At 35.8% G+C, this 68,991-nt stretch overlaps 10 protein-coding genes and 1 long non-coding RNA gene across 16 annotated transcripts in view; 3 read left to right on the top strand and 8 right to left on the bottom strand.

The window, feature by feature from the left end:
* The window catches only part of LOC111783717 (50S ribosomal protein L27-like), a 1,212-nt gene extending 60 nt beyond the window's left edge, over positions 1-1,152 (bottom strand). Inside the window, exons 1-4 of one of the 2 annotated variants that reach the window (XM_023664636.1) lie at positions 944-1,150; positions 728-852; positions 349-627; positions 1-205 (exon numbers count right to left, since the gene is read on the bottom strand). The exon at positions 1-205 is cut by the window's left edge and continues 60 nt beyond it. In XM_023664636.1, the coding sequence (XP_023520404.1) occupies positions 391-627; positions 728-852; positions 944-1,028 (447 nt within the window). In that variant the 5' untranslated portion in view covers positions 1,029-1,150 and the 3' untranslated portion in view covers positions 1-205; positions 349-390. Of the gene's footprint in view, positions 628-727; positions 853-943 lie in introns of both variants that reach the window. The other variant, XM_023664635.1, reaches the window with a different exon arrangement.
* A 4,251-nt stretch (positions 1,153-5,403) lies between these two features.
* LOC111782636 lies at positions 5,404-6,023 on the top strand. Its single transcript, XM_023663419.1, has one exon. The coding sequence runs from the start codon at positions 5,708-5,710 to the stop codon at positions 6,008-6,010; it is 303 nt and encodes a 100-aa protein (XP_023519187.1). The 5' UTR covers positions 5,404-5,707; the 3' UTR covers positions 6,011-6,023.
* A 1,715-nt stretch (positions 6,024-7,738) lies between these two features.
* On the bottom strand, positions 7,739-10,612 carry LOC111782635. 2 transcript variants are annotated; one of them, XM_023663418.1, is made up of 7 exons: positions 10,566-10,612; positions 9,752-9,849; positions 9,626-9,663; positions 9,456-9,543; positions 8,283-8,546; positions 8,149-8,214; positions 7,739-8,040 (listed from the first exon to the last, which is right to left on the bottom strand). In XM_023663418.1, the coding sequence occupies exons 2-7, from the start codon at positions 9,842-9,844 to the stop codon at positions 7,882-7,884; spliced, it is 708 nt and encodes a 235-aa protein (XP_023519186.1). In that variant the 5' UTR covers positions 9,845-9,849; positions 10,566-10,612; the 3' UTR covers positions 7,739-7,881. The 2 variants fall into 2 exon arrangements, with proteins under 2 accessions (XP_023519186.1, XP_023519185.1); XM_023663417.1 differs by lacking the exon at positions 10,566-10,612 and having other exon boundaries at positions 9,752-9,943.
* A 4,357-nt stretch (positions 10,613-14,969) lies between these two features.
* LOC111783332 lies at positions 14,970-17,917 on the top strand (the record flags this gene model as incomplete). The annotated part of the gene is made up of 9 exons (XM_023664260.1): positions 14,970-15,260; positions 15,498-15,602; positions 15,697-15,762; positions 15,948-16,042; positions 16,128-16,165; positions 16,248-16,335; positions 16,447-16,722; positions 17,700-17,765; positions 17,843-17,917. Coding segments are annotated over exons 2-9 (765 nt in total), but the record flags the coding sequence as incomplete, so codon positions are not given.
* A 3-nt stretch (positions 17,918-17,920) lies between these two features.
* Positions 17,921-19,751, bottom strand: LOC111782799 (scarecrow-like protein 33; the record flags this gene model as incomplete). The annotated part of the gene is made up of 2 exons (XM_023663597.1): positions 19,194-19,751; positions 17,921-19,111 (listed from the first exon to the last, which is right to left on the bottom strand). Coding segments are annotated over exons 1-2 (1,683 nt in total), but the record flags the coding sequence as incomplete, so codon positions are not given.
* A 9,683-nt stretch (positions 19,752-29,434) lies between these two features.
* LOC111783021 (telomere repeat-binding protein 5-like) lies at positions 29,435-34,597 on the bottom strand. 2 transcript variants are annotated; one of them, XM_023663892.1, is made up of 11 exons: positions 34,295-34,597; positions 34,048-34,214; positions 32,948-33,138; positions 32,035-32,842; positions 31,746-31,940; positions 31,585-31,647; positions 31,428-31,507; positions 30,942-31,183; positions 30,241-30,558; positions 30,028-30,091; positions 29,435-29,931 (listed from the first exon to the last, which is right to left on the bottom strand). In XM_023663892.1, the coding sequence occupies exons 3-11, from the start codon at positions 33,026-33,028 to the stop codon at positions 29,734-29,736; spliced, it is 2,049 nt and encodes a 682-aa protein (XP_023519660.1). In that variant the 5' UTR covers positions 33,029-33,138; positions 34,048-34,214; positions 34,295-34,597; the 3' UTR covers positions 29,435-29,733. The 2 variants fall into 2 exon arrangements, with proteins under 2 accessions (XP_023519660.1, XP_023519659.1); XM_023663891.1 differs by lacking the exon at positions 34,048-34,214 and having other exon boundaries at positions 34,295-34,596.
* A 4,357-nt stretch (positions 34,598-38,954) lies between these two features.
* On the bottom strand, positions 38,955-44,641 carry LOC111782833 (oxysterol-binding protein-related protein 3C-like). Of its 2 annotated transcripts, XM_023663651.1 has the most exons (11): positions 44,531-44,641; positions 44,144-44,293; positions 43,291-43,384; positions 42,282-42,398; positions 42,121-42,193; positions 41,914-42,032; positions 41,705-41,826; positions 41,123-41,299; positions 39,824-39,968; positions 39,538-39,716; positions 38,955-39,457 (listed from the first exon to the last, which is right to left on the bottom strand). In XM_023663651.1, the coding sequence occupies exons 2-11, from the start codon at positions 44,242-44,244 to the stop codon at positions 39,214-39,216; spliced, it is 1,371 nt and encodes a 456-aa protein (XP_023519419.1). In that variant the 5' UTR covers positions 44,245-44,293; positions 44,531-44,641; the 3' UTR covers positions 38,955-39,213. The 2 variants fall into 2 exon arrangements, with proteins under 2 accessions (XP_023519419.1, XP_023519418.1); XM_023663650.1 differs by lacking the exon at positions 44,531-44,641 and having other exon boundaries at positions 44,144-44,524.
* A 1,912-nt stretch (positions 44,642-46,553) lies between these two features.
* On the bottom strand, positions 46,554-50,103 carry LOC111782835. Of its 2 annotated transcripts, XM_023663653.1 has the most exons (8): positions 49,773-50,103; positions 49,616-49,678; positions 49,456-49,542; positions 48,378-48,615; positions 48,185-48,258; positions 47,953-48,051; positions 47,276-47,333; positions 46,554-47,162 (listed from the first exon to the last, which is right to left on the bottom strand). In XM_023663653.1, the coding sequence occupies exons 1-8, from the start codon at positions 49,989-49,991 to the stop codon at positions 47,143-47,145; spliced, it is 858 nt and encodes a 285-aa protein (XP_023519421.1). In that variant the 5' UTR covers positions 49,992-50,103; the 3' UTR covers positions 46,554-47,142. The 2 variants fall into 2 exon arrangements, with proteins under 2 accessions (XP_023519421.1, XP_023519420.1); XM_023663652.1 differs by having other exon boundaries at positions 46,554-47,333; positions 49,773-50,084.
* Positions 50,104-51,019: 916 nt separating this feature from the next.
* On the bottom strand, positions 51,020-54,356 carry LOC111782625. The gene is made up of 3 exons (XR_002813163.1): positions 54,270-54,356; positions 51,351-51,872; positions 51,020-51,261 (listed from the first exon to the last, which is right to left on the bottom strand). It is a non-coding gene; the product is annotated as an uncharacterized LOC111782625 (long non-coding RNA).
* A 1,235-nt stretch (positions 54,357-55,591) lies between these two features.
* On the bottom strand, positions 55,592-59,680 carry LOC111783018 (RHOMBOID-like protein 1). Its single transcript, XM_023663888.1, has 6 exons — positions 59,148-59,680; positions 58,773-58,936; positions 57,191-57,354; positions 56,856-57,112; positions 56,584-56,710; positions 55,592-55,910 (listed from the first exon to the last, which is right to left on the bottom strand). The coding sequence occupies exons 1-6, from the start codon at positions 59,468-59,470 to the stop codon at positions 55,788-55,790; spliced, it is 1,158 nt and encodes a 385-aa protein (XP_023519656.1). The 5' UTR covers positions 59,471-59,680; the 3' UTR covers positions 55,592-55,787.
* Positions 59,681-65,845: 6,165 nt separating this feature from the next.
* Positions 65,846-68,193, top strand: LOC111783017 (expansin-A4-like). The gene is made up of 3 exons (XM_023663887.1): positions 65,846-66,023; positions 66,234-66,552; positions 67,589-68,193. The coding sequence occupies exons 1-3, from the start codon at positions 65,873-65,875 to the stop codon at positions 67,896-67,898; spliced, it is 780 nt and encodes a 259-aa protein (XP_023519655.1). The 5' UTR covers positions 65,846-65,872; the 3' UTR covers positions 67,899-68,193.
* Positions 68,194-68,991: the final 798 nt, after the last annotated feature.

The raw sequence follows: 68,991 nt of genomic DNA, 5'->3' as shown, positions 1-68,991 counted from the left end.
ATCCACAAACATAAAAGCTAATTACAAACAAAATTATTTCTTCATACAGCTAGGAGTGGACATTATCAATATCATAGTCTGCAGAATAGCCAAAGTGGCATTCGAAAGAAAAAGAAACCAGACCTGCTTGATCAACATTAAGAACATGCACTCAAACAGACCGCCTACATCCGTTCACCAAGCGATCAAGTTTAGTCAGAATTTCCTATGGAACATCAAAAAAAGGCAGGAAAATTTATACCACATTCATGATCATATTCATCAATGAACTCAAGCATCATGCTGCTGTCCTCAATTCTGGAGAATAAATTTGCTATGGAACACCAAAAAAGGCAGAACAAATTATACCATTTTCATGATCATGTTCATGTTCATCAATGAACTCAAGCATCATGTTGCTGTCTTCAATTCTGGAGAAATATCAGTAGTGGCATAAACAGGATGAAGGACGTGTCCTTCCTTTGGTATAATATGCACCCACTTCCGTCCGCTAAGCTTGTGCTTTTCGAACTTCACACAGCCTTCTTTCAAAGCAAACAGAGTGTGATCCTTCCCTATTCCAACATAATCCCCAGGATGAAAACGAGTGCCCCGTTGACGAACAATAATGTTACCAGGAATAACTCTCTGTATCCAATCCACAAGGATTAACTCTCCATGACAATGTTCATAACAAACAATTTCAAATTCAATCAAATTTCTTTACACCAAGATCCAATCCACTCACCTCACCACCAAATTTCTTCACCCCAAGATTCTTAGGTTTCGAGTCTCGTCCATTTTTAGTCGATCCAGCGGTCTTCTTCGTAGCCCAACGTCTGAATAATAAGCTTAATCCACCCGCAGATCCATCTGAATCTCAATTGAACAAACATTTTAATCATCATATATACAGACGGAGTAACATTTCAAGCAGAACTTGATCTAGATGAACAATCCTTACCAATAAAACTACTATATACAGGAACATTGGTAACCAGATCCTTGACATTCAGTCGCTTGCAAAAGGTAGTCGCGATATTGAGCATGATTGAGAAACGATCGGAGAGTGACGGATGGCGACGGCGATGATCGGAACGGAGACGGAGAAGAGAAGGAGATCGAACAATGGTGGGGCAGGTGTTGAAGGAAAAATTTTAGGGTTGGGATTTTCTTTTCGTTTTAAATTGGGCTGATGGGCCTTTTATTAAAATTTATTTTTGTATTCTAATGGGCTCTTGGGCTTTTTTCTTCCAAAATTAGCTTGTCTGATGGGCTTTTTATGCTTAGCCCATTATTATATAAACATTTTGAAAAAAAGCTATGGAAACACCGTCCGAGATATTGAGCTCACCGCTAGTAAATATTATTCTCGAGCTTTTCCTTTCAGGCTTCTCCTCAAAGTTTTAAAATGCATCCACTATAGAAACTGTCTAGCCCTACTTTAACTAGTGTCTCGCACTGTTCGGTGACTGGCTTCGATACCATTTATAATAGTCCAAACCCACTGGTAGCCGATATTATTGGTGACTGGCTTCAATACCATTTATAACAGTCCAAACCCACTGGTAGCAGATATTATCCGTTTTAGCCCGTTACATATCGTTGTCATCCTCACAGTTATAAAACGCGTCTGTTAGAGAAAAGTTTTCACACTCTTATAAGGAATGTTTCATTCCCCTCTCCAACTAATGTGGAATCTTACATGTGACGAGACGAGTATTAAAGTATGGTTTACGATTAAATTTACCCTAACCTATTAACTTACAATGTTATATAATTTCTTCGTAAAAAATATATCCCTTAGCCACCTAGCTTAGCCTATATGTGTGAGTTCTCTGACTTGTTACGCTAATATCCTCAAAGCTAGAGAATAAACTCGGGTTTATCTTAGGTTAAACTTTTTCATAATTAATTTTACTTTATTCTGGGTTGAATTCTTTTATTAAATTTCAATTACATGTTTTAGTCCCTCAACTTTCTAATTTTATTTTTATTTGATTCTTGAACTTTAAAGAATTTTAATTTGTTTTTAAAAGTTCTAAAACTTTTATTCAAACCTACGACCAATCGGTTAACAGTTAGCCGCTCTACCACTGAGCTACTGAGGAACAACAGTAAATTAGGTTTCAGAGAATTCAATTCCTGTTCTCAACCCATAACCAATATGAGCTCGAGGTTTCCTTCGTAACTCCCAAAACTTCTTCGTAGTAGCTCCATTTCATGCCTCATTTCATTCTCATTCTCAACTAGTTTTGAGATGAATAACTCGTGTATCTAATATGATATTAGAGCTCATGAAGTCCAAACGTGTATTCCGTGAAAAAAAATATATATGTACTCAAGAATGGTAAACCCAAAGAAAACATACTAAGGATTCCACATCGAAAAGATGAAGAGACTATGAGTTATTCCACTCATTGCCAATTCATTTTGAAACGAAATATAGTATTCACCTAATATTAGTTTGTGAGATCACCATTGATTGGAGAGGGGAACAAAACATTCTTTCTAACATTGTAGAAACATCTCCCCTACAAACGTATTTTAAAAACTATGAAGTTGATGATGATACGTAATGGGCTAAAACGGACAATATCTCCTAGTGGTGGGTTTGGGCTGTTACAGACGGAATCAAAGCCAGACATGAGAAGGTGTGCCAGCAAGGATGTTAGGCCCCAAAAGAGGTGGATTGTGAGATCTCACATCATTTAGAGAGGAGAACAAAATATTTCTTATAAGAATGAGGAAACATTTCCCTAACAGACGTACTTGAAAAACCGTGAAACTGACGACAATATGTAACGAGCCAAAGCATATAGTATCCACTAATAGTGGGCTTAGGCTGTTACCGTCACAGTTAAAAGATACCTAAAAAATATTCATGATTTAGATATCGTAACGTAAATTCTAGAATATCTCTAACATGATTCGGAATCACATTTGCTATCATATTCATAAGCATCTAATTCAACAGCCTATCATATCAATTACAACATTGATATGTCCAAAACATGACCCAAGTTCAACCTTCTGGATTGTCATATATTCTCTCTAAGTAATGAAATATACAGAATTTGATCAAAAGCAAGGCAAAAAATGTGTATGAATCTAAAAGCTTGCATTGAAATCATAATCAAATAGATAAAATATTGATGAAACATAAGATCCCAGCCCTTCATGTTCTATCCCTTCCTAATATTAACCTCACATGATTGCATGTGGGACGCCCAAATACCCACTTTTCAGAGACTCACATGATAAATAATCTAATAAATTTCAATCAAAATAATAATAATAATCAAACCCAACGGAGAAAGAAGAGAATAGAACAGAACAGAGAGATGTGTTTTGAGTTTTAACCGTAAAATCACAACACACCATGTGATCATTGCTTTGACCCATCAACTACTTTTCTTTGACCATTCAATCAAAGTCTAGTTAATGTCTCTCCTAATCCTCATATTCTTCAAACCCACTCAATCCATCGAGATCACGATAGGACGGTTTTATAATAATCACTCAACCTATCATTCATAATTACAATACGACGGTTTTATAATAATCACTCTCAACCTATCATCAATGATCAAAATATGACGGTCTCATAATAATCACTCAAGATCACAATATGACGGCCTCATAATAATCGGTTTGAATTTCATAACATGAACTATTGATTACAAATTTAACCTATTGAGATCACGATATAACAGCCTCATAATAATCACTCAACCTATCATCAATGATCACGATATGACAGCCTCCTAATAATCACTCAACCTATCGTCAATTATCACGATATGACGGTCTCATAATAATCACTCAATCTATTGTCAATGATCATGATATGACAGCCTCATAATAATCGATCTTAATTTTATAACATGAACTATTGATTATAAATTTGAAGTATTTCTAACAGCACTCAACGATAAGACGTTAACAACAACGTGTCCGACTCATCAAATAATTTATCAACCAAAACCCTATCTAACAGCACTCAACGATAAAATGTCAACAACAATGTGTCTAACTCACCAAATAATTTCTCAATCAAAACCCTAAGTGATAGCACTCAACGATAAAATGTCAACAACAATGTGTCTCACTCACCAAATAATTTCTCAACCAAAACCCTATCTAATAGCACTCAACGATAAAACGTTAACAACCATGTGTCCGACTAACCAAATAGTTTCTCAACCAAAACTCTATCTAACTACACTCAACGATAAAACGCTAACAGCAACGTGTTCGACCCATCAAATAATATCTCAACCAAAACCTGTTTATCTAAATTTCTTTAAAAATGGAGTTTCTTAAAGAATTCCTTGCCATTTTTGGGATGTTTGGACTTCAAAGTGAAGTTCAAACACAATGAAAGGCACAGCCATTAGAGAAGCTAAAAAGAAAGAACTTTGTTGGATAGGAGGGAAAATGGTGCAAGTAACAAAAGGACAGAGGGAAAGAAAAGGTTGAGTTATAGATCCCTTCTCTTCTAATAGGAACAAAAATGGGCAAATAATTGCATGTTTCCCCCTTCTGAATGAAAAAAGTGGCAAATTAAAGCCCTTATTCTGCAGATACCAACAATTTAAAAGGGGAAAAAGAAAAAGAATTTTGAAACAAAGCATTTGATCTATTTGTAGAATTTGAGGTGGGACTATGAGACACATACCTTCCACGTCATAAACAGCTAGCAAGCTGTCTCCTTTCCATTATTTCCTTCCACTTCCCCAGATTGAATGGATGCCTCTGTTTGTCTCTCTCTCTAACACATAGACAAGAGAAGATCATAGATATATATATAAAATAGAGCAGCAGCAGCATTCAGCACAGTACACAAAGAAGTGAGCCCAATGCAAAGAAAACGATAGATCTTCACAGTGGAAAAGGCTTGAACTCACTAAATTTTACAGAGAGATGGAACGAGCATCATTTTTAACACTTGCCCATGTCTGCAATATCAAATATTATCCCCTAAATGGGCACAAACTCCGCCACCCATCTTAATTTTTTCGATTAAACCGGCTTTTAGTTGTAACAACCCAAACCCACCGTTAGCAAATATTGTTCGCTTTGGTTCGTTACGTATCGTCTTCAGCCTTACGATTTTTAAAACGTGTCTATTAGGGAGAAATTTCCACATCTTTATAACGAATGGTTTGTTCCTCTCTCCAACCAATGTGGGATCTCACAATCCACTCCATTGGGGTCAACGTCCTTGCTGACATACCGCCCGGTATCTGACTCTGATACCATTTGTAACAGCTCAAGTCCACTATTAGCAGATACCTGCTTTAGGCTTTCCCTTCCACCCTTAAAGTTTTAAAACGTGTCTGTTAGAGAGAGATTTCCACACTCTTATAAGGAATGTTTCGCGTCCCTTCTCAACCAAGGTGGGATCGGTTGTTCTTTAAACCAATATCAAGGGTGAAAACCTATCAGCTACATCATAATGGCCTCACTGGATAACTTCTCGCCTACAAAACTCACTAATAAAAAGGCCACAATGTCTTAATTGGGAGTAGAAGATGATCAGTGAACAGTCTCTACCACCCACAAGCATCATGAAACCTCAATCATATGTTATTTAATTATACCGTATAATGCCCCGCTAGAATCCCACTCTTCTGCATCTCTTTCTCGCATTTCAACACAACTATCACTCTCACAGGCATTTTCACAAACACCTTGCCCGCAGCCTCATCTGACCTCACATTAAATGGACGAGAAATGGAATCCATCAAAGAAGGAAGGTTCAGGAAGTAGTTACCACCATTCTTCATCGTTCATAAGGAGTGGCTCGACCTCCAAATCGCCATTGTTGCGATGTTCTTCACAGAAAAGCTTCCCAGCTTCCAATTCCAAGAGCCCCCACGATCTCCCACGAAGTTACTCGCAGAAGAACTCTTCTTCCATAGGACGAAAGTACAGCAGCTTAGCCAAGGAACAGAAGGCCCGATTCTACATCATGAGACGCTGCGTTGCAATGCTCGTCTGTTGGCACAAACATGGCGATTCATAAGCAAAACAAAAACCCGCTTCAGAGATTTGATTTCTTCCCCTCCTTCACCCGACTCAGATCTTGAGATCCTTCGAGAAATTGATGTAAATTTTTCCGCAACCCCATCGAGAAGAAGGTATGAACTCTGTTCTCATCGATTAAACTAGATTCAAATTGTAATTACATTAATGAGTTGATGAACTAAATGCAATCCGCTTAGATAACATCAATCGATCCCCTCCTGAATTTCTTACGAGATTTCCTTTTCTTAATCCATAATTACAGTGTTCTAAACCCTTTTTCAATTAGAAGAATTAGATTGATTGGAACTTTCCACTAAGGATTCATACATGTATTTCTTCGAGAGAAAATTTTTAAAATATATTTGGTATTTAAATTCTTTGTTTCAAGAAATAATATTTTAGTTTTCAGTTTTAATAATAATTTAAATTTATTTGTACTATTATTTAACTTAATTAAAAGATTTAAAAATTTTAATTTATTAATTAAAAAAAATTAATTTGTTATAAACATTTAAAATGTGCAAATATGACAAAATAATTGAAATTGGAATTTTATTTTTCGTTAATTTTCAAAAGTATGAATTATATATCAAATTAAATATATTAATTATAAATCATATGAAGTACATATATTAGATATATCTTAGTATACCAATATTCATATTCGGTATAGCATCGGTATATCAACGTCATAAACAACTATATCAATGTTATTGATTCCTTCAATAATATAACAAACCAAGTATATTAATTATGAAACTCGAGTAAAAGAGTAGTACATGAATAAACCAAGACCATATCTGAGAGCTATCATGAGTATAGGATGACTAAGAAAGGCTTAAAAAGTAAATGAAAGTTACTATCTATACAAACAAAGTGCACTTCTTTCTCAGTGGCTCAATAATATGGATGTGATGTTCCACATTGGTTGGGGAGGAGAACAAACCACCGTGTATAAGGGTGGTGTGGAAATCTTCCCCTAACAGACGCGTTTTAAAACTTTGAGGGGGAAGCCCGAAAGGGAGAGCCCAAAGAGGATAATATTTGCTAGCGGTGGATTTCGGTCGTTACAAATGGTATTAGAGTCAGACACCGGACGATGTGCCAACCTTCTCGCTGTTTCCCGAAGGGGGTAGATACGAGGCGGTATGCCAGTAAGGACGTTGGGATATGGGGGGTAGCCCAAAGAGGACAATATTTGCTAGCGGTGGATCTGGGTCGTTACAAATGATATCAGAGCTAGACATCGGACGATGTGCCAACCTTCTCGCTGTTTCTCGAAAGGGGTAGATACGAGGCGATGTGCCAGTAAGGACACTGGGATATGGGGGCGGTCCCACATCGATTGGAGGAAGGAAAGAGTGCTAGCGAAAACGCTGGACTCTGAAGGAGGGTGGATTGTGATGTCCAGCTGAGAGGATAACAAACCACCTTTATAAAGGGTGTGGAAACCTTCCCGTAGCAGAGGCATTTTAAAGTCATGGGAGAAGCCCAAAGAAGACAATATCTGGTGACGCATTTTAAAGTCTTGGGAGAAACCCAAAGATGACAATATCTGGTGACGCATTTTAAAGTCTTGGGAGAAACCCAAAGATGACAATATCTGTTAGCGGTGGATCTGGATCGTTACAAGATACTTCATAACTAAGCGTGTTTTGCTCGGAGCAATTGTATGTCGAGCAGCCTTCTGATAATTTTTCTACGATGCAGAGAATGCAAGAGAATGTTGAAGCCATCAAGTATCGAATATAGATTTCAAATACAGGGTATGGATCGTTACATTAATAGTATATCAACTTTATTAGAAATGGATGAATATAAGATCCAAAGTTGATAATTAGGGTAATAAAACACATATTAAGTTGGCAATTAAGCCATTACAATTGATGTCTCCAAAGCAATCTTTCCAGAAAGCCTTCTGTTCTTCATCTTCTCATCCACTTCCCACAGCTCTGGCAATGCTTCTCTTATATTATGAATGCTTTCCAGTGCATAATCCACTCCATTTCCTCTGTTTGATGATCCAACCTGCAAAACCCATTTCTTTGATTCTTAAATTTCTGTTTGGATTCCGAGAAAATTCTCCAATTTTCTCACTTTCCATGATTCTGCTCGAGAAAATGAGTATGAACTCACCAGCACTGTGTGGAGGCCAATGGATTTCCCTGTCTTTATGTTGCGGATGCTATCATCGAAGAAGAGCTGCAAAACCCATCATTTAAATCTCTGGTTTTACATTCAGAAAATGAGGTGAAAGGGAAGTTTCTTACTGTTCTTTTGGGGTCAATGTTGGCTATTTTGAGTGCTGATTCAAATGCATTTGGGGACGGTTTGCAGAGAATCGGTGTGGCGGGGAGCGGCGGAGGAGTGTCGTTGTCGATGTCGATGTCCCCGGTCGAGCTTTTTGAATCGGATTCAGAGCCATCATTAGAGGAGTTGAGAGTCTCAAAGCATATGATCCTATCAAAACAACCCTCCAAACCAAGCCTATTTAGAACTTTAGCAACATGAACATCGTCTGCGTTCGAGAAGATCTGTTTCATAGCCAAAACAACTTGTTAGGAATTACAGATCTCCACGATAGTATGATATTGTCCACTTTGAGCATAAGCTCTCGTGGCTTTGTTTTGGGCTTCTCCATAATCATTCCCTAAATTAGTCAATGTGGGACTCCTTCCCAACAATCCTCTCCTCGAACAAAGTACACCATAGAGCCTCTAGTGAGGTCTATGTAGCCCTTGAATAGTCTCCCCTTAATCGAGGCTCGACTCCTTTCTCTGGAGCCCTCGAACAAAGTACACCCTTTGTTTGACATAGGAGTCACTTTTGACTACACTTTCGAGACTCACCTCCCCTAAGGTCTATGTAGCCCTTGAATAGCCTCCCCTTAATCGAGGCTCAACTCCTTGCTCTGGAGGCCTCAAACAAAGTACACCCTTTGTTCGACACAAGAGTCACTTGTGACTACACTTTCGAGACTCACCTCCCCTGAGGTCTTTGTAGCCCTCGAATAACCTCCCCTTAATCGAGGCTCGACTCCTTTCTTTGGAGCCCTCGAACAAAGTACACTACACCCTTTGTTCGACTCATGAGTCACTTTTGACTACACCTTCGAGACTCACCTCCCATGAGGTCTATTTAGCCCTCGAATAGCCTCCACTTAATCGAGACTCGACTCCTTCTCTAGAGTCTCGAACAAAGTACACCCTTTGTTCGATACATGAGTCACTTTTGACTACACCTTCGAGCTTCACAACTTCTTTGTTCGACATTTAAGGATTCTATTGACATGGCTAAATTAAGGGCATACCTCTGATACCATATTATGAATCACGACCCTCACTTTGAGTTGGGTTTTCCCAAAAAGCCTAATAACATGTTAAACTCGCTCGCTACGTATATATAAATTTGAAATTCGATCGACTCGGAAAGAAAGTTCTTACGACTTTGCGAATCGGCAAACTAAGCAAGAGAGCTCTAAGAACAGGATCGCGCTTGAGGTTATGATGTGGTAATCTTCCATGAACAAAGCTGCAAAAGAAGAATCAAAGAATCAATAACAATTTGATCCAAAAGGAGAAGAAGAAGTGAGACAAAAAGAGGATATGAGTACCTGTGATAGTGATCATTGTCAAACTCATAGCCAATAGCCTAAAAAACAACACAAAAAGTTTGAAACTTTGAAACAAATATCAACTGGGTTTGTGTAAATATGCATAAATTCGTTCAAAGATTGCACCTTAAGGCCAGCCATGGATGTCCCATAATTCCTGTACAGAAACTGGTTCATCTCAGCAACTCCATCTTTCTCTATCCCAAGCTGTTGAACCATGTACTCTGTCAAAAACAACGAAGAACGTGAGAAGGTTGAGGATTGTTGGAAGGGAGTCTCACGTTGGCTAATTAAGGTGTTGATCATAGGTTTATAAGTAAGGAATACATCTTCATTGGTACGAGCCATTTTAGGGAAACCAAAAGCAAAGCCACGAGAGCTTATGCTCATACTATTGTGGAGAGTTGTGATTCCTAACATGGTATTAGAGTCAATCCTCAAGTGACTCAAGTGTCGAACAAATGATGTACTAGGGCTCTAGAGAAGGAGTTGAGTCTCGATTAAGGGGAGGCTGTTCAAGGGCTCCATAGGTCTCATGGGAGGCTCTATGGTATACTTTGTTCGAACGGAGGATAAGTAAGGAATACATCTCCATTGGTATGACGCCTTTTAGGAAAGCCGAAAGCAAACCCATGAAACCTTATGCTCAAAGTGAACAATATCATACCATTCTAGAGCCGTGATTTCTAACATGGTATCAGAACCATACCTTTAACTTAGCCATATCAATAGAATCATCAAATGTTGATATAGAATCATCAAATGTCAAATAAAAAAGTTGAGCCTCGAAGGTGTAGTTGAACAAAGGGTGTACCATGTTCGAGGACTCCAGAGAAGGAGTCGAGCCTTGATTAAGGGGAGGCTATTCAAGGGCTCCATAGGTCTCGGGAGAGGCTCTATGGTGCACTTTGTTCAAGGGGGAGAGGCGGATAATACATACCTTCAATGTTTTTGGTGCATTGTTTTGACAAACCAGAAGTAAGAGGGTAAAGGACAAAGAAAGAGAGAAAGGGACCAAAAATTGCCTCAAAAAGGGTTCAAAACCACCAAAAAGGGCCTGAAAAAGGGTTCAAAACCACCAAAAAGGGCCTGAAAAAGGGTTCAAAACCACCAAAAATGGGTGCAAAATGGATAGATGAATGAAGGAAGAGAGGAAATGGGTGAGTATAAATAGGGGAATTTGGTAGCAGAAATTGAGAGGAAAAGTCATTGGAAGACAATTCCATTGCTTAGAATGATACAAATTCTAGAAAATGGGCCCAATTCCCACCCACCCTTTGATTGTATATAGCCTAATAAACATCACCATCTTTCTTTTTGACTCAGCAAATCAACATCACCCTTATTCACACCACACCGTCTTTTTCATTTATTCGGTCTCTAAACTTTTAAAATAGTTTTTGAAAAAGCATCGCTACGGGAGATCCCAACGAGGAAGCTGGGTCCTAAAAGGGGTAGATTGTAATGGTGTGGAAACCTCTTCCTGACATACGCGTTTTAAAAATCTTGAGAGGAAGTCTACAAATAACAATATCTGCTAGCAATGGTTTAGGCTATTACACGCTCTATACCCATAATTTAAATCGAAATTTAGAGTCTTGATTAAGTACCCGATGGTCCCAGTATTCATTTACATCCCGAGCAACATAATCATGGATTCTTTTAGCATGTTTTGTCCTCAGTCATATATTTTTTAGAAAAAGTTCATCCAAGTTTGCTTTAAACCAAACACACTTAATTTTGGACCGGAAAACAAGGTGCACATTCAATATGCTTAGCTTGAAGCAATTTTACGTTGGTTATCCCTAGAAATGACAAAATATGCTAAAAGAACTCGTGTTAGTTTGTGGGGATAGTCTTCAATATTAGAAGCATTTCAAGACAAATAGGTAATTCTCGGGATCTTTAGGTAGCGAATTTAGATTCTAACTTCTGGGTATGAAACGTTACATTATATAAGAACGATTTTTAAGTCATACGAGATTAGAGACCGAAACACGAACATTTTAAGGCCTTGGATGCCCTTTCACCATCAATCAATAAATACAAAATATTATATCATAGGAAAGATCATACTATATTATCTTTATCATGAAAGTGAAATATGGGATTTTTTTAATACCCAAAACCTAACTTACAATAGACAAACATCCTTCAAGACAAAAAGATTTGATCCAAGTGTTCAAGTTTAGTGAATATCCTTCTTACACTTGTCATTATATGGGACTTTTGTTTTTTTTTCGAAAAATATATAATAAATTTTTTTATTTCTTCTATTTCAACCACTATTTCGAACGTAGAAGGAAATGCATCGTGTTGAGACTGAACTTAGGGATGATCAACCTACAGAGTGTAAAAATAACAGATTAAACTGATGCAGTAAGTAAACTTACAATTCGAACGCTTACAGATTGTTTGATACTTGAACAACGTTCTCTATGACCCTGTTTACGTAGAGTTTATCAGACATGTCAGGCATGTAGTGACGTCTCTGCTCATTATTGATAATTTTATATATTTATATAATATTAATGAAATAAAATAATTTTAATTGGGTATGTGAAAAATAATAAATTAATGAGATTTAAAGGAAGGCCTAGTCATATTAATTAAAATAATAGAGGAGCTGGTACAATTATTGAAATTACGTGGCAGAATGTTATTGGATGTTATCTTCTTAATTTTCATATTCTAGAACTAAGCGTAATTTCTTTTACTTAACTTTTTCTTTTTATAAATAAACGCGTTTCTCTCCTTTGTTATTCTAAATAAAAAAAATGTTTTATTTAAATAATTGAGAAAAAAAAAATAGTTTTCTTTTTTATAAAATTTTGTATTTTTACGTTTGAACTTTAATAATTTCTGGCCGGTGTCGTGCTCTGGATACCATTTGTAACAGTCTGATATTGTCCATTTTAGTCCGTTACGTATCGTCGTTAGCCTCACAGTTTTAAAACGTAACTATTAGGAAGAGATTTTCACAACCTTATAAGAAATAGTTCGTTCTCTCTTCCATCAATGTAGGATCTTACACGTCCAATCGTATAATATATAAATATGACAAATATTTTAGCTATCGATTACAAATTTCACATAATAATTTTGATTATAAAATAAATTTTTTTTGTTCATACGTACATTTATGTAATGTTAATGATATTGTCATACGTATGATTTTCGTTAAATGCACTTTATGAATTATAATGAATTTTAGTATAAAGTTGAAAGTCAAAACGAGAGCGCCAAACAAACATAAATGTCGCATTAATGGTAGTTGTAATAACCATAGTTGTGGTCAGACCAATTCTCAATTTTTTTTTTTTCTCTAAACTTTCAAATTATTTATTTTAGTCGTTGAATTTTTTAATTTATTCCAGTTTGATCCCAGAATTTTTAAGTATTTTTAAAATTAACTATATACTCGATTAATTTAATTCAACTCAATCTAATTTTTAGACAAATCTATGAACGAACTCAGTCCATAAAATTTTAATTTATTTGAACTCAACTCAAATAAGTTCATAACCGAGCGATTTGTATTGGATTGATTTGAGTTTTTCGAATCATCAGGTATTTTGAATTTATCGGTTGGAGAGTGGAACGAAACATTTCTAGAAATAGTGTGAAAACCTCCAACCGTGAGGCTGATAACGATACATAAGGGTCAAAGCAAACAATATCTACGAGCAGTGAGCTTGAGTCGTTAAAGTTTAAAAGTACAAGGATCAAAATAGAATGAATTTTGAAAATTGAAGGACCAAAACTAAAATTTAGGAACTGGAATAGAACAAATTTGAAAGCTCGGGACCCAAATGAAACTTAAACATGACAATAATTATTAGACGATGTTCGGGACACATGGCTAAATATCTACATGTCTGTTGTTTTAATAACCTAGAATCACAAGTCACATGTTTTTGTTGGAAACGAATTGGTCTTTTCTTTTATGGTTTGATGGTTAGTTTGCCCTTTTTCCCTTTTCCATTCCATTATTTCAAGCTCTCCTTTTTCAACCAAAAGGAGGCTTTTGTCTTCTTGAATTTTCTTCCTAGTTTATGTGTTCATACTTCCCGGTTTCTCTCTCTTTTCGTTCTCTTTTGAAGGTTTCAACGCTAGCAACCTCGACCACCAATATATCACTGTCTTCTTTTCAGTAAAGGCGTATGGTTTCCAAGTTTTCAACCTCGGTTTGGCTTAGCTCAGCTGAACCTATTTGATACTCATTTTTGTAACGACTCTAAATTTTCTACTTAACATAAGGTCGCTAATGTACACATATCATAAACGTTTAATGCAGAATTAACTCTATTGATTCTTTATAATAACATCAACGTTTAAACGTGTATGTTTCATTTAAAATATTATCTATTTCTTTCCTTTTTATTGTTAGTTCATTAGAATGAAAATGAAGTAACTTTTTGTAACGCTTAAATGAATTAATTACTTCAATTAATACGGTCGATTAAAAAGTCAAATTTTGACATTAAATCTAATTATAAAAAATTAATAGAAAATCTGTACGTTCCAATTGATTATTTACTTGAGATAAATGTTGCAATTTTAACCTTCAAATATTAATGTAAATGGACATTAGAGTTAAATTGTTTTTGTTGAAATTATGAATTAAAAAAAATAATAATGGTTAATTTATGAACTTTTTTTTTTTGTGTGTGAAATTTTTTTATAATTGAAATTAATGAATTTATATATAAAAAAAAATAATTATAATTTACCTTTTTAACTTAAAAAGGTAAATTTAATGAAAAATTTATGATTCAGTTAAAAAATTATTTATATTTTAAAAATATAATTGTTGTTGAGTTAAAAAATTGAGAGACAAATTTTTAGGTTAAATTAATAAAGAAAATCCTAAACTTTCAATAATATATATAAATAAATAAAAATTAAAAATTTGGATAATATTTTTTAATTTAAAAAAATATATAATTTTGAGGAAAACTTTATTATTTTGATTTTAAAATACTCTTAAACTTTTTTAAAATTTCATTATTCTAAATTAATTTTCAAAAATATTTTTTAGACAAAATATTTTATTTTTAAAGTTTAAGGATGTTCTTAACATCTTTTAACGGTATTTTTTACCGTTTAAAAAAATTTTAAAACTTTTTTGAAAAAAAAAAATTAAATGTATTATTAAGACAAATAGAAATTAAATTAAATTAACCCGAAATTAGCGATCGGGAGTGATTTTAGATTTATTGATAAATAGAAATTAAATTTGAACAGTGACTAAAAATAGATTAAAACAAATAGTATTTAAACCATTTATTCACAAACTCCAAATTTCAAATAGTATTGATATAGACGTTGCTGATTCCCGAAGGAAAGCGTCCGCCCGCAGCGGCGCCGACCACCGCACAACCCTGCATTCATTGCGGCGGAGCGTTGTAATTGTCGTACTGTATTTTAATTAATGTGGCTTTGATTTCACTCACTTCCTCGACGACTGTTCATCAAAAGGCGTGAACAGAATTGAGAACGTGTCTGTACCTTATAAGCCCACGATATCTGATTGCATCGCTCCAGACTTTTTAGTTCCAATAACTTTTGTGCGTTTCAATTGATTTGCCTTATTCAGGCGAATTTCTTCACAGGCGGATCGAGTTTGATTATTGTGAGTATCGGATTCATTGTATTCGTTCATTGTTTGGCTCCATTTCCTGAATGCTTTGCTGGATCTCGGCTGTTTCATTCGTTGTTTCGTTTTACCATTTTTCTTGTTTAATTTCCTATCGGTCTGAGCTTTGTTGGATCTTAATCGCTTGATTGATGGAATGATATTTGTTTGTGATTCTTTTTGAGGATTTCATAAGTTTGAGATCTGTTTGATCTGTGATTTTGAGCATTGCAGATTAAGTATTTTGAGATTTGTCGGTTGTTGAAGTGTACCTGGAAATGGAGAATGGTGATCAGTTCACGCAGTTTTCTGATGCTAAATATGAATGTCTTCTCTTTGGTATTACATTTGGGGATTTTAATGTTTTCCTTTTCAATTTCAAAGTTGAGAGTGAATAGTTTTTGATAGCAAAGAATTATGTGTTTACTTTCAGATCTAGATGACACCCTTTATCCTTTAAATTCTGGTTTGTCAAAGGAAGTCTCCAAGAACATTCAAGGTTAGTTTGAATTTCCTTTCTCCTTTCCCCTAACATTTGGGGCTGATAGAGTTTAGGACAGTGTGGCTCTTCATATTTCTATGATGTTCTTCATTCTGATGTGAATTGACATGGGACAATGGAGTTTAGGTTATTTTTCTTGTTGTTTTATGGAATTGGATGAATTTTGTTACTTTTTCTTGTAGAATTTATGATTGAAAAGTTAGGCATTGAGGAGAACGTGCCTGAATTGTGCATTTCCTTGTACAAGATTTATGGGACAACACTGGCTGGTCTTAGAGTAAGTTAAAACATCACGGCCTTTTGCTTGATCTTTCTTCATAATGATTGGATTCTGTGTCATTGTCGTTTTATCGTGATTGCAGGCTATCGGTTATGACTTCGACTACGATGATTTCCATAGGTATCTACCTTTTGATATTCATTAGTGTTTATGTTTGAGAATTTTGAGTTATATTCATAATGTGTTCTGTTCTGTTCTGCAGTTTTGCTCATGGAAGGTTGCCTTATGATAGGCTCAAGCCTGACCCTGTATTAAGGAACCTTCTTCATAGCTTACCGATTCGAAAACTTGTAAGTAGCTTTATCGACATTCGTTACATGATTCGATGTCTTCTCGTGTTTCACCAAGTGATTTGATTGTTACGCTTTCTTTTCGGGTTTCTGTCTTACTTGTGAGCTCAGCTATTCACCAATGGTGATATGGCCCATGCAACTAGAGCGCTGCAGAGACTTGGGTTAGAGGACTGCTTTGAAGGGATTTTATGCTTTGAGACTTTGAATCCTAATAAGGAAACAGTTGTTGATGAGGCAGCAGGGTCTGTGGTTTTTGATATAGATCAGTTTATGAGCAGTCAAAACTCTGATATTGATCTGCCGAAGACACCAATCATCTGCAAACCATTTGAAGAGGCATATAAGCAAGTTTTCGAGATCGCCAATATCAACCCGCAAAAAACTGTAAGTGAAGAACAGATTAGAATTAACTTTAAATGAGCTTTTCCAACACTTTGTGTTACGGCCCAAGCCCAAGCCCACCTAGCAGATAGTCCACTTTTTGCTAACTTTTTTCTTCTCTCAAAGTGTAACGACCTACGGCCATGATTAGAAATCTGGATTCGATATCGGTTGGAGAGGGGAAAAAAGCACCCCTTATAATGTTGAACAAATGACTCCAAAAGACCCTTATAATGTTGAACAAAGGACTCCAAAAGAAAAGGAGTCAAAGGCGTAGTAAAAAATGACTTAAGACTCCAAAAGGAAAGGAGTCGAGCCTTGATTAAGGGGGGCGTACTTTGTTCGAGAGGGGAGGTGTTGGATGAAAGTCCCACATCGGCTAATTGGCATACTATCTCCATTGGCATGAGGCCTTTTGGGGCAACCCAAAGCAAAGCCATAAGAGCTTATGTTCAAAGTGGATAATATCGCAAAGCTATAAGAGCATATGTTCAAAGTGGACAATAATACCATTGTGAAGAGTCGTGTTCATATCATACCTTGGGCCTTTATGAAAAATGTTTCGTTCCACACCTTTATCAAGAACATTGCTCCATGACCCTTGTATGTTTCATTCTCCTCCCCAGCCGATGTGGGATTGTAACGGCCCAAACCCACCGCTAGCCCTTCAAGGTTTTTAAAACGTGTCTAATTAGTTTAGTTCTCCTCCCCAACTGATGTGGGATTGTAACGGCCCAAGCCCACTACTAGCAGATATTGTCTCTTTGGGCTTTTCCTTTCAAGATTTTCCTCAAGGTTTTTAAAACGCCTCTAGGTATGCCAAAAATCATTCATTTTAAGAGCCTAATACATGAGCCAAGAATGAACTTTTCAAAGCTTGCTACCTGACCATCAAGAACATTGCTTGATTGTTCAATAGTTGGCCTGATCTGTTATTTTCTTTTCACAATACTACATTCTTCCAACTGTCTTGTCTGCAGTTGTTCTTCGACGATAGCGTTCGTAATCTACAAGCCGGGAAGTCGGTGGGCCTTCATACAGTACTGGTAAGTGCAAATACGCCATTTCTTGTTCTTCAAAGCTTGTTGAACTGTTAAACATTCTGACCCCATCATGAATTCAGATTGGTAGTTCGCAACAAATAAACGGGGTGGATTATGCGTTCGAGAGCATCCATAACATCAGGGAAGGATTGCCCAAACAACGACGAGTAATGAAACAATGCCTCCTTAAACCTTGTGTTGAAGAAAGGAGTGTTGAATGAGCCATTCATCACTTCATGAATGAACAGATCTGGGTTGATTTTCCTTATCAACTTCAGAACCCTGTCTCGTGGACTGTTCGCAACCACGGTTTCGTCGGGTACGTTCTTAAGTCGGAACAAACAAGTCACGATAGTCAGTTCGTCTCGATTGACATTAAGATCCTCGTATTTAACCGTTTCCCATTTCTGAGCCAAGACCTTGTATTCAAATGGCACATTGAATCTCTTACAGTAATGTGCAAGGCGACGACCAGTTTGCTCAACCCGTTCAGCAGGGCGAAACCCCGGCTGGGGAAGCTCGATCCCGGTGATTCGAACCTTGGGAGGTCCACCAGGTCGACGAGAGAGCCGCTGAATCAAACAAGGCCATTGGAGACCATACAGAATACCAAAATCAATGATATGCAGCGTTGTTTCTTTCTCAGCTAGCTTCATAATCGTTCGATTCGCATAGAAATACGACATACGCCGAAACGGGCACGCCTTAATGAACATCTGAAACGCTTTCAGAATCTCAGCAGCAGAGGTTTCATTACTTGCAAAGGGCATATACAGAGGCGTCCCGGCCGCAAGCCGAGTCTCGAGACCGTTAGCAAAGTAATGAGCTAATCTCTGATTTCCATCCCCAGATGGACTAGAATGCTGCCTGATCTGATTCAACAGCTCACTAGCAGTTCTTTGATCATAATTCGAAATAGCTTGAGCACATTGTGTTAACAATGTCCACAAATCCACAACTCCCACACTATTATCTTGCTTCTTAGATCGAGTTTTCTTCCCTTTCCTTCTCCGCCCTCTCGAGTTCTTCTTATTCACTTCGGTCTCCGACGATTCATCCGAACCACACGGCGACCGCCGACTCTCGCCCCGACACAACAGAACCTCATCAAACAAATCAGACAGTGAATTATCATCAGCAAAAGTAGCTGACTGCTTACTACTTCTCAGCTCCCCATCACTCTCCTCCTCCCTCTGTCGGTTTTTCTTGTCTCTCAACGACCCACTAATCCTAGAAACATCAACATCCTTAAAAGGAACAGACATACCCAAATCATTATCCAAATCAATTGTCCCAAATGTTCCATTAACAGGAAGAAACTTACTAGCTTCCTCAACTCCTTGCCTAAAATGCCCTATATATTGCATCCCAACAAACGAATCATGATCCACAGCNAAGAAACTTACTAGCTTCCTCAACTCCTTGCCTAAAATGCCCAATATATTGCATCCCAACAAACGAATCATGACCCACAACACAATTTTCAGACAATCCAAGAACAGAGGAGTTACCTGAGCTGAAATCGTGAGCTGAATCGCCATTTCCTGTCGGAGAAGGAGGATATTTCTGGCCAAGAACATCATAAAAAGACTTCTCAGCAGCTTGAAGAGCCAAGCAATCAAGAAGCATACAGGGCTTTGTTTTAAGATCCTCTCCTTCATCCATCAGCATCTCGGTGATGTATTTCAGCATCGTATTCGAGGTGTCTTGGCTGTCCGGCGAGTCTCCCTCGGAGCTCGACGGCGACATCGACGACGGCGATGATGAATTATTACTGATTTGCTGCTGATTTTGCTGCGGCTTGGCCGGAATCTGGAGAGGATCGACGGTTTCGCGATTGATTTTGAATAACCCATTAGAGAGTTGGGGATTGAAGTGAAAATTGTTGAAGGAATTGGGGAAATCGTCGAGGATATTATCCATAAAATTAAAAGGGTCAGAAGATTAAGATGAGAAATGAAAGACCCAGAAAAAATTAGAAACAAATCTGAAGAGTTTACCCACTTTTAAACCTTTATACTTGTGCCTAACCCTCAATGTAGGGTATTTAAGAGTCAGTGGCCAAGTGTCGAGCCATTTCTGACGGCGACGATGGTTCCAGGAACCCTCAATTCTTTTTTTTCAAGAACCGAAAGAAAAGAGAAAATTGAGAATATTATTTATTTGTTCTTGATCCCCAAGTTATCTTGACCACATCAGAAAGGAAAGAAAATTATATATACGAGGAAAAGTCAATATTTTCGTAATAATATTGAATTCGAGTAATTTAGTGGCTAAGCTTCAATGCAATTCTATGTAATCATTCAAACTCGACATTATCAATCTTGCTTCTGGAGTGATTCGAATTTCAAACAAGTGTTGTTGCTTTGAGATATTTGATCAACAAGCTAAATATGATTCAAACAAGTGTTGTTGCTTTGAGATATTTGATCAACAAGCTAAATATGATCGATCTTACTTATGGAGTGATTCGAATCTCAAACAAGTGTTGTTGCTCAAGTTAACTCAATAAACAAAAAGTCAACCACAAACGGAACCAAATTTTCGAGTTTCCAAAAACTTAACCAAATCAAAACTGAAAGACAATTGAGTTGGTCGGGTTGACCCAACAAAAAAAATCAACCCACAAACGGAATCAAATTAATTTTACCAAACCCAAACTGAAAAACAATCAGGTTGGTCGGGTTGACCCAATAAAAAAGTCAACTCATTAACTAAACAAAATTTTCAATTTTCTAAAAACAAATATTTTTCTTTCTATTTATTACGTTTTCATTTATTTCCAAAATATATGTTAAAATTAATATTTTATTGATATTTGTACATAAAAAAAAATTTAAAAATAAAGATCTCCATGTTCATTTAATTAGGAAATAAATTGTTTTTGACAGTTAATTGGAAAGAGAGTATGGGCACATGATTCAACTAAAATTGTACAATTATTATCTTATTGCTTGCACGTCCTCATGTTATATATATATATATATACATTTTTTTTTAATTTAATGGTCAAAAAAATAATTTTAAAAAATCACTTACTAAGTCATGGAATAAACATTAAAAAAGATAATAAATAAAATAATATAATATATCACGTCACATATTGAATACAAATAGTATACATCGCTATACTATTAGAAAATTTTTCCCGATAAAATACAAACGAAATTATTATTATATTCTAAAAAAACATGAAAATTTTCATGTCAGTCTGTGTGGTCGAAGTTTAGGTGATATGTTATGTCAAAGTTCGAGGGGTAGGATGGTCATATGTGAGGAGGGGATGTTGTCTCTAATTTCGGTCTCGAAAATTTGTTTGTGGGTTTGAAGATTCACTATCGAAAAATTTCCTAGAACTCTAGGTTGAATGACTTTTCTAGTGTCACTCACTTTGGTTAGCCACGATCGAGCCGAACTCTCACCTGGTTGGACTGCAACTCATTTGGAGGCTCACAGTCTTGCCTCTTACGAAGCGGTAAATGAGTATAGGTCAACTAAACAATATAACGATGTGCAAGAAAACAAGGCATTTGAGTCCGTATTTATTTGCTATTTTGTGTCACCTATATTTTGTCTTATCGTAATTATTAATCTAAACATTGCTAAACTATTTAAGACAAAGGTCAAAAATTTAATATAAAGGTTGTTGGATGGGTTTGATTTTTTTGGTATATTTTAAGGATTTTTTTAAAGTGGACCCCACACTTTTTAATATTTGGTCAAATATTTATTCAAAAATGTATTTTTTGACAAATATTTATATTTATTGTTACGTTTATATTTAAATGGATGGAATCCAAATTTTACGAAAGTGGACCTTGTTAATATAGATAGTAACTTTCATTTATTTTAAACATTTTAGTCATCCTATCTTCAAACTCGCTCTCATTTGGATGTGGTCTCGGTTCATTCATGTGCCCACTAGCTTCCATCTTGATTTGTCACCGAACCACATCTTACTGGAAGAGGTATCACTGTAGTACTATTTGTAATGCTCCGTGCCCAAGATTCGAATTAGGATTCAGAGTTAAGATTCAGCACCTAATGCCCCAACATTCCTGTACGACAGGGTCACATTACTTACTTCTCGCTTCTAAGAGTGAAACGATGTTTTACATACTCCTTATAAGGAAGGAAGAACGAGGGACGGGAAAGGGTTCTCCATCTATAAGCCATCCCGTGAATATCTCTGTTTAACTGAAGTCAAAAAGTCAAAAAGTTAAAAAAAAAAAAAAAAGTCAAAAAATTGACCTTTTGAGAGAAAGTAGATTACTTTTTCTTTGAATTTGGTTTGAAAACGAGTCCATCTCACTGTTGAGGTGAGAATCAGATAAGAATATCCGACACGTCGGTTTAATATTCAAAATTATTTAATTAAAAAATTGGTTTAATAATTCATTTTTATTGCGCAGACTTTTTGCCGACATGTAGTGTGTCTCCCAAGAAATCATTGAAATTTACAAGATTAACCTCCGAATTTACATATTTATATATATATATATTTTTTTAAAAGTGTCTCATATAAATTTTATATCTAATAAATTTGCGTCCGCGAATTTAAAAATTTATATACTAAATTTATCGCTCCTTTTCTTTTATATGAATCAGACAAATTAAAATTCTTTCTTCGTTCGAGTAATTGCTTGAGTTAAGCCTGATTTACTCTAACTTTTAGTCCTTAGATGATCTTTCGGGTCCAAATACAATGGATTCTATAGGTCTTTCTTGTATACTTCCTCTGAGCTTCGTATACACAACAATTTTACCCGCTCTCAGTGTGGAGTCCGTAAACGACTTAGCATGGACACAGGAGAGTTCATGTCTCGATGAAAACTCGGATGGATAGATGTGTCGGATGTTCCAATGAGATGAGCGACACATAAATCGCAAGCAAAAAACCTCGACCCCGAATTTAACTAAGAGTTTATTTTTTTTAGATTTTAAAAAAAATTATATTTGGTGTTTTATAATTAAAATAGATAAATAAGTACAAAAATATACATTTTCCACTGTTAACAATATTTTAAAACATTTTTTAATGCATAAAAATAATACTTAGTGTATCAATTAAAGAGTTTAAAATAATATATATATATATATATATATATATATATATATATATATAGTTTAAGAATATTAATTTATTAATTTAGTTTGTAAATAATATATTATATATTTATGGGGTTGGCTGCTATGAACACTTTGGAATTAATTTGAATAAAATAAAATTTATTTTCATATTCAATTCCTACTCCATCATAGGTCCCAATATACAAAATTAAATGTCCCAATACAATGAATTCAACCATCATCTTTATTTATTATTATTTTTTTAATTTTTAATTTTTAATTTTATAAATAAATAATATTCTATTTTCATGTTGGTCGGGTTAAAATTTTTAACCTGTGAATCAACTCAACGACCCAATTCAAACCCAAAATAAAAAATTTAACTCAACTCGAGTTAGTCGAATTATTGGGTCAAATAAACACTACGTATAATTATATATATAAATAAAGGAAATGATTATAAAATAATGTTTCAACTTTTTGAATCAAATTGAACGGTGAGGATCGAATGCTCAAAAGTTTAGTATAATTTTTTAAAACTTAAAAATGTGTACGAATTAATTAAAATAAGAGTATATTTAATTAATTAAATAAAAGCTGTGGAACAACGACTTTTCTGACAAATCATTAAACTACACGTGACGATGAGATAAGCAACAACATCACTGCTGGACCTCACCCGCGCTCTCGCTCACGGTGACTTTAGCAAAATTCATAAAAGAAAATATTAATAATTTTAACTAAAAAATAAACTATATATTAAATTAAATTATACAATTTTTCATTCTTTTAGTTCAACACTTTAATTCAAAAGTATTTTTAAATTTTTTAAAATTTCAATAATACGTAAAAAAAAATTTTAAAAATTAAAAAAAAATATCCCTGTTTGATATTTTATTTTAAAAATACTTTTTAAATTTGAAAATATTTCCAAATAATTTCAAAATTTAAAAAAAAAAACTTCAAATAAAGTGCCGCAGACGATTTTCGCCTCTNTTTTTTTTTTTTTTTTTTTTTTTTTTTATGTTTTAAATAAAAATTGAAGGTGTTAATGCTATTTTAAAATTTTATGGATATTTTTTAAAATTTAAATGTAAAATTTGATTTTTTTAAAAAACAATATTAATCATGATTATTATAATTATAGCGTAATTATTTCTTTAATAGAGGTTCAATGCAGTCTAAATATATTATATTATTTATTAATTTATTAATTTCTCGACTTGACAATATAAAAAATTAATTATAAAACAAGGCACCCTTTGACTTTGACTTTTTTTTTTTTTACCATTGTTTTTGAAAATTTTGAAAGCATTTTCATTATAGTAATGGAAATATCACTTTTTTTTTTTTTCTTAAATCATGATTTAGAGATTCTCCGACAATTATAATTTTAACCTTTTTTTTATAATAATAAATGTAAAATATTAATATTTTAATTTAAAAAACATATAAATTATCTTGACTTTTACTCATTTTGACACATTAAAATTAAATTATTTATATTTATCGTCTAATAATTTTTTGAAATTTCACTTCCCTTTTTATTCGACTAACAAAAATTAAAATCAATTTCATATATTTTTTTAATAAATTTTAAATTTTTATATCTGGCCGATAATATGATAATAAATTCATTTAATTATTGATACGACACATTAGTTAAACTAATATATGATAGTTTAAATATGTAGTACAAGAAAGTATGTGAGGTATATAAAATAATAGCGGGGGAAACGATTGATTGAAAATGTATTTCACCCACCGCCCTTATTTTAATCGACCGACTTATCTTCATGTGTCACATTATATTATATGGTATAAGTCATCATTTATTTGTCCAATTATTTACTAGTGCGTCTCATTAATATTTAAGTAATAGTGTTAATGAAAATGACCTATTAAAATTAAAATGGACGGTGGTAAAAATATTTTAACATTCAAGTACTAAAATCTAGATTCGACACTTGATATCTCCAACATTTCCCTACAACTTGGTCAGGTTACCTCGTGAGATTCCACATCGGTTCGAGAGGAGAAAGAAGTCCACATCTTATAAGGGTGTGGAAACATCTCCCAAGTAGACGCGTTTTGAAACTGTGAGGCTGACAACGATATATAACGAGCAAAAGACTGTTGGTGGGTTTCGACTATTTCAAATGGTTTCAGAACCAGTTCGCGGGAGGTGTGCCAACGAAGACGTTGGCACCCAAAGGGGTGGATTGTGAGATCTCATATGGGTTGGAGAGGGGAATGAAACACCTCTTATAAGGGTGTGAAAACTTTTCCCTAATAGATGCATTTCAAAACAGTCAAGCGATACGTAACAGGGCCAAAATAGACAATATCTACTCCTTGTTACTTAAGAGTGAAGACTATCCCCACACCAAATACAAGTCATTCCAGTATATCTTGTCCTCAGTCACATGCATACTAGAAAAATTCTTTGGAATAGATCCCGACCGAAAATATTAAAAATAACCTAGACACTTGAATAGATTGTAACTAACGAACTTAAAGCAAGACCCTAGCTGACTAGCTTCTACTTGAAATACATCGGAACGGAAAATCCATGAACGTTGTTGGATCGGTAGGCTCATCAGAGACCACTTAATACAGAATATCAAACTCTTATCAGCATTTCCTAAAAGACAAGACAAACGTTAGAACAATACGAAATACCGTGCATTAAAAATATTTGTTTTCATTACTCAATAATTAAAATAATAGTTTTAGAAAAATCATTTATAGTTTTGTTTTGCTGATAAAAAAATATAAACACTCCTTAGAAAGAAAATAAATTTAAAAAAAAAAAAAAAAAAAAACTAATCTAGGAGCCTCCGAAAAATGGGAACACACCTGTCACATCATCAAGAAGTTTAAATAGTTATTTATGACGTGGCTCGAATATTTATTTATGACGTGAGATGATAATAAATTGAATTATTATTTAAATTACACGTATATATTAATAAAAATAAGATTCAAAGCCATTTTTATCATTTCAAATTAAAATGGTATTATTGTATTATTTGATAAAATATAAACAAATTTATAATATAATATTTTTTAATTCAACCCAACACGTTCGGGTGAAAAATTTCGAACCTTTGACCTACTAGCTATGTTAACTAGCCGAACGATATTCAAATTGTCATATTATTAGTTTTGGGGGTAAATTATTAATATATAAAAAATATCATTGAAGATGGAATTTTTTAAGCTAAAATTAAGATTTTGGTAGATTTTTCATATTTTTTTAATAAACTTTTTTGATACTAAAATTTAAAAAATATAATAATCCACCAATAATGTGGAAAGTGAAAAGCATAATGAATATTGTAATAGTGGCACTTTATTGGAATTAAATTCTTTTATTTTATTTTCTATTTTTCTTTTTGGTTTTTGGAATTAACTTCATCCAAGTAAATAATTTATTTATAATTTTTGATACCCGAGTAAATGAGAGTGATCTTGAAAATAAGATCGCTAAAAAAAAAAACTTAAAATAATTGAAAGTTATTATATGTACCAACAACGTGCACCTTCATTTCTAGCAGCTCAAACTGTGTTTTGTCTGGAACAATCGTATGTTGAGTGATTTCCTAGGAATTTTCTTAGAATGCATATGAGTGAGGACAAAACATGCTACAAGAACGGGTGTTGGGCTATAGGGACCACATCTTAGGGGATTCATTTCTGGCGGTTCAAACTGTGTTTTGTCTCCAATAATGTATGTTGAGTGATTTCCTAGGAATTTTCTTAGAATGCATGCGAGTGAGGACAAAACATGTTACAAGAACTCCTGTTGGGCTGTAGGGACCACATCTCAAGGGATTCATTTCTGGCGGCTCAAACTATGTTTTGTCGGGAATAATCGTATGTTGAGTGATTTCCTAGGAATTTTCTTAGAATACATGTGAGTGAGGACAAAACATGCTACAAGAACGGGTGTTGGGCTGTAGGGACCACATCTCAGGGGATTCATTTCTGGCGGCTCAAACTGTGTTTTGTCTGGAATAATCGTATGTTGAGTGATTTCCTAAGAATTTTCTTAGAATACATGTGAGTGAGGACAAAACATGTTACAAGAACTCCGGTTGGGCTGTAGGGACCACATCTCAGGGGATTCATTTCTGGCGGCTCAAACTGTGTTTTGTCCGGAATAATCGTATGTTGAGTGATTTCCTAGGAATTTTCTTAGAATGCATGTGAATGAGGACAAAACATGTTACAAGAACTCGTGTTGGGTTGTAGGGACCACATCTCAGGGGATTCAAGAGAGTGTCGAGACCATCACGTGTCTAATCTCAATTCTAAATTCTGGGTATAGGTCGTTATAAAAAAATAGTAAAAAAAAAAAAAAAANAAAAAAAAAAAAAAAAAAAAAAAAAAAAAAAAAAAAAAAAAAAAAAAAAAAAAAAAAAAAAAAAAACTAATATGGTTATAAAATTTGTAAATTCATGAATTAAAAAATAGCGAAAATTAAAAAAAAATGTGAAATTAATTATTTATCCATTTCTCATATTTAATTAAGAAAATTAAAATAATAACTTAATAAACTAATTAAAACCTTTTCTTGAAATTATTTATTTATTTATTTAATAAAATTTAGGAAAAAGTGAAATTTTATTATATATTTTAATTATTATTTTCAAAAAGCCAATCATAATTGAGAAATTTTATATATTAAATTTAGGTTTATTTGGGTCAATTTTGGTGGGTGGAGGGAACATAATCAAATCAAATTCCAATTTTTTTTTAATTTTTTAAATCCAATTATTATGATTAATTATTACATTAATCATTTTTAATTATAAAAAGTAATGATGCTCAATTATGACGGGTTCGAGACGATTTAACTAAGATTTAACAGAGTTTAAACGGAAAATATTATTATGTTATCCTAACGATGAAAAACGTGATTGAATTGCAGAGTAAGTTGTCAATGGTTTTGTTCCATGACTTTCTCAACGAACGTCGTCATCGAATTTTACATGACTGTTTTTGGGTTTTACTTTCTTTTAGAGTTAGGTTGGATGTGTAATACTTTTCTACAGATTGTTCGCGTACATGCACGTAGTCCTAGTAGACAGGCTCGTTAATGTACACCATAGGCTTGGTTAAGGGCTAGGGCAGGCTCAGACGGCTAAAAATGAACGAAAATAAAGGAACGTGAATAATATCATAGTGTATGTGTCCGTGCATAACCTGTTGGAGAAGCAATCCACGAGCATATGGATGATGCACATAATAGCATTATGAAGTATACCCGTTATGATTATGTGCATGCATCACGATATTTCATTAAGATTTATCACACATGATACATCATGATATCTCACAAGACATAAACATGGTCATATCAACAAAACAGTCATAATTCGTTCAGATGTCATAACATAAATAAGATCACGAGATTCGTGTTATTCTATCCTATCTCCATAAACCCTAAACTTCATGGGCTATGATCAATATATCTAGCCAACTCGAGAAAAAAAAAGAACCCTAATTTTGAAATATAAACTTTGATAACGCTCCATTTATTTTACAGTTGACTAACATGTTGAAAACATTGTATGTTCGATAAAGATATCATCGACAAAACTTTGCTTGTTAGAGGTTCAGTGGAAGTGAGATTCACATATTCCTTATCAACCGAATTTCTCTCACAGTGCTCGTATTCTTAAGACTTTGAGTCTCTAAAAGTCGAGCTTCGAGGGGAGCAAATGACATATTCTCGTTTTTTTAAGAGTCGAGGTTGAGAGCGGTATATTTCATTAAAAAAAAAAAATAGAATTGATTAATGAGGGAATGATTTTGGATCCAATCTCCAAATTATTAAGCCTTAAATCATTATGCAAACACATGGCTCACAATAAAACACAACCAAAATCTCGGAATTTGTTAAAATAAAACATACTTTTTTCAGTTTCTAGGTAATCATAATTTAGTATAATTATGTTGGGTGTCCTTATTTTGTCTGTTTATGTTATTATTATTTATTTATTTATTTTAACTTTTAAACACAATATTTTATTTTATTTTATTTTATTTTACCCATTTGCAAGATTCATTCTATTATTAAATATGTCTTATAAAATTATAAAATAATGTTTCTTTTTAAGTCCCTTAAGTTAAATTTATTAGAAAAAAAAAAAACCGAAAATTTAGGACCATCTATTAAACACAAATACAAAAGTCTTCATAGATTAGCTTGCGATTTTTTTTCCTATGGCTTGGCCGAACCTTTGACTATGATACTCCCTCATCATGATGTTAAGTCCTTCAAGCCCCTCAAAATAAGCTTCAAAAGTCCTCTCGAGATTCTTAATCCAGCCTCAAGCTCTACAAGTTTTTCTAAAGTAGTTGTAAAGTACTTAACGCCTTGACATATTATTGTGACTTTCGTGATCATGGCTTTCATGTTGCTCAATTCGTGATCACGTGTCTTTCGTGCTATTCAATCCCTTACTTTGTTCTCGAGTCAGAGGTCTTTTTTAACAAGATGTCATGTGGACAAGAAAGCCGAACCAAGTTTCCACCTTCATTTTGTCGTGTTGCTATGAATAGGACCAAAAAAAAAAAAAAAAAAAAGGAAAGGAAAAGAATTCCGTAAGCAAGCTCTTATTCCAACAATGATTTATACAAGTTGCCAAAAGAGCCTCTCCCTGCAGGAAGGAAAAGAACAATCTATGGACACATATAACATTACTCCATTGCTTCATAATCACCCTTTTCTTATCATTAATTTTTACAACACATCTCTTCTTTTAAACCCCAACCCAACCAAGAACATGAAAACAAAAAAACAGTAGCCACGAACACCTTTCAAAAGAGTAAACTATATATATATGTATATATATATATATGCGGATGTTATATATAACCAGCCAACCCATTACCCCCAACTTTGCTGGGTTTTTTTGTTCATCGGAGTCGTTGTCTCTGGCTGCCGCTTCAGCTGGTACTTAGCTTGCTGCTTCGACCAGTAAGCGTGTGCAGACAAGACTCGGTCCAAAAGCTCCTGTGGCACGGGCTCCCCCCGTCTTTGTTGAGGGGATATTCTCGCCGTGTGCACCAGTGTTTTCCATTTGTCCTGAATTCACAGACAAATCCCTCTAGTTTTTGCTTTGTTTCATATCTAATTCATCGAATGGGGCTTTCGAAACGAAACAAAGGAGAGGTTCCATACCTTCAGATCCACATAAGTTCTATGCTTTGCATTGTCAAACGCGCGGAGTTTAACATCTCGCCACCTACAGAATAATAAATATCAGCCATCTAAACGTTTTCAATGTTGATAATACTTCAGTCGTGCACGTTCAGGTACGATTGTTCCTTGCTTCTGTGTAATTAGATTTTATATTTGGAGACACTCCTTGCTTGCTAGTAACAAAATATATACCTTCCTGTACCAAGTTTCTCAACAGCTTGAACCAATACCTCCACCTCAGCAACGGAGAAGGGTCTGCGAATTCGCCGCTGTGCAACCTCAGACCGCTTAGATTTTCGATGCATGGGAACTACAGTAAGTGCCTCCACTGTCATTGCTGGCACATTGACCAGCGCTTTAGAGTCTGTTGTGCTCTTGTGATTTGAGGTATTGGTAGGAGAGGGCGCCGAATCATGGTCACTCTCAATGAAATGGCCCAAAGAGTCTCTGTGAGGCTCGGGCAACACATTGCTACTGCCAGGATGATCTGCAGAAGCATCCGGCGAATACCTGCAAATCACAGTATTCAATCACTTTCCACAACTTTTTTTTACCTCTTCGACTATTCTCACGAGACAACTGTCTGATACTACTATTCAACTTGCACGCATCACAACGGACCGACTACTTAACCCTACTAAATTGATTGTCAAGAAAACTGGAAAGATATTATATCCTAAATAGGACTAGTCACCATGGTTTGAATGTGTTCCCTTCATGCCTTTTACTATTTACGTAGGCCCTTATAACAGCAGAGCATGGAAACCAGAAACAAAGAATATACCTAATGATCAAATTGATAAGCTTCAACTTGCTAGTTTATCAGCTTTATAATATGAAAACTACTAAAATACACATTTATCGAAAAACACCGGGCGCCATATTCTGTTTACCTAGTTAGAGGTTCGGGGGCATCACATGGAAGAATACAAGGAGAATCTTCTTGACACAATGCAAGAGGAGTTCGTGAAGGATTAGGCTCAAGGGCAAACCCCAATGAATCAAGCTGGTTGTCATGAGAAATTCCAGTTTGAAATAAAGTTTTATTGTCATCTCTAACCTTCTTCCCCTGAAGAAGAACACCGACCCGAATTCCACCGCCAAGTACAGCAGTTACTGCTTCCATTACGGTCCTCTACAGAACAGTTTAAGCAAGATCAGAACACAATAAATAAAAAATCATGGTTCCCACAAATCGCAGGTGTATTGATATCTCTGCTAACTCGAGAACTTCAAAATGAGAAAAAATGGACACACGAAATCTTTGTAACATTTCCCCTTTCAGGCTTTGCAAGATAACTATGTAGATTAAAACTATATCATACTGTGTCTACAACCAATTTACAGTTGATAGATGCAAAGTCGAAGCGCTTTCATACCTTCAATGAACCAACAGTTGCAGTCTCTGAAATTTCAATAAAGAGCTCTGGCACCCTAAAAGACTTTATCCTAATTTTCACTGTGAGAAAAAGATAAAAATCTTCATGTATAATCCAAGACAATTCAGTGCAGTAAATCCATCAGAAGTTCTCATACCATGAGAATCTTTGGATGGGAAAGATTTGTGATGGCCATGACCAGATGCAGAACATGATCTCCCTGCATAGGGACAACATTCAGCAATAAATCTCAAGCACAAAAAGGTATCATTTGCTAATTTAAAAGCAGTAATAAAGGCATCACTTTAAAGAACGTACCTGAGGTATCAGAATTGAAAACCTTCCCGGTTGAATCGGAAAGACCCTCTGAATTAATTCCACCGTCCGAATTTGACACTGAGCTACTACAGTCAAAGAATTTCCTCTTTTTAAAAGGAATATTCATTTGCGATTTCTGGCGTCTGCAACTGTCGTGAGAGCTCTTACTCCGAAACATAGACTTCCAAATGCCATCTAGAACCAAGAAAACAAACTATTTGAAAATGAACCGAACCTGGGTAAAAACACACCCAATGCAACAAATAGTGCCATAAAGCAGGTTACTTACCGGTCTTAGAAAGTGATTCGTCCCTGCATCTTGGAACTACTTTCCAAGATTTGGAAGCTGATACTTTCTTTATTCGTCGGTCTCTACTACTAGGTACTGTCCTGAAGGACTTTATTGAGGAAACTGGGTGAGTGCACCCAGAAGAGTTTTCGTCGTCATCTCTATCAACTAATTTTACATTATTCTGAGTTGCAAAAGAAGAGTTCTGAATCATCTGTTTGTCCTGAGTCATCTCGCCACAACCATTCGAATTTCCCAACACATGAGCTTTCTGGTCCCATATAACAGGATCCTCTCTCTTGCACGAGTCGTATTGATCCTGAGTTCCAGTAAGCACCTCTTCAGTTTTATGCAACTCATATTTTACTATAACTTTACTTTTACCATCCAATTCACAGTTATCAGACTCCTTGCTTCTGGGGGAGCCTACATGTACCCCGCTAGCTAAATTTCCCATTTCCTTGCTCTTGTCAAAATTTGTTATTACAGAAACTAATTGTGGTGGTGAATCTTCATCATGCTGTGGAAGACAACCATTTAAATCACATTTTTTTTCGTGACCTGATAAAACGAGCTCTGAGACAAAGCCCTGGTCGCAACTGCCTCGATCAGAAGGCTCGACCTTGAGCAAACTGTTTGCATCCAATTCTTTGTTCATAACTGCATACCTATCTTTTTCGGTTGATGTATCAGTAGTAGTCGTAGTAGGACCATCTGTCCCATGCAACAACTTGTCAGCAACAGTGGCCAGCAAATCAAATGCACGCATTTGACTACCTTCAGTGCCCTTTCTACATAAACTTCTCTTCTGAAATAATTAGAAAATCATTCAAATTCATCATAATCGAATGAAGCAGAAGACAGATCTCTAAGTAATTTGGAACGAAGGCCAAGAATGATAGAGGACTTGTACCCTGACCGATCTGGTAGCTCGGGGCATTGTTGGCACTTGGTAGCCATGGAACCCATAATCTAACCTCTTCTGAAGCACCATATTTTAGAAGTCATAGCACAAATATGAACAGTACAAAGAGATCTAGCACGTTTCAACGCACTTCTATGTTGTGAATAATTTGATCACAAGGTCACAGCAAAGATTAACTCCTGGGAAGGAAAAAGAGATGATTCAGATTACTATATTATCCAGTGTATTGATTTAGAACATCAAACCACATAAACTAATATAGTAACATTGAAAGAAGAACCCCAGAGGAGCCAAAGGATCCAATACCCGATCCAAACTCAGAGTAATATGATTCATCTTTTCGATCCGATACCCGATCGAAAAGAGGAATTATGTTTCACGTTCAACAACAGATGAACACAAAAAACTGAGGCATTTCCAGGCCTCAACAACATCACAATTCCAAGGGTTCTATTCAAACCAACCAAACCCATTCACGCACACAAACACTAGCACATACAGGGAGCAATGGCCAAGAACTTGAAGTTTCAACAGAGGCTGATGACGATCTAACTAAAACCCAAATTCAAACAAACCGCGAGAAATTCCAGAAAGGGAAAAACCCCATGCAATACAATATTAATCGAGCTTCAGAAATAAGGTGGCATGCAAGCATAAAAAATTACAAACCAACCCCAACCCAACCCAGAAATATTTTTGGATAAAAAATTAAGGTAGATATCGAGTTAACCGAAGAAACTAAAAATTAATAAATTAACAACAAAATGCAACAAAACCCTTGAGTAGTTGATCGAAGATGAAGAGAAACATAAATCCATGAGAAATAGATGGTTCCTCAAATCTAAGAAGGAATCTGCAAACAGCTGAAACTTGATCGAAATTCAAGAACTCGAAATAGAAAAAAATGGGAAGATTCTCGATCGTCGACAAAATCCAAAAGATAATTGGTGCAGAATCTGAGATCGAATCTCTGAAGGAACAAATTGAATAGCCAGAAACACGCAGAAGGAAAAGGAATCCGCTAAGGACTCCAAATCAACTAAAGCAAAACAGAGAAGAAGAAACAAGAACAATCAAATAAGACGAACAAAAGCATAAACCCTGTCGAGTGTGATCATCATCAGAAATTAGAAGATGAGCGAGCGGAAACCGAAAATTTCCAACAAACAACAATTGAGAAGCGAAATTGTTCGTTAAATCTTCGAATCCCGGTCCCAAATCCCAAGGTTTTTGTCTAAAATCCAAATGCACTGTTCTGAAAAACCCATCCATCCATTACAAACAATGAAAGAGAGAATTATCGAAACAGAAATGGATGAGAGAATTATGGCTCACCGGAAAAAACGATTGGCTTCCAAATTTCAAATCCTCCTCATCACCGGAAAACAAAATTCCGGCAAAACACCGCCACTTTCAAGCGAAAAAGAGATCTGTAAATTACACATGAACAAGAAATCCAAGAACGAAACGAGGATTGGCTTTGATTCACCACATTCTCTCATTCTCTATCCCATTCCTTTTCGCATAATAAACCATAAAAAAAAATTCAAACACAAAACCAAAACAAGATTTAAATTTTTTTTATTCTCTCTGTAAAAATAAAATTAAAAGAATAAAATTCCGATCGCCAAAACCCTCTGAAACCCACCAAAACACATCTGCTTAAACCCCAGCTATCTTATACCATTGACCTCCCTCACCGGTCCTATCGGTAAGTACCCCTCACTTTACCGGCTATTACCGGTGACTAAAACCACCTAAAGACCGGTTCTTGTCTACCAGATGAACCCACCATGTAATGTAAATATCCTTCAGATTTTGACACGTGGCGTTAAGTTAAATCTTGTGGCTGCCTGCGGTCCGCACGATCGAGAAAAACGTTGAGTCACAAAAAGGATCACTTATTATTATTTTTTATTATTATTTTTCTCTTTTTTTTTTCATTTATTTATTTATTTTTGGTTATTTAAAATAATAAATAATAAAACTTAGGAGATGTCCATGTAAATATTTTCTTTCTAATTTATAAAATTCTTTAAATTTAAATTTTATTTTTTATTACAAATAACAAAAACTAATTAATTAAATAACTCACCTCGGAAACAAGGTGAATGATCCAACCATCGTAATTAACGTCTTAAATTTTAATTTTTAAAAATTATTTTAATTCGTATTTAAATTTAATAGTCGAATTAAATAGTAAAAAAATCAAGAATTATCTCATAATTCATTTTAGATGTTAAAAATATTTTTTTTGTTCGTAAAAAATTTATAACACAAATATTAAATTCATAAACATATAAACATAAATGAATATAATCTCAGTTATTTATTTTATAGATATGTTATTTATTTGTATTAATGTAATTATATATATATATATATATTTTTTTTTTTATCGACCATTGCCCAAATTTAATATTTAATAAAAGAATCATATCCAAAATCGAAATAATAAAAGTGTAAGGACTAAAGGATTAAATAAAAAGATCATAAAATAATAAATCATTTTTTATTTATTATTATTATTATTATTATTTCACGTAACAGATACGGACAAGAGTTGGAGCACGTGGCGAACATACGTATTCGACAAACACAGTTTTCTGCGAGGAGATTAAGATCCAACGGTGAAGCTTGTCCGAGATCCATAAAATCGAACGGCTGTAAGATAGGCTTGGTAGGGTTAATTTGGTAATTTAGCTGATCGTAATTATCCCAATAAGCATGTTCTGAAGTAATTTATTGTTGTTGGCGCGTGGGTTCACTAGCATCAAGTCGCGTGGGATATTGTCTCAATCTGACGTGTCAAAAGCCCCCTCTCTTATTGGATACTTTTTGTTTGGTATTATCTTATGATTTTTTTAAAAATAAAATCTTCAAATTTAAAAATTAAAATATATAGCTGGAATTAAATTAACTAAATATTATTATTATTTTTTAATTATTTTTTTATGGTATTGTTCCCACCTACCATTTAATTTAGTTTCAATCCTTTTAAATAACTTAGTCCATTCTAAAAAAAAATTCAACCTATTTCTTTTATTCAAGTGAAATAATTAATATCTTTGCAGTATTTATTTGTAGATTTTCTAAAATTAAAAAGTATTAAATAGGGTTCTAAAATTAATTTATGAATTAAATTTTTAGAAAATCAAAAAAATTTAAGTCCCACCAACCTCAAAATATGGCTACCCAGTTTAAGAATATTTAACATTGGTAACCAATATGTGTTTTAACGTGGGACTACTGTTCAGTACTTGAACTTTTAATTTTTAGAGATAAATATGATTTTTTTTTAATAATTAAAAAAAAAAACTTACGAACCAACTCAAAATTAGAGGGTTGTGTTGGATTGTGGATTCTATTCGAGTTGCTCGGGTCACTATACCCCACCAACTCAAAATTTTGGATTGGGGTAAAGATTTTCCTACCTCCCCAAAATTACTTATAATTAAAATATTATTTTAAAAATATATATATGAAAATTATAATAATCATGTAATTTAAAACCATACCAAATTAAAATGTGAGATTATAATTGCAAATTAACTAAGTAAATTAAGAATTTAATCCCAATTAAGAGATGATGCGTGTGTCACGTGATGTTCACTTGGATAAGGGCACAAAGAATGACAAAAATAAAATCACCAACCAACACATTTAGGTGTTTGTCGCGACACGTGGCTGCAATGCAGTGACTTTGTTTTACCTGTCACCTACCACTGGGTTACGTTAAAACCTAAAATCGTCTCCCAAAATCTTAAGATCGTAAATCGACGGTGGTGATCCAGACAAATATTATATTTCACTCTTATAACAAATATTTTCTACACGTCGAAAAGTCACTTATTATATTATCGGTATTTATTTACTATTTAAAAAATATATATATATTAAAAATTAAATCATTTTAAATTGGTGATAACCGTCACGAAAATCTCAAACCCAACACTCAAAACTAAGACAAAATGTAGTGTTGTTATTAACCATGATAAGTGTGAGAAAAAACCGTTTTAAAATTTTGATATCTATATCAACTCAACTCGTTTACACGTCTAGATCTTTAAATTTAATGTATATGTACGTGTATATATATAACCATTCAACTATGCTACCTTAAGGTTATAACTATTTAATTGTTGAGCTTTGACCACTGTTAGCACGATCGAACACTCTGAACACCACCGTTGTTGTTATCATCATCACTCCTACTAGTGACTTTCACTACCGCCATCACCACCGTCGATTATCACCGCTGCCATCTTCCATGACCACTACTACCATCACGTAAACATTTTATTTTTTATAAAATACATAAACGATTTAAATATTGAAAAAAATGTTTTTTTTTTCTTTTCATTAAAAAGAAAAAAAAATTAAAAATTGAAAGAACAATTAAATGGAAAGATATTTTGTAAAGATGGAATATTTGAGTTTCCATTTATTTATTTATTTATTTATTTTGGAAGTGATAAATATTAGATTCCATTCCCATCTAGAATGGAAGTAACTTTGACGCTAGCTAGAATATATGTGAATTAAAAATAATAAATAATAAACAAGGCTATTTTGGGAAATTTTAAAAATTTTTTTTTTAGCTTACTTTAATGAATTAGAGATTTAATTATTAAATGAAGTAATATGATTAATTTTTTTTCGAGATATTTATAAGATTAATAGGTCAATATCATAAACATAACTTGTTTTTTTGTCGGGTAGGCCCCGCTTCATTTTAAAACTATGGGCGGGTCCGACTTACCTAAACTCAATCAACTATATTTGGCTATCAAAATTTTGTAAATAAATAAAAATGGATTATACTTCCATATAAAAATATTATAATTTAAATTTTAAATTCTTAGAACACTTTTTATAATTAAAAAATATATTTAATGTATATTTGTTTAGATTATAAAACTTAAATGTATAATTATAATTTTTTAAATTATAAATAAAAAAATAACCTTTTATTTTAGAATTTTGATTAAAATCTAATAATATTCATTTTAATGTAATTCATTTAACTTTTTTAAAAATTATAACATAAAATTTGTAGTTTTGACAAATAAGCTTATTTTAATATTGTAAAGATAAAAGTAAATTATATAATTAATTTTGTAACTCATTATTGAAATTATTTGTAAGATATAACCTACCATGTTAATTAATTAACATAATAATAAAGATTTTAGATTAAATTTTTATAATAAGGTTTAATATTGCTATGATTTTAAATTAGTTTTATTTTCATCTATAAATTAAAAAATTATTTTAAAAATAATTATATCAAGTTAAAAAACGTGTTATAATACTTGTTCGATATTTGATGTCCTAATTTAATCATGACCATAATTTAAATTAAAATATTAGAGGTCATAGGGCACTTTCTCGACAATGCTTATGTCGAGTATGAGATAATTTTTTTGTTTCTATAAGTTAAATCACGATCGAAAGTACTATCAGACCATTGACCAATTAAATGATAATGAATGTCATATCTACTCAAGTTCGAGTATTTTTCAAAGAACAAAACTTCCACATGAGATCCCATATCGGTTGGAAAACAAAACATTCCTTATAAGTGTGTACGCGTTTTAAAACCATGATACTAACAATGATATATAACAGGCCAAGGTGAACAATTTCTACTAGAAGTGAGCTTGGAATATTACAAATGGTATTAGAGCTAGACACCGAGCAGTGTGCCAACGAGCACACTGAGCCTCAAAGGGGTGAATTGTAAGATCTCGCATCAGATAGAGAGGAGGACGAAGCATTCCTTATAAGGGTGTAGAAACCTCTCCCTAATAGACGCATTTTAAAATCATGTAGCATACAGAACAGACCAAAGTAGACAATATCTACTAAGAGTAGGCTTGTGCTATTACATTTCATGACTTTATCAAAGTACTTCCTCCGAGAATACTTAAGAGGAAATTATTAAAAAAATTCTCGATCGTTCGATCGTTCTAATAAGAATTGTGATGGATCATAAGAAAGATACAAAGTTGTATCACTTGTAATCAATCATTCTAAAGCCAAACCACATAAATTATGAGTTATAACACCAACAACAAAACATTGGTAGAAAGTTGTAGGATTGCAAAGATTGATAACAAAGTTACAAAATGTAAGAGCTCTATGTATATAAACAATCAACAGACAACTATGATATCAAATGCCTGAAAAATCTTACCAACTAAACTGAAGAATCCAAGTGAATAACACATAGAGGACAGCCCTTACTGTGTTCACAAGTTTCCGTATTGCCACGGGTTGAATTCGATCGATTTAACGTCAACCTCGTCGTTGCTGCTTGAACCAGAACTATCGATGTCAGCTCGATGTTTGGCGTATAAACCGTTGTATTGGTAAATTTCCAAGTCGCCCCACGGAGTCGATGTAACCTCTTCGGTTAGATCAAACCATCTCGGCACGAAACTCTGTCCTTTCGCCTCTCGAGTTCGCTTTTCAGCTCTTTGCCTCTCTTCCAAACTGACCATACAAGAAAAACATATGAATCTGTATTGATTGCAGCTTTAAGAAAGGATTGGTAAGATTTGAGGAACGCGAACCTGCTCTTTTCCGACCCTGCTTTCGATAGATCACCCTTCTCTAAAGCGTATCTATCAGGGCGCAACCGGGAGTCCGATGCCAACAACTTCTTAGGGGCGGTATCGAAACTATTGATCTTATGTGCAAAATGTGTATACTGAAATTTGTCGTTTTCGGGTGTTTTAGCCACGTGCCAAACCTACAGAACAAAGACCAAAAACGGTACGGTACGACGCAAAAGATACGCTTAGATAACAGAAACAACCCACAAGGATCAATACTCCTATATTCGACAACAAATATTACCTCTTTCAGTTCAGTGTTTGGAAGAGGCTCCCCTTCCATATCACAAGGTTGGTAACTCATGGATTCATTCCATTTCCCTGTCATCAAGATTTTAGGTTCCTCCGCCGTATTATAAACATAACCGTCCACTTCATAACGACCAGCACTGCGAGAAAAAATAACAGTTAACGGTAAGATGGAAAGTGACATCAGTTAGTTTCTACCTATACGATCGAGATCTCACTAAGTTGAAATAATTTTAAATGAAATCATATTTTCGAGCCTCTCAAGGTACATAAATTTGGACAACAAAACGTAAACAATGTTTCTTGTCTACCATTCTAGAATTGCTTTATACAAAACTTCAGTAGTTATCTATACGAGAGAAGAGATTTGAAGGAAGAGAGAGGCAGATGTGTGAGATCCCATATCAGTTATAAAGAGTTATAGAGAGGACTGAAGCATTCTTTACAGGGGTGGAAACCTCTCTCTAGCAATAGATTACGGGATCCCACATCGATTGGAGAGAGGAACGGGTGCCAGCGAGGACGCTGGGCCCCGAAGGAGGGTGGATTGTGAGATCCACATCGGTTAGAGAGGGGATTGAAGCATTCTTTATAAGGATGTAGAAACCTCTCCCTAGCGGTGGGTTGTGAGATCCCACATCGATTGGAGAGAGAAACGAGTGTCGGCGAGGACACTGGGCCTCGAAGTGAGGTGGATTGTGAGATCTCACGTCTGTTAGAGAGGGGACCGAAACATTCTTTAGAAGGGTGTGAAAACCTCTCCCTAGCAAACGCGTTCTAAAAACCTTGAGGGGAAGCCCAAAGAGGACAATATCAAGGGGGGTGGATTGTGAGACCTCACATCAGTTGGAGAGGGGACCGAAACATTTCTTTGTAAGGGTGTGAAAACCTCTCCCTAGCAGACGAGTTTTAAAAACCTTGAAGGGAAGCCTGAAAGGAAAATTCCAAAGAGGACAATATCCAGGGGGTGGATTGTGAGATCTCACATCAGTTAGAGAGGGGACCGAAACATTCTTTATAAGGGTGTGAAAACATCTCCCTAGCAGACACGTTTTAAAAACCTTGAGGGGAAGACCGAAAAGAAAAATCCAAAGAGGACAATATCTGCTAGCACTAAGCTTGGTCTGTTACCAAATGGATAAAGAATGGATAAGGTAAACCATAAACTAAGAACACAGTAACAGCAGCCAGATCTCACAGAATCAAACACAAATTAATGCTATTTCTTCAATTATAACGCTATGTAGCTATAAGGATCACCATTAGTAAAGAATTCATATGAAAAGATTCATACCCAAACCAACCGCATGGTTGAAAATATAGCACAACTTTATCACCCGTTGTTAAATTGGTCATTATCATCTCTCCCGGTGAATCAACCCATGTCCTTCCAAATATCAAGTTGTTAACTTTAGTGAGCGGTGGCACCAACTCTAATACCACACCATCTCGTTTTAAAGTCACCCGTGTTCTGCAAAGGCCAAAACGATATCATCATTATCGCTTAATCTAGAATAGACAAAGCTATTACTGATGGCAATTGGACTGCAAAAGCTATGAATCGGACAAAGTGAAAAGAAACGTCAAAATTTCCAAGTAAATATCGACTTGACAGTGATTGCCGATGAAAGCAGCTAATATCGAACTTTCGGGTGTGTGCATCTCAACAGATTGTATGCATAACCATTTAATTCTATAACAATTTGCATCACGAAACGAATACAATATGCATTTGAAGCAAGTGAATCAAAGTTCGAACCTATGATCTTAAGGGTATGTTAGTTTATAAGTTATAACTTGCTCCCTTGACGTTTCGGAGCGAGATCGATAAGCAATGAGCTGAAGGGGATAGAAAGAGTGGAAAGTAGAACTTTACCTTCCCACGGGATAGACATCCAACGAGTTCCCTAAAAACTTAGTTTTCAACTTTGAAGTTACATCATAAATAAAGTGCTCGTTTTCGGCATGCCCGGCACTCATTGGGGGATGATGGCTCACCTGAAAACATTGTTTGGCATAATATTATACATAAAAAAGGGATCAAATTAGAACATGAAGAAGAGAAAAAAGATCTTTGAAATTCACCTGCTCTGAAAGAAATGAGACCCCATTATGATTAGTAAATTCATAAGTCTCTCCAAGGATAGGATTAAAAGGCTTCCAAGTCCTTTGAAAAGCATAATACACTGATATAGCCCATGATGCTGTAACAAGTGAAAGAAACAACTTCATCTTCAACAAGAAAAAACGCCTCGATCGGCCTTTAAGCAAGACTAAGATTCTCGTACTTACACGCATACACTAACCGCATATAAGGATCCTCACATTCATCCGCCAGATCCAACAAGTGGGAGTATTCCATTAACTGTAGTAAATATTCAACTATTAGCGTCATGATACAAAGGAAAAAGTTCGAACGAGTAAATAAAAATAATACCAAAAGAGAAACGAACCTCGGCCATTTTCTGAAGCATTGTCATAGGTTCAAAAATGATTACAGGAAGAGTGACCATTGATGTGACATCCGAACCAATATACTTGTGCATCATCTTCCAATAACTTTCACGATCCTGTTACCCGAAAAAGCTTTTTAATAATTTTATAGAAAACATACAAGAGGAAGACGAATAGAAGGCAAAACTCCTCGCTTTCAAAAGTGAAGAAAGAGCCTTCCACACTCGCGGTAGAGTAAATAAGAAACATTTCTGTTTTGTGTACTGGGTTTGCAGGAACCCGAGCCTAACTTCACGGAGAAAGATCAGCCCTTGACCGAATCGTATTATGTCCTTATTTTCTCCTCTTGACTGAATCGTCTTACATCGTTGACTTCCCCACTAAGCACTAATGTAATGACTTAAGCTCACCGCTAACAGATATTATCCTCTTTGAGCTTTCCCTTCTAGGCTTCCTCTCAAGGTTTTTAAAACGCGTATACTAGGGAGAGACTTCCACACCCTTATAAGGAATGTTTCATTCCCCTCTCCATCCAATGTGGGATCTCACAATCCACCCCCCTTGGGAGTCAACGTCCTCGCTAGCACACCGCCCGGTGTTTGGCTCTGATACCATTTGTAACAGTTCAAATCCACTGCTAGGAGATATTGTCCTCTTTAGGCTATCCCTTTTGGGCTTCCCCTCAAGGTTTTAAGACGCGTCTACTATGGAGAGGGTCTAACCCTACTCCGACTAGTGCCTCGCACTGTCCGGTGATTGGCTCTAATACCATTTGTAATGGCCCAAGTCTACCGCTAGCAGATATTGTCCTCTTTGAGCTTTCCCTTCCGGGCTTCTCCTCAAGGTTTTATCTACTAGGGAGAGACTTTCATACCCTTGTAAGAAATGCTTTGTTCCCCTCTCCAACCAACGTGGGATCTCACAATTAATTAATTTGTAAGATGAAAAGAGGAAAACTAGATACAAAGCAAGCAAAGATAAAGAGGTAAGAGCATAAATGAGAAAAACCTCTTGTTTCCATCTTCCTTTGTGAGCTTCCTCTTCTGCATCTTCTTTACCTCCTTCAGGATTTATAACTTCTACCCCTTCATAACCAAGAAACCTAAGGGCAAAGAGACGCACGGTAATCATGAGCTAAACTCGTAACATTGATACAACCTTTGTATTAATAATAACGGTTTCATAACTTCGAGTTCAGCTAACAAAACGGGAGAAAACAAAACTTTGATGAGTACTCCAACGAAAATTCTCCAGGCCAACGAACCGTTTTACATCACATGTAAACTCTAACCCCTAAGCATTTGAATCCACATATATGAGGCTATCTTATGCAACAAAAAACGCTTCCAGAGATTCTAAGACACCAGACAAAACACAAGAAGTGCAGTAACCACGACACGATTCACGCTTGAAACGATAATATTGGAAAATGAGACAAGCCATCTGGTTTCAATGGCTCTGGAAAACATTTCTCCTAGTTATGAGCTCAAGAACACTGTCATGAATTGAAGTGACGTGCTTATCTACATCCTATTTTCTTATCAAGAAACTAAAACTCACAGTATGCAGATATTCAGCAGAAAAGAAAGTTTACTGATCTTTCAAAATCTCAACTAGGGATCCGTAGGAGATCAAGCTCATACAAAAGTAGAACTTCAATAAGCAAGAACTAGTTCAAAACAACGCCGATGAAACATTTCTACAAAAAGGAAAATGAAACAGGTTTTGTACAAATCTAAGGTTGTGTACAAATCAGCCCGACAAGAAAACATTAGAGCAAATAATTCAAACAAAAACAGCAATAGANCCCCCCCCCCAAAAAAAGTGGATACCAATGTCAGAAGTACGAAAATCAAAGTACCCATTGACAGATCGGTGCATGGCATTGCTAAGCTTGGAGATTCCAGAAGTCATGGCAGCAAAGAAGCCGCCCTTACTGTCGTTCTTCTCATGGGTACCCATTGTTGTTCCCACTTAGAATAAACACACTACTTCTGCAAATCAGAATCGCCTGCAAAACAATCAAATCCCAGAAGAAGAGATTGAAAAAAGGGAATTAGGGTTTAATGATCGTGAAGAAGAAATGGGTTTAGAGAGGAAAATTGGGATCGGAGAAGGGCGGAAGAGATAGATCTCCGATCGAGAAAAAGGGGGAAATTTGGAAATGGAATGGCGGTTTAATGGCGTTTGCGAATGCTAATTAAACGAATTGGCGTCTAGAATTGGAGTCAATATTAGGGAAAATTACCAGAAAATGATGACTGCTGCTCTCTTTGTCTTCTCTTTCAACTGGTTGCCTCCGCTGGCCCTCCAATGCCGTCCACGCGGCTTTCAGCAAAGTCCATTTTATTACACTTTTGCCCCCACCCTCAAAACACCGCTAACAACATATACATAAATAAATCGAGACAATATTCTACCGAGAGTGATTTACTTGCCTGTTACGTATCGTCGTTAGCATCCTTATGATTTTAAAATGTGTCCACCTCTTTAGGGATCAGCGTCATCGTCGGTGGCATAACGCCCGGTGTCTAACTTTGATACCATTTGTAATAGCCCAAGCCCACCATTAGTAGATATTGTCCGCTTTGATTCGTTACGTATGGTCGCAAGCCTCACAATTGTTTAAAACACGTCTACTAGGGAGGGATTTCCACACCCTTATAAGGAAGAATTTGTTCCCTTCTCCAGCCGATGTGGGATCTCACAATCCACCCCCTTAGGGCTCAACGTTCTCACTGGCACACCGCTCAGTGTCTTACTCTGATACCATTTGTAACAACTCAAGCCCTCCGCTAGTAGATATTATCCGTTTTGACCTGTTACGTATCGTCGTCAACCTTACAATTTTAAAACGCGTCTACTGGAGATAGGCTTCCACACCCTTATAAGGAATGTTTCGTTCCCCACTCCAACCAATGTGGGATCTCACAATCCACCCCCTTTAAAACGCCCAGTGTCCTCCTAGGTGTCTGGCTCTAATACCATGTGTAACAGCCCAACCCCACTACTAACAGATATTATCTGCTTTGATTTGTTACGTAACGCCGTCAGCCTCACGATTTTAAAACGCGGGAGAGGTTTCCACACCCTTTGATGTACAAATTACATCAATTCTCCTACGTGCGTGACAAACGATAGGAGTTCAAGTAAAACAAAGAAAAAGAGAAAAATGCATCACATCTAAACACGTTCATCCAACGTTAATTTTCCACCGTTTATCTTGTAATAAACTCTACGAATTCAATAGAGAAGAGCCATGACCCGAACTCGATCTTTGGGCATGAGGGGTTGAAAAGAATGAATACAAAATTGTAGGGTGGCCATGTGCACCAAACATGGTTTGAGGCAAACATGTGCATGATTGAGAAGAGTATTGCTTGGCATTTGGATTCCATCACTTAGCATCTAATGCCCACCTTCATAGCACTACTTTTTAATTACACCTTTTTCCACCTCAACTCTGGTGTCATGGGGCCAATGCCATAAAAGATATTATTCTTCTACTTATTCTATGAATTAAGATCGGTTCGATAATCATTTAAATGATCGACCCCGAAAATCAAAAAAATAAGAAATTCAATAAAAATAGAATTAAATGATTTATCAATTAGGGTTTCTAGTTTAAGCTCATACATGCAATGTTATAGACTTTTTTTCGAGAAAATATTGATATATTAGAAAGACAAAATAGCTTTTCAAAACTGCCCTAAATCACGAACAAAAAGTCGTCGAAGGTACACCAACATTAAACAAACAAAAATATGGCTGAAAGCGAAATCAGTTTCATGTGTTGACTACTTAGATATAATTGTGAAAAAAAATTAAAGGAAACGGTGAACTCATACAACAATAATAAAAACAACCCCTAGTTCGAGAAATTTTGGACGTCTTGAATAAGGTTGAGTTGTATAGGACCGTGGAATTGTTCATTTCTTTTAAAACTATTTTATCCACGATACATGTCATATTAATAATTCAAATATTAAATACTCAAGTCACAACTCTGACCCTGAATCTGAGAAAGAAAGAGGCTGCACTAGTATATGTTACGATCGCTAAATATTTTTAATATTCATAAAACATTTTAAAATAAGATAGGATTGAATTGTAAACCCTATTTTCGAGTTAATCAGGTTAACTCGACCCAAAAAGTTTTAACACCAAACTGAATTTTTTATTTTTTAAAATTTCCACTCAACCCAACCCAACCCAATCCCCAATTTGAGTTAGGTGGTTCGGGGTATTTTGGTCATCGAGGGATTTTAAACTCTACGAAACCTAATCGATCAAACCAGACAAAATGTTCTAAAACCATGTAAACACAATAATACAAAGAAAGCATAAAGCTTAAAAAAGAACACTATGAGAAATTTCACAACGAAATTACAACACTACTTTATAGTGAAAAGTGACATTTCCTATTGACTTCGAGCATAAATTTGATTTAAGCTCGATTGAGCATGTCTAGCTTGGTGTTCATCTCATGGCTTCTAACGTGGTCTCTTCAGTCACCTAATATTCACGTACTTGCCCAAGATGTCCTACGACCTCCTTCATGAGCTTGACTTGACATGGTTACACTCCAACAATACTCCAACAATTCTCAAAATCCTTGGCATCTTATCAGCATACTCTCCACTGGGTATCTCGAATTTGCCCCCAAAATTTCGATCCCGGATCAGTTGGCATGAAGGACAGGAAATCGACCAAAGTGAATACTCAATTGCAGCATCAGAACGGTCACTTGCCGATGCTCAAACTGGCTAAATTGTTGGATCCATAGACATCATGGGATAAGGTTTTCATAAACTTAGCTAGATTATCAAAACTACAGGCAGCAGCTAACTTGAAGTGTAATCACCTAGCAGGCGCTATGTCTGTAATGGTACAACTACAAGACCTCATTGCAAGCAAATTAAGACTGAAAAAGAATCATGGCACTACATATAGACAAGTTGCTCCTACAGCAATCTTTGTTGCCTGCTTTTACCTCTTACAAGGTAGATACGCCCATAAACCCATCGTCGACCTAGTCTCGAACTCGATTTCTGCACAATACCCACCCCCGATTAAGCATCTGTCTTTTCATAATAGTTTTTTTTTTTTTTNTTTTTTTTTTTTTTTTTTTTTTTTTTTTTTTTTTTTTTTTTTTTTTTTTTGCCCCCAACAATCCCATTATGAACTTATTGATTATCTGCATAAGGATACCGAGTATAAAAAAATTTAAAATCATCACAAACCTCCCTTTTCTTTCCTATTGAAATTTCGGATCATTTTTTAACTTTCCATATCTATAGAAATAAAAACATATAGACTAGAAACGACATCTCTTATCTCAATGACACTACAGGGATATTAAATGAATGGAATTGGGATATGGATAGAATATAATGAAATAGAGTCACTTTGAGGTTCTCCGTGAAATGCAGCATGGAACGGAGCCACTACGAAGAAGTTCCGGGAGTTACGAAGAAAACCTCAAGCTCATATAGAGCTACTCTACAGGGCATATGAATCATGTATAAGACCAGAAATTTCAGATATGAAACTCTTTTCCACTCTCTCTTAAGGAGAAAGGGATAATGTTCAGAAAAAGGATAAACGGATAATTGCATGATGATCGTTTCCAGCTTTAGCGTGGTTTGAAACAAAAGCGAAGTAAATTACCTCGAACTTGACACGGAATTCCAACAAGCATTCGCATACATGACAGTCTGATCTATGAGGAGAGACATTCGCACGATCCGATCTCACAAATGCAAACACCTGAAAGAGAAAATGATTTAACCACGTAAAAATATATTCTCTCGAAACGAAGCTAGTATTCGTTCATGAATTATGGCAATGGGGGGAGAAAAACATAAAGGAATGATTCACAAGCCAATTCAAAACAACATACTTCTTCTCCACAATTTGGGCAAGCTCCTTTCAGTGCCACCAAATCATTTCTCCATAAGCCCTGAAGTACTCCCACTGCAGCAATAGCCAAAAGACAGTAAATATAAGCAAGCAGAACCCATAACAATTAGTGAAAAATTGAACTTCTACTAAGATTTCGATCGAATCGCAAAATCAACGAGCAGCAGTTTTACCAGAAGCTGAAGCAATTGGGTAGCCAATCAGAGACCCGAATCCGATGAAGAGGATGGCATTTATAGCTGAAAGAAATTCAAATGCAGTTCCTTGGGTGTTATAGGAAAGTCCTAAACTGAGTGGATCCTTGAAAACTAAGTCAGCCGTGCAGATTAAGGGAACAAGACATGCTGAACAGCCAAGTGCGAGGAACACCAACCATATGCCTGCTAATGCAAGAACCTGTGATAGATCCTCCTGCCCTACATTCATGTCATTGAATATTCAAATGAAGCAAGCTAAAAGAGAAGACAACAGAGCAAAAGGAGCAAAAGGATTGTCCTCCTAGCAGATATTGTCCTCTTTGGACTTTCCCTCAAGGTTTTTAAAACGCATACTAGGGAGAGGTTTCTACACCCTTATAAAAGGTGTTTCTTTCTCCTCCTCAACCGATGTGGGATCTCACAATCCACCCCCTTCGGGATCCAACGTCCTCGTTGGCACTCATTCCTTTCTCTAATCGATATGGAAGCCCCACTAGATCCACCCCTTTTTCAGGGCTCAACTTCTTTGCTAGCACATAGCCCACATCGCCTCATGTCCACCCCCTTCAGGGCTCAGTCTCTTTGCTGGCACACATTGTCCACATCGCCTCATGTCCACCCCCCTTCGAGGCTAAGCCCTTCGCTGGCACATCACCCGGTGTCTGGCTCTGATACCATTTGTAACGGCTCAAGCCCACCGCTAGCAAATATTGTCCTCTTTGGGCTTTCCCTTTCAAACTTCCCCTTAAAGTTTTTAAAATGCTGTTAGGGAGAGGTTTTCACACCCTTAGGTGTTTCGTTATCCTCCCCAAACCCCCAAACGATGTGGGGTCTCACACAAATCAATCCATCGAACATTCATGCCCAAACAAAAACATATTTATATCGAATTAAAACCATAAAAAACTTCACTTACAGGGTTGAATATGAATTTAAGCAATTGTAAGTTACATTCCTGCCTTAAGTTCTTTTTACGAAATTAAACAGATGAACCCTAAGAACCAGATTTCAGTGGCCCTAGCAGAAGAAAGAAAGAAATGAGAAGGAGAATCACCTCAGCATCCGCATACGTCGATTGCCGTCGAAGACTACAACGAGGATATTTGACCACAGATTTGGAACCATACCGCCTCAATTTCAACTGATTCAATGAAGAATAGAGTAAGAAAACAACCAAGATCTATGGAGAATTTGTTTTCCCTTAGCGAGCTTACCTCGACTCGATCGAACATATCATCAAGGATCAACGGTTGACCATTATAGTACGCATCCCTAGCCTAAAAAAAACCACCACGACAAGAACACAAGTGAAAGACAGAGACGAGAGAGGGAGATTAGAGAGAGAGATTGAAAGGCGTAGTAAAGCGGAACCTGAAGATAGAGAGCTTCAAGGGTTTCTTGACTGGCGGTGTCGATGGGGCCGACGAAGATGCAAGAGGGGCCTTGAGCGAGGTCGTTGGAGGAGGAAAGGGCGGTCTTGGCGGAGAATCGAGGAAGATGAAAGGGGGCGGCGGTGCGAATTGTTCTGGCGAGGTCGGAGACGGTGGATTGGATTAGATGGCGAGAGAAGGAGGTGCATGTGCCGGCCATGGACGCTGGTCGAGAACATGAGGTGGAGATAATTGAAGGTTGAGAGAATTTATGGTGGCAACGCCTTTCTGGTTATTCAACTCCACAATCTGTCTTCTTCTTGCTTGCTCACTTTTTCCAGTTCCGACATGTCGTTTCTTGGGGATTAGCAGGCTTCCAAACTATTGGGCCTGGGTTATCCAATGGCCCCCACCTGGCTCATCTAACCCCATGCTCTTTCCTCCATATACCGATGATATACATCTTCATTTTTTTTTAATGTTAAAGGAAATCATTTAATATAAATAATATAGTCTTTAATAATATATAAACTATTGTGGATTATTTTTTAATTATTAAAAATTCCCTACGAGGAACCTAATGAATTCCCTACGAGGAACCTAATGCCCGCAAATTCCCTACGAGAAACCTAATGCCCGCAAATTCCCTACGAGAAACCTAATGCCCGCAAATTCTCTACGAGGACCACAAATTCCCTACCTCACAAATACCTCGCTCCTAATGCTCATTCCCTATGAGGAACCTGATTGATGCCCACAAATTCCCTACGAGGAACCTGATTGATGCCCACAAATTCCCTACGAGGAACCTGATTGATGCCCACAAATTCCCTACGAGGAACCTGATTGATGCCCACAAATTCCCTACGAGGAACCTGATTGATGCCCACAAATTCCCTACGAGGAACCTGATTGATGCCCACAAATTCCCTACGAGGAACCTGATTGATGCCCACAAATTCCCTACGAGGAACCTGATTGATGCCCACAAATTCCCTACGAGGAACCTGATTGATGCCCACAAATTCCCTACGAGGAACCTGATTGATGCCCACAAATTCCCTACGAGGAACCTGATTGATGCCCACAAATTCCCTACGAGGAACTTGATTGATTCCCACAAAAATAAATAAAAATTAAATTTTCACAGAGATGGAAAATAATGGAGATGGGGATGGGGATGTCGTCCCCACCCCATCGACATCTCTCTGAACTAGCTTGGTACTATTTTCTTTAATATCATTGAANTTTTTTTTTTTTTTTTTTTTTGTTAATACACTAATACTACCACCTCCAGAAATTTCAACACAAGAGGTTGAAAATGGAAGAATGCTCTAATACATACTTCATATCATCCCAATATAACAATATTTAAGCCTAAGAGTTGGGAGATCAAATTGTTTTACCATTACAGACTGCTAGAACATTATGAAACATCTTGAATTCACTTCACAAACTTGATGCACCATTAGTGTGTTAACTCCCAGTTCCTAATAACAAATAATCATATATAAATAACAATTATTAAATTTACTTCCAAAATAAAAACATTATAAAACATGAAAAGGGTGGGTCATACCTAGTGATGTCTTGAAACTTCTGTGGTGGTCCTCTTCATATGTTGCCTTGCATCAGACCATTTCGTCGTAAAATCGAAACTACCTTGGTCATTTGAGCCTCTAATATTGAAAGTCTAGTATCTACATTTTGATCCATACGAGCCTCATTACGAATATTACGGTGTGAGATAGATCTGAACACTTGAGTCGATGTAGGTTGTAATCTCATGCCACAGACACGTCCAGGATTCTTGTATATACAGTATGGCGAATCACCATTTGTATGTGCAGCAGTCAGATTATTGGATTGCATGAAACCATTTTGTTCCAAAATCGAGAGCATGTTGGCCATTTTCAACTCTAATATCGAAAGTCTAGCATCTACGTTTTCGTAATCTTCCATATTGTTGGCCTCATTATGAATCTCAATCTCGGTAAATTGACGTGGTGTAGACTTGAACACTATGGTGGGGGTGGGTCCTAACTTCATGCCACGAACACGTCCTTTCCCCATAGAACCGTAGTCCAGTAGAGTGACGAACCTAGAAACGATATCGACAAAAGAAAATAAATGTAGCTGTTAGCATTTAGTCTCAAATACATCTAGAATAATTGAAATACAACTATTGTTTTTGTTAATTTCAAGTGGAGAAGAGGAAATTTTGGATAGGCTAATGAAATCAAACAATGCCACTTTATTAGCACTAACACACATTCCTCAAGCAATCTGTCTATTCTTCGACATTGTCATTCCCACACTTTGTACTATTCCCTAGCCCCAAAGCTCACCGCTAGCAGATATCCACTTTGAGTTTTACCTTTTGGGCTTCCCTCAAGGTTTTTAAAACGCGTCTACTAGGGGGAGGTTTCCACACCCTTATAAAGAATGCTTCATTCTCCTCTCCAACCGATGTGGGATCTAACACTATGTCTTAACAACAAGTTTTGTAATTGTAAACCAAAATTTGGACCCACCCCATGTTTTCATGTTCTTGTCGGAGGTGGGTTAGTGTCTTGAGTTTCCTGAGTATATGCCAAACTGTCTAGTCCAATGCCCATATAGTATCCAAGAAAAACACCTGCTATCACTACTGATCTCTTATTTTTTCTCAAGCTAAATATTACAGAAGGTAGCAAGAAAAACAGTCAGCCAAAGAGCCATTCCTATAACACAAAACGGCTGAAGCCATCCATTTCCTTCATTGTGTATCTGTTACTTAGGCCGCTTTCCACACTTTTTCTTTTATGTCCATGAGTATTTGAGCTAGAACACCCTTGACTATTCTCACAAGACAACTATTTGACCATGCTACATTTGGTTAAACTGGTTGGATGTTAAATCCTAGGTATGGTGTCAGATAGTTTGAACTAATTCTCTCTAAATTCTTTACTATATATATTAAGTTAAAATGGTAGGATATTAAATCCTAGAAAAAGAATTTAATGGGGTAAATCACTTTCATCCTTCCAAAAGTCGTCGCAAGGGCTTAAACCTACCCTAATTACTCCCTATTTGAAACTTTTTATCATCATTCCAAAACTTTAACAAGTTACGGCCAAGATAATTGGGAAAGGCCAAATCAATTTGAACCACTCACATCACAGTAGTAGTAGCGTAAAGGCCATAAGTACGAAGGGCAGTCATAACACAAGGCTATTACTTTCACATCTCTCTCCATCTTTAGAAGTAGTAGCGTAAAGGCCATAAGTACAAAGGGCAGTCATAACACAAGGCTATTACTTTCACATCTCTCTCCATCTTTAGATATCTAGAGAGAGATAGTAAAGGCCATAAGTGGGAAGGGCAGTCATAACACAAGGCTATTACTTTCACATCTCTATCCATCTTTAGATATCTAGAGAGAGATAGAGATCCACCTCTAGAGCAGTCGCGACACAAAATTCCTCCTAGGCATAGGGGAGATCAGAGCAAGGGAAGGCCTAGGCGGAAAATTCTAGTGAAAGTGATACCGAGAGTTCTATCAAAAGTGATACCAAATGTCCCCTTCTCCTTCAAGAGGTTGTTCAATCATACCCACGAGATTCACTCGAAAAGATATTTCAATGCTATTAGTAACCTGTTTTAGATTTATCTTTTAAAATTCCATATGCTAGCAGAGGACCACAATCTTATGCTAGACTATTTCAAAAACAGCCCTAGATAGCTGTTAGGTGACCAAAGAAAAAGAAAATGAAAACAAAACCAGCTTGGTTCCCAAGTATCAGTGCAGCAGATTGATTGTATTCTATTGTAATAGCAAGAAGGGCATGGGCAGCATAATATATGCCAATTAACGTAAATATCAGCACCAAAATAGCCCTTGCAGCTCCCAACGCCTGCCTTTAAGATATTTCATTAATAACTGAGAATGAAACGATATCACATTCACAATGTTATAGAACAAACCATGCTCCCAGAAGAAACCAGGACACTAAAATAGAATTCTCAACAGCCATTGCTAAAGAAATGTCGATTCAGTCTCTATAAGATCAAGCTCTCCAGTAAAATGGTTTCCAATAAATCCAAAAGAAAGACAGGGAAAAAAAAAACAGCATGCGTAGAACATTCATGCAAGGATCATTAAAGTCATAAAAAAGAAAACCATGCCAATACACCAATCTCTAATACCAGGCTTCTTTTCTTCCTGTAAAGGCCCCACTAGAGATCTCTTTTTATATTGTTATCAGAGAAAAACACCGAAAAGCTGGCTGTTGAAATCAAATTTTTAACAAAAGCTGGCTGGCTGAAATCAAATTTAAAGCCGAGAGAGCTCCATTACATGAAAGGATTAAAGTTTGCCGATCTCGAAAAAGGTGACGATATGGGTGTTTTTTTGTGCAGATTCTGAGAAATGAAGCTCAGAAGAACAGAGGCATAAATAGAAGGAACAGTGAGAAGAGAAAGATGAAGAAAAAAGTAAGGAGAAGAGAGAAGATACCTGAGATGGAGGAAGTTGCAGAGAGGATTTGAGAGGAAGTTACGGAGGGTTCGAGGCGCCGAGGGTTTGGCGAGCGGGAGAATGAAAAGGACGGTTTATTATCATTATTATTAATATATATTTATTCATTTTTATTTTATTTTATTTTATTTATAAAAATTTTGAAGAAACGGCCGAGATCACTCCATAAAATAGCTAACCGTTACAATTGCGCCAATCATTTTAAACTTTAACTTAAAAATAAGATTAAATTAATAAAAAAAACTTTCAATTTTATTTATTTATTTATTTATTTTTATAAAGGTTAGGGAATTATTGAAATTTTTTAAAGTTTAAGGATATTTTTATATTGACCACTTGTCAAGGGTCTAGTTCATACTCCTCACTCACAATATCCATCTCTAGCCGCGAGATTGATTATACGAATCATCGTCATGATTCATATATAAGGTTAATATGGACTCAACATGTTTGGATTAGACATGTATAGGTCTATGATCGACCTGAGTGTCCCAATACTATCACTCAACTTTTGACCGTCATGAGTATTAGAGTAACAACTATTTAGATATAAAATAAAAGAAAGTGATAATGATCATAGTGTTTCAAATGTTCAAACTTGACCTATTACACGATAAAGTCAAGAAAATTCAACAAACATTCATTCTTTATCAACAAAATTGAAGACTCATTTCAACCTTCATTTCATGTTTTACAGTGAAGAAGAACCATTTGGAGTTTTGAAAGTCAAGTCGAGAGTTTCACGTATAGAAATTTATTAGGGACATATAGAAAGTCAAGTTTGATAGGTATAATCTAATTTCAATTTTATCTCTGGGTTGATCTGAATTTTGTATAAGAAGGTAATTTATTAGGGACATATAGAAAGTCAAGTTTGATAGGTATAATCTAATTTCAATTTTATCTCTGGGTTGATCTGAATTTTGTATAAGAAGGTGTTAATTTCTCTGAAAATTCAAGGGTTCTTGCTTTAACAAAATCTTGGATAGTTGGGTTGAGTTGAGATAATGATTGCCTTAATAGAAAAGGACAAATGAGGTGACCCCAAGACATATGTTGCCATTATACAACTACCCTTATCGAGTTCAAATCCATTTGCATTACACGTTATAGTTAAGTGAGCAGGAGCAGGACTAACTAAGCAATTGAGACACAACTTTGTTATTTACTTGTTCGGTAGGCTTCCTTGCTAAGGTTGACAAAGTCTCATATCCCGGTATCAAACGAAAACAAAAGCTATAAATTCAAATGTGTTCTTTAAAAAAATGGAAACCACTTTACAAAAATCGTGATAAAACAACTAAAAATCAAATGGTTATCAAATGGAGTAAAAAACACGTTCATACTCGACTTAATATAAACAATACAAGACTAGTTGTTGAATGAAGACATGATTAAATGTGTCATATACACTTTGGTCATAAAACTATGATAGGAAGAGCTCTATCAAGTCTCCACACATTTTTCTCTGTATAAAGCTTTATATCTTTACCTAAGTCAACTGCAGAGCTGAGTACATATCTGTTGTGCCTCAGACGAGTTACTGTTGGCTAACGAATACGAGCCGCTTCGTCCGTTGCTTAGGCATGTCATGTTCAGCTGATTCCCCAACTGACTCGTCTGCACGAATGTTACAAAGTTTAGAAACGCGATGTTACAACTAGTCTTGCACGAATGAGACTGAAAATGATACGGACCAAAGCGAATAATATTTGATAGCAGTGGGCTTGGGCTGTTACAAATGGTATCAGAGGCAAACACCGGGTAGTGTGCCAGCAAGGACGCTGGCCCCCAAGAGGGGTGAATTGTGAGATCCCACATTGGTTGGGAAGGGAACGAAACATTCTTTATAAGGGTGTGGAAACCTCTCCCTAATAGACGCATTTTAAAACCGTGAGACTGAAAATGATACGGACCAAAGCGAATAATATTTGATAGCAGTGGGCTTGGGCTGTTACAAATGGTATCAGAGGCAGACACCGGGTAGTGTGCCAGCAAGGACGCTGGCCCCCAAGAGGGGTGAATTGTGAGATCCCACATTGGTTGGGAAGGAAACGAAACATTCTTTATAAGGGTGTGAAAACCTCTATAAGGGTGTGGAAGCCTTTCTTTAATAGATGCATTTTAAAACCGTGAAGCCAACGACGATACGTAATAAGCCAAAACGGACAAAAACTACTAGCGGTGGACTTGGGCTGTTACATTAGGCAACATACCATTTCGTGAAGATATATAGAGGTTGTGGTATACTAGGATTTGAACTGATTTGAGGCAAGAAAAGTATAGTTAGTACCTCACAAGAGAATTTCTGCGAGTTGCAGCTCCATTTCGACGTCGGAATGCAGCTCAAATAATGGCACCACGAACACCGATCATTCAAATTTTCCCCTCTATAGAGAAAGACCAAACCGACTGCGAACCTGTCGACTCCAAAATGTCAGTAATATCCATGGTGGGCAACAAGTTCTATATGAACGTAGGGATGAACTTGAAGAAAACAAGTAAGCAGATTCATCAGCTCAAACAGGAACTTCAAAAACTACGAACTAAAAGATAAGGATTTACCCAGCAATCAGTAACAAGAGAGATGCAATCCATAGCACATACTGATATGGCATATATTTAGCTTTCGAAGTTGAGCTATGTCGACGAGGTGCATTTTGTTGGCTAACCCATCCAAACTGAGGACGAACCAAAAACACGAACCCAAGAAAAAAACCTGAGATAAACCCTCCAATATGAGCAAAATTATCGACATGAGGAAGCACGCCCACGGCCAAATTGATTACGATGATGAAAACGAGAGTCAACAAGGCTGCAAGCTTCATCACAGATTCTGAGTCAGTCACTAGACAATGCATAGACAGTCGAGTCAACTTTCTATTTTGAACTTCCTTTACCTTATTTTCATATATCGTCCAATTCGTAAGAAGCTCCGACAACATGCCTCCTAGGAGACCAAAAAGAGCACCCGACGCACCTACCGAGATACCCGACTGAATAAACAGAGCCGACAACAAACTGCCACCAAACCCGGATACAATATACAGCATCCCAATTCGAACTACGAATCAGAAAAGAAAATCATCACATAATGCAGACATTGATGATCGTCTCAAATATGTTCGCTAAACAAAACTTTAAATTCCATATGATCTCATTAGCCTTTCTAAAATGTGTTCTTTTAGATCAATAACTCGGGGGCAGGGATCAAACCATCGACCTCTGAGAATGTAAAGGGTATCTAACATGGTGAACTATGCTCAGATCGACAAAATGAAAACATGTGCTATCCAAATGGGCCTTTAATCAATGAACGCTATACTTCAAAAGACGGGTGCATACAGAAACCGAACTCTTACTCGAGCCGAATTCCAATGAAAACAAGACTCAGCATGTTAGCAAGTAATATACAGCATACAGCATCCCAATTCGAACTATGAATCAGAAAAGAAAATCATCACATAATGCAGTCAATATAATCACATTGATGATCGTCTCAAATATGTTCGCTAAACAAAACTTTAAATTCCATATGATCTCATTAGCCTTTCTAAAATGTGTTCTTTTAGATCAATAACTCGGGGGCAGGGATCAAACCATCGACCTCTGAGAATGTAAAGGGTATCTAACATGGTGAACTATGCTCAGATCGACAAAATGAAAACATGTGCTATCCAAATGGGCCTTTAATCAATGAACGCTATACTTCAAAAGACGGGTGCATACAGAAACCGAACTCTTACTCGAGCCGAATTCCAATGAAAACAAGACTCAGCATGTTAGCAAGTAATATACAGCATACAGCATCCCAATTCGAACTATGAATCAGAAAAGAAAATCATCACATAATGCAGTCAATATAATCACATTGATGATCGTCTCAAATATGTTCGCTAAACAAAACTTTAAATTCCATATGATCTCATTAGCCTTTCTAAAATGTGTTCTTTTAGATCAATAACTCGGGGGCAGGGATCAAACCATCGACCTCTGAGAATGTAAAGGGTATCTAACATGGTGAACTATGCTCAGATCGACAAAATGAAAACATGTGCTATCCAAATGGGCCTTTAATCAATGAACGCTATACTTCAAAAGACGGGTGCATACAGAAACCGAACTCTTACTCAAGCCGAATTCCAATGAAAACAAGACTCAGCATGTTAGCAAGTAATATACAGCATACAGCATCCCAATTCGAACTATGAATCAGAAAAGAAAATCATCACATAATGCAGTCAATATAATCACATTGATGATCGTCTCAAATATGTTCGTTAAACAAAACTTTAAATTCCATATGATCTCGTCAGCCTTTCTAAAATGTGCTTGTTTAGATCAATAATTCGGGGGTGGGGATCAAACCATCGACCTTTGAGAATCTAAAGCGTGTCTAACTCAGTGAACTATGCTCAAACACGTGGTATCCAAATGCGCCACTAATCAATGACCGCTCTACTTTTAAAGACGGGTGCATACCGAAACCGAATTCTTGCTCGAGCCGAATTCCAATGCAAACAAGACTCAACATGTTAGCAAGTATATGGAAGACCCCTGCATGTAGCCATAAACAAGAGATCAATCTCCATGGCTGGTGCCCATAAACCACTTTATCAACTTCCAGAGCACCCATCTTTTCTAATCTGAAATTTTGAGATTGAATCAAGTAAGAAACAAGAACTTAGGTTGAATTAAGCTATGATCAACTCAAATTTACATTCAAACGAATTAGCATCTCAAGAACTTGTTCTTCAATGATCATCAGATAATCAGAACATAACAAGAATTTCTAATGAAACAGTCGATTAATTTGAAAAACCAACAAAAAACCCAGTGGAATTGATAGAAACTCACGTTGAAGGAGAAGGGCCAAGAAGGGGATTCTCTTTAAGGGGCTGAAACGAGAACCTGCCCAGAAACGTACCAATGCAAGAGGCAGAGTTTTTAGGGCAATCGTTAACGTACATAGTAATCGAAAACAGAACGGAATTGACAACGACAAACACCGGCACCAGCCATGGAATCCACTTCTTAAACGGCCGGAACTGGCCGAATCCAGTCGAGGGAGTCCTCGACGGTCGTGATCTGGCGGCCGCCGCAGAGGGTTCTACCGCCGGATCTCCATGACGCGAATGGACCTTGATTTCGATGTTGGCGGCGGGTTTATCCCTCGCCATTAACGAGGGTTGATTAGAAAGATCAAATTCTAGAGATAGAGGAAACCCATTTTGGGGGAAATTGGAGAATCGATAGAACCAATGGGATTTGAAATTAAGAACAAGAAATTCGAGAGGATTGGTGGGTTTTCAGTTTTATATTGGCTTGATTTGGAGGGAATAGGAAGCCGAAAGCGTCGAAATCAATCTCTTTTCATGAACATTTTTGGCCTTATTAACGCCAAATCAACATTGAGATTTAACTTTTCACTCAAAAAAATAAAAAATAATAAAACAGAAACTTTCTTGTGGATCTCATCTGTCCCTTTCTCTGCACGTCTTTCAATGACTTCGGTCATCGACATAACTCAATTAGTTAAGCTATAAACTGAGATTCTAAGTCTTTCTATGTTCACTTATAGTTGAACTCTATTCGTTACATTATTCAAAGTTTGATCCTCACTTTGTTAGGGAGATGTTTTCACACTTAAAAAAAGAATGTTTCGTTCTTCCCTCTCACCCATGTGGGATCTCACAATCCACCCATTTGGGATCTAGTGTCTTCGCTGGCACTCGTTTGTGGGACCCAACGTCCTTGCTGTCACTCGTTTCCCTCTCCAATCGATGTAGGATCTCACAATCCACCCTCTTCAAGGCTCACTGTCCTCACTGACACACCACTCGGTATCTAGCTTTAATATAATTTGTATCAGCTCAAGTCCACTGCTAGCAAAGATTATTTGCTTTTACATATTCTTGTCAACCTCACGACTTTAAAATGTGTATGCTAAGGAGAGATTTCCACACCCTTATAAATAATCTTTCGTTTTCTTCTACAATCGATGTGGAATCTCACAATCCACCCTTTACCACTGATGTTTCGTTTTGGGTCGAATTTGATAAAATTGAAAGTTTAGGGCGGAATTTGAAAAAAGTTAAAAAATATATGAAGTTAGTTAGGAAAAAGTAAGTTTGTTGGGGTCATCTTTGTATATCCTATTCCAACTACCAATGCAATGTTGTTGGAATATGCCTTACTTAAAGGACCAAAAGACAAATGCTTTCTTTTGTTGGATGCCTTTTTTAAAAAAAAAATTAATCTTTTTGTTTAAGCTTGGTCCGGGAGAATCCATGTCGTAAACGATGACGAGAGAAGTCATGTCATAGACAACAAAAGCAAGCCTGACGTTCTCGGTTCATGTTAGTTTTGGCTAAGATCGACCGTTCATTTCATATTTCATTATGATGAAAATTTTCTACAAAATAGATCTCACAGTCCACATCTCTTGGAAGCCAGCGTTCTTGCTGGCACACTGTCCCATGTCTGGTTCTAATACCATTTGTAACAATTCAAACCCACCACTAATAGATATTATCCGTTTTAGCCCGTTACGTATCGTCGTCAACCTCACAGTTTTAAAACGCGTCTATTAGTGATAGGTTTCACACCTTTATAAAGAATGTTTCGTTCTCCTCTCCAACCAATGTAGGATCTCACAAAAGGTGAATGATACATCAATTTTTCCGCTATCACCTCATAACCATCTCGACTTGAATAGTTGTAACAAAGGACAAAATAGGAATTTTACAAAGATTTTCCTTCATAACCCCGTTTATATCTTCTCCGTTACAGCACTGGGCCATTCTTGTTTCGGGCCTCAGATTCATAATCGGCCCGGTCCAGTTGTCGGCCCAGTTGTCGGCCCAAAACTTCATTCTCAATAGGGTTGAGAAGCATTTTGAAAAATAGCCAAAGATCTTTAATATTATAAAATTGGCAAAACATAATATTAAAAATACTATATTTAGATTTAGTAAATGTCTATAATACCCTCATCATAAAAAGTGACTGATAACCAATCAAATCTCATAAATTTATAGGAAAAAATATTCAAATTATAAAAGAATATTAAAATACTTCTTTTTTTCTTTTTCTTTTTTAATTCAATAATTAAAATTATTTATTTATTCAATTCATTTATTGTGTTAAATAGGGGAGGAGATTTTTGGTAAGTGAAATTAATTTCTTTCTCCAACTAAGTTTTCAATAAAGAGTTATTAATGTCCATAATTTACCAAACTAATTATATAAATTCATTAATGTCCAAAATTTATTATTATTATTATCATTCAAAATTTTCATCATTGGTACCGACCAACATTATGAACGTCATTACCTATATCAACAACATGCACATTTTTTTTTTCGAAGGCTCAATTATAGGAACGTTATAAGTAAGCGTGTTTTGCTTTGATCAATTTTATGTTGGGAGATCTCTTGAAAATTTTTATAAGATGCATGTGAGCGATGATAAAACATGTTGAAAGGGCTCGTGTAGGTCTGTAGAGATAGTTTTCACTCTCGAGTGTTTCTGAACGATCAGTCAAGGTCGGAAATGCCTTTGCAAAGGTCAAAAACAGTTTTAATTAAAAAAATAGTAAAAATTTAATTTATTTACAAAAAAAAAAAAAATAATAATAATAAAACCAAAACAAAATCACAGTGCAACCATGTGGCAATCAGGGGCCGTGAGGTCAGGCTGGGCCCGCATGCAGGTAATTATTTCTCAACGAGTATGCCACGTGGGGGTATATCATTTGTTCATATGTATTAGCTGTCTGAAACTGAGACGAGCACATGGGGGCTGAAATTGGCTTGGACGTGCGGATGTGACGCGCCGCTATGCTCCAGTGTAAACCACGCGCCTTAGCTTATGTTAGCTTATGTTCGCCTTTACTGTTACTAGTTGATCTTTCTCCTTGGGTCACCCATGTGAACCAACTAGGGAAGACCTCTTAGCTGTCTCTCGCGATTTAGACCTAACTTAGCTTGGAATTCCGTAGAATAAACTATATTGATTGGAGAGTCAATGAAACATTTCTTATACGGGTGTGGAAACCTCTTCATAACAGACGTGTTTTAAAACTATGAGATTGACTGTGATATGTAACAGAACAAAGTAGATAATAGTTGGTATCAGAGCAAGACACCATGCAATGTGTTAGCGAGAACGTTAGGCCTCCAAGAGACTGGATTATGAGATTCTCTTTATAAAAGTGTGAAAAACCTCTCGTTAGTATATGCGTTTTCAAACCGTTAGGTTGACGGTGACACCTAACGGCTAAAGCGGACAATATTTGCTACTGGTGAGTTTTGATGTTACAAATGGTATTAAAGCTAGACATTATGCAGCGTGTCAACAAAGACACTGAACACCTAGGGGGGAGGGATTATGAGATCTCATATTGGATGGAGAGGAGAACGTAGCATTCCTTATAAAGGTATGAAAACCTCTTCCTAATAGACACATTTAAAACTGTGAGGTTGACGACGATACGTAACATGGTAAAACAGACAATATTTACTAGCGGTGAGCTTTGCCTGTTATAAACGATATCAAAGTCAAATACAATGCGGTACGCCAGCGAAGATGCTGCGCCCCAAAGATGGATGAATTATGATATCCCATATTGGTTGGAGAGGGGAACGAAACATTTTTTATGAATGTGTGAAAACCTCTTCCTAGTAGATGCATTTTAAATTCGTGAGACTGACAGCGACGTGTAAAAGGGCAAACTAGACAATATTTGCTAGCGGTGGACTTGAATTATTACAAATTGTACTAACTTATCGACTTTTCGAAGTTCACCCCCACAACTCCAATCACAAACTTCACTTCTTAGATCGAATTACACGACGTGTGATCAAATACAGTCCGAAAAAGTTAGAATATTTTGACGTAAAAGAAGATTGGAATTATGGGAGAAACATGAAAACACATAGAATCTTTGCAAATTGTTGAGAAAAACGAGAATGTTTGTCACCATAAAGGGAAAGAGCCAATGCGTGCGTGCTTGTCTATGTCTTCTAATCCTCTGTGTTTGGTTTGCATGTGTTCCAAATAGGGCATAGAATCCAATGTCAACACAGCCTTTGACTTCTGCCACGTGGCGGATGCTAGGATCTGCGAGTCTATGAAGATAGATGCATGTGCAGGTGACGTGTCACTTGCTTGAGCTACATAGGGATAAGGGTTTCGGATTTCGTGCGGTCGGAGTACGGGTTTAGATAATGTTCTCCACCGACGATTATGCTTTCTTCTGTGGGCCCCACTTCCAGCTCATACCCCAAAAATCCCGACGCCACAGTTTTTATTAAATAATTTTTACATTTTAAAATTATAAAAATTAGTTTATATTTTGTTAAAAAAAAAAAACTAAATTAATTAAAATAATTTTCACAGCATTAAAAATACCCTTTTTTAACTTAAAAAAATGTTTAAAAAAACACCTAAATTTTTTTTAGTAAACGTTTCAAAAATAATCATGAACAGTCCAAAATAACATTAAAACGACTGTAGAACAAAATTTAAAAGAGGAAAAGAATAATTATTTAATAATCAAACCTCAGGAATCAATATAAAATAAATTGAGACTAAAAGTAATATCAAAATAAATTGTGGCCCGATATGTAATTGCAATGTCGCTTCAAATTCAACATCTATTAAACCTACATTTTTTTTAGGGCTAATTTAAATTAAATGCATTCAAACATAATTTGCTTCTTATTCTAATGGTTTTGCGCTATATCGAGGAACAAAAAGTCATATACCTAAATTATTTTCTTAAATTGCTTTTATGAAAATAAAATCTTAGCTACATTATTATTTTAAAATTTCGTATAATTTATAAAAATAAATAAACTTTTAAGAAAACGGTTTAAATTAGGAAGGATATTTAATTTAAATTTTGTTTTAGAAAGATAAATAAATAAATAGATAATTTCCATGAAAAAAAAAAGAAAAAAAAAAGGGCAAAATAAATAATTGATTTTCTGGTTCTAATTATTCCCCAACCCCAACTACTGCATTGTCTGTTGGGGTAACAGGTTTTTATCCTCTGTGGAACGCCACACAACTTTTATTGTGTACCTTCCTTGTGAGCCCCATTCTTATCCTCCTTCTTCCTCGGCCCCACCTAATTCCCTTCCATCCCAGCCGTCCATTTTGCTCCCAGCTTTTTATTTATTTATTTATTATTATTATTTTTTTAACAATAAAAGGTTACCAACGTCAAATATTTTTTTTTGCTGTTTTTTTTTGTAATAATTTAAAATTTAAAATTGGATTAAATTATAACATTATTTTTAGGTTAGTCGGGTCAAATATCAACTCTCGAACCGACTTGATTTTTTCAATTTTATATGTATATATGTATCAACATTATATTTTAAAATATTTAATACGTTCCTAAACTTTTAAATATACATTTTATAAGTCCAAAACTCTCGATTCTATATCTAATAAGTTGTTTAAAGATTTTATTAACATAATCGTTAATATCTCATTTTAATTTAATATTAGATTATTAGAGCTACGTTTAAATAGGTTAAATCAATAAGTGAGGAGAAATTGACCTAAGGTAAAAAAAAACTACAATAACTTTAGGGTTAAAGTTGATTTTTTTACTTTTTATTAAAAAAAAAAACTAATTATCTAAATATATTTTTTTTAATCTGAGTGAACTAATTTGTACTTAAAAAAATATGGATGAAAATAGGTAAAAAGGGGAAAAAAGAAAGAAGGTTAAAATGGTAAAAGATCAAGAACAATAGTTACCCTGTGTGACAAAGCGCGTTGACACGTAAGAGAGAGAACGTGGAAGCTTGACCATATATAGCTGGATTCCATTTCATTTCATATTTACAAATATTATTGTAAATTATTTTCTTTTTCACATTATATATATATAACATATTATTGGTGTATTTTTAAATTACTTATTAAAATTAAAATAATAAGATAAATATGATAACAGTCCTCGTGATAATCTTATACCTTTAAACGATAAATATTTATCCTCAATGTTTTTTAACCACATACGGGTGTTTCATTATCCTCCCCAACCGATGTGGGATCTTACATTCTCGCTTGCACTTGTTCCTTTCTCCCATTAATGTGAGACCCCCCTACCAAATCCACCCCCTTCGAGGCTCAGTTTCCCTACAGGGACACCGCCTCGTAACCACCCTTTTGGGGCTCAGTTTTCTTGCTGGCATATCGCCCGATATCTGGTTCTGACACCATTTGTAACCGCTCAAGTCTACCGCTAGCAGATATTGTCCTCTTTGAGCTTTATACACCCTCGTACATCGGTGTTTCATTCTCCTTAATTTTTTTTGAAAAATTTTCAATAAAACCGTTATTTAAAAAAAAAAAAAAAAAAAAGTTAAAATGTTTTGTGGTAAAAAGAAAAGAAAAAAAAAAGAAACAAAAAGTTTCTAGAACTGTTTTCACACACAGACACACAAAAGATTCGACATTAAATGAGGGGTGTAATTGTAAATTCACACAAAAAGACCTCCCCGTCCTCCTCCTCCGTTAAGTACTCCTCCCATTGCCTCTTCCAGATTGAACCAAAAAAATGGCTAAACCCGCCGTCCTCCTCTGCCTTGTGTCTCTCATCTCAGCAATGTGGACGGCCGCTGCTAGAATTCCCGGCGCCTACTCCGGTGGCCCATGGCAGACCGCTCACGCCACCTTCTACGGCGGCTCCGACGCATCCGGCACAATGGGTAGGCTCGAAAATTGAAACAAACAAACAAATGGGTTGAGATTTGGGTTTTGATTTTGAATGGAAAGCTATTTAATCATAAATTATAATTTAACATATATGTCAATTTAATTTTTTTATTATAGACAAATATCTAGATATTCGACTCTACTTCAGATTAAATTTGGTGCTAGTTTTAGCAACATTCTCACTTGGGTCGGTGTGCACTCAGGTGGGGCTTGTGGGTATGGGAATTTGTACAGCCAAGGGTACGGGGTGAACACGGCGGCGCTGAGTACGGCGCTGTTCAACAATGGGCTGAGCTGTGGCGCGTGTTTCGAGATCAAATGTGCGAATGACCCGAGATGGTGCCATTCGGGTAGCCCGTCGATTGTCATAACGGCCACCAACTTCTGCCCGCCCAACTTTGCTCTGCCCAGTGACAATGGCGGCTGGTGTAACCCTCCTCGCCCCCATTTCGATTTGGCCATGCCTATGTTTCTCAAGATCGCTGAATATCGCGCCGGTATCGTCCCCGTCGCCTACCGCCGGTCAGCCTCTTTCTTCCTCTGCCTTTTATTTCTGTTTTCCTTTAAATTACCATTTTACCCCTCTTTTAATTTAATTTATTTTATTTTTAAAAAAAATTTGTAGTTAGTTATATTTAAAATATAGGTAAATTATCTATATTTCGGGTAGCATACACACAATTTACCCTAAATTGATTAATATCGTACTCGATTTTCTAATTTATATATCAATCCATACTTTAAAATTTTATAAATTATCAATTTTAAATTTTTTTTTTTTTTTTTATAAATAACTAAATATATTGAAAAAAGTAGGATCGTAAATAATTCTCTTATAGACGATCAGAACTTAATTCAATGTTCGTAGCTTCCTGTGAATACACCTAAGAAATTGGAATCTGATTATCAATTATAGGAGGTTTTTAGATTAAGTGTGACTTTTGATACCTGTATTAGCGGCAATTAATTTTCTAGCATGCTAAACGATACCCGTTGTAGCTATAGTACATTACTAGAATCCTAAAGAACGAGATTAAAATCGTATACTATAGGGGTTGTCGACGTAGGCAAGAGAGAAGTGAAGTTGGTTAAGTTTTGTTCAGAAACCAAACTGGTGTATGTGGTTACACGAATTTCATGGCACCACCTGGTAGATTTTGCTTACACACAAACTCATGTAAGTGGTTACGTGAGTTCGAAACCCTGATACACGAATTTCGTGGCACCATCTGGTAGATTTTGATTTAGCTTCAAACTCGTGTTCGTGGTTACACGAGTTCGAAACCTTAGTACACGAATTTCGTGGCACCATCTGGTAGATTTTGATTTAGCTTCAAACTCGTGTTCGTGGTTACACGAGTTCGAAACCTTAGTACACGAATTTCATGGCACCACCTAGTCCATTTAGTTAGTCGTGTACGTAGGATACGAGTTAGCTTAATCGGGGTTCGCCATTTAGCTACCCTAATTTTTATGGTACCCTTGCAATTATCAAATATATATATATATTATATATATATATATTAAAAAAATAAAATTAATTTTTTAAATTACGTAGGGTGTCGTGTCGGAAGCAAGGGGGGATCCGGTACACAATCCACGGGTTCAGGTACTTCAACTTGGTTTTAATCACGAACGTCGCGGGTGCAGGGGATATCGTGAAGGTGAGCGTGAAGGGCACGCGAACCGGGTGGATGAGCATGAGCCGGAACTGGGGTCAAAACTGGCAGTCAAACGCCGTGTTGGTGGGGCAGGCACTGTCATTTAGAGTCACAGGCAGTGACAGACGGACATCCACCACGTACAACGTGGCGCCAGCTGATTGGCAATTTGGTCAGACCTTCATCGGCAAGAATTTTAGGGTTTGAAAGGAGAAGAGGACAGACCAATAAGAGTGAAGAGTTGGGATTTGACGTGGCGTGAGGTGATTGGAGTATTCTTGAGTGTGAAGTAAATATATGACGTGGAAGAAGGCTGGGGAGGCTGAACAAAAGTGTGGTCCACAGTCCAACATGATATAATATATATTTATTTTTATAATTAATATGTGTTCCCAAGCATTTTTATTTAACAACAAAATGAATCATGTATTTTAGCTACTTTTTATATACTAGATTAATTGCTAATTTAAGCCCATCAAAGGGATATCAAATTTTGAGTTAATTAGATTTGACTCGAACAATCTGAATAAAGTTCATAATTCAACTCAACTCAATCGATTAGATAGAGCCTAATTACTCGGTTGTATTTTAAATACTTTTAAAAAAAATTATATTATATATTAATAACTAAAATTTTATAAAACTGAAGTACCAATCGGTTACAAATATCAAATATTCTTAATTTTCATATAATTTAAAAAAGTAGGGTTGGTTTGTAACCCTATTTTTTTGGGTTATGGGTCAAAATGTCAAAGGGCAAACCAACCCAAATTTTTGATTTTCCAAAAATTCAACCCAACCCAAAGTGGAAAAAAAAAAAAAAATTAAACATAACAGTGTGAGTGTCAGGTTCGGTCATTTGAACATCTCTAATCACTATTTTTTTTAATCATTATATCAAGTACTAAGGTGATTGGGTGGATAGTCTGGGTGACCGAGTTTGATATTTTTTTTAATTCTTTATTAGAGAGTAAAACAATTACTCCGAAGTCAATTCGANTTTTTTTTTTTTTTTTTTTTTTTTTTTTTTTTTTTTTTTTTTTTTTTAATATTATATAGCATATAAAGAATGCAACTTTGTTGGCTAGAAATGCCTTAAAAGCACAAAAAAGTTGACATTATTTATTGAAACCACTCATTGATTAAAAGGTAACATTATTTATGATATAATGTTAATACTCAATAATTAGTTGTCCCTATCATTTTTATTAACAATGGTAATTGAAAGTGAAGGAATTGGAATCCCAAGTTCTTTAATTAGCTATGCTAATATAAAAAAGAAAAAGAAGCAAGAAATAGC

The sequence above is a fragment of the Cucurbita pepo genome, chromosome LG20, assembly GCF_002806865.2.
Source record: "Cucurbita pepo subsp. pepo cultivar mu-cu-16 chromosome LG20, ASM280686v2, whole genome shotgun sequence".
Lineage (NCBI taxonomy): Eukaryota > Viridiplantae > Streptophyta > Magnoliopsida > Cucurbitales > Cucurbitaceae > Cucurbita > Cucurbita pepo.
Note: the sequence above shows the minus strand (reverse complement) of the source record. Positions and strands in the feature narration are given on the sequence as shown.

Excerpts from the sequence above, each read along its gene's own strand:
- LOC111782636 (XM_023663419.1), top strand. The coding sequence starts at position 5,708 with ATGGACGAGAAATGGAATCCATCAAAGAAGGAAGGTTCAGGAAGTAGT.
- LOC111782635 (XM_023663417.1), bottom strand. The coding sequence starts at position 9,931 with ATGATCAACACCTTAATTAGCCAACGTGAGACTCCCTTCCAACAATCC. Across the intron at positions 9,664-9,751 it reads CATCCATGGCTGGCCTTAAG|GCTATTGGCTATGAGTTTGA; the intron begins GTGCAATCTTTG and ends GTTGTTTTTTAG. Across the intron at positions 8,041-8,148 it reads TTGGCCTCCACACAGTGCTG|GTTGGATCATCAAACAGAGG; the intron begins GTGAGTTCATAC and ends TGGGTTTTGCAG.
- LOC111783021 (XM_023663892.1), bottom strand. The coding sequence starts at position 33,028 with ATGGTGCTTCAGAAGAGGTTAGATTATGGGTTCCATGGCTACCAAGTG. Across the intron at positions 32,843-32,947 it reads GAGCTACCAGATCGGTCAGG|AAGAGAAGTTTATGTAGAAA; the intron begins GTACAAGTCCTC and ends TAATTATTTCAG. Across the intron at positions 31,184-31,427 it reads CAACTGTTGGTTCATTGAAG|AGGACCGTAATGGAAGCAGT; the intron begins GTATGAAAGCGC and ends ACTGTTCTGTAG.
- LOC111782833 (XM_023663651.1), bottom strand. The coding sequence starts at position 44,244 with ATGGGTACCCATGAGAAGAACGACAGTAAGGGCGGCTTCTTTGCTGCC. Across the intron at positions 39,969-41,122 it reads CAACCATGCGGTTGGTTTGG|TGCTGGTCGTTATGAAGTGG; the intron begins GTATGAATCTTT and ends TTTTTCTCGCAG. Across the intron at positions 39,458-39,537 it reads GCAGGGTCGGAAAAGAGCAG|TTTGGAAGAGAGGCAAAGAG; the intron begins GTTCGCGTTCCT and ends TTGTATGGTCAG.
- LOC111782835 (XM_023663652.1), bottom strand. The coding sequence starts at position 49,991 with ATGGCCGGCACATGCACCTCCTTCTCTCGCCATCTAATCCAATCCACC. Across the intron at positions 48,052-48,184 it reads GCCCAAATTGTGGAGAAGAA|GTGTTTGCATTTGTGAGATC; the intron begins GTATGTTGTTTT and ends TTTCTCTTTCAG. Across the intron at positions 47,334-47,952 it reads AATTCCGTGTCAAGTTCGAG|AAATCGAGTTCGAGACTAGG; the intron begins GTAATTTACTTC and ends GGTATTGTGCAG.
- LOC111783018 (XM_023663888.1), bottom strand. The coding sequence starts at position 59,470 with ATGGCGAGGGATAAACCCGCCGCCAACATCGAAATCAAGGTCCATTCG. Across the intron at positions 57,355-58,772 it reads CGAGCAAGAATTCGGTTTCG|TTCGAATTGGGATGCTGTAT; the intron begins GTATGCACCCGT and ends TCTGATTCGTAG. Across the intron at positions 55,911-56,583 it reads CGCAGAAATTCTCTTGTGAG|ACGAGTCAGTTGGGGAATCA; the intron begins GTACTAACTATA and ends ACATTCGTGCAG.
- LOC111783017 (XM_023663887.1), top strand. The coding sequence starts at position 65,873 with ATGGCTAAACCCGCCGTCCTCCTCTGCCTTGTGTCTCTCATCTCAGCA. Across the intron at positions 66,024-66,233 it reads CGACGCATCCGGCACAATGG|GTGGGGCTTGTGGGTATGGG; the intron begins GTAGGCTCGAAA and ends GTGTGCACTCAG. Across the intron at positions 66,553-67,588 it reads GTCCCCGTCGCCTACCGCCG|GGTGTCGTGTCGGAAGCAAG; the intron begins GTCAGCCTCTTT and ends TAAATTACGTAG.